The sequence below is a fragment of the Oncorhynchus gorbuscha genome, linkage group LG21 (genome assembly GCF_021184085.1).
Source record: "Oncorhynchus gorbuscha isolate QuinsamMale2020 ecotype Even-year linkage group LG21, OgorEven_v1.0, whole genome shotgun sequence".
Classification (NCBI taxonomy): domain Eukaryota; kingdom Metazoa; phylum Chordata; class Actinopteri; order Salmoniformes; family Salmonidae; genus Oncorhynchus; species Oncorhynchus gorbuscha.
Window position 1 is genome coordinate 27,251,186 of NC_060193.1, and position 60,948 is coordinate 27,312,133.

General features: G+C 43.3%; 3 protein-coding genes across 3 annotated transcripts; 2 read left to right on the forward strand and 1 right to left on the reverse strand.

The window, feature by feature from the left end:
- Positions 1–11,007: 11,007 nt before the first annotated feature.
- Positions 11,008–25,779, forward strand: LOC124008155 (cellular tumor antigen p53-like). Its single transcript, XM_046319208.1, has 11 exons — positions 11,008–11,159; positions 12,227–12,387; positions 12,584–12,650; positions 12,907–13,122; positions 17,843–18,029; positions 20,134–20,246; positions 20,384–20,493; positions 22,088–22,218; positions 22,308–22,405; positions 24,011–24,114; positions 24,266–25,779. Exons 2-11 carry the CDS (start codon positions 12,323–12,325, stop codon positions 24,351–24,353), a joined length of 1,179 nt encoding a protein of 392 aa, XP_046175164.1. The 5' UTR covers positions 11,008–11,159; positions 12,227–12,322; the 3' UTR covers positions 24,354–25,779.
- Positions 25,780–27,571: 1,792 nt separating this feature from the next.
- Positions 27,572–44,609, forward strand: LOC124008154 (receptor-type tyrosine-protein phosphatase eta-like). Its single transcript, XM_046319207.1, has 13 exons — positions 27,572–27,882; positions 27,984–28,054; positions 28,692–28,780; positions 29,165–29,789; positions 30,023–30,289; positions 35,725–35,982; positions 36,249–36,381; positions 36,793–36,935; positions 37,293–37,553; positions 38,697–38,969; positions 39,165–39,262; positions 39,631–41,581; positions 43,606–44,609. Exons 2-12 carry the CDS (start codon positions 28,024–28,026, stop codon positions 39,706–39,708), a joined length of 2,256 nt encoding a protein of 751 aa, XP_046175163.1. The 5' UTR covers positions 27,572–27,882; positions 27,984–28,023; the 3' UTR covers positions 39,709–41,581; positions 43,606–44,609.
- Positions 44,610–48,335: 3,726 nt separating this feature from the next.
- LOC124008914 (nuclear factor 7, brain-like) lies at positions 48,336–59,258 on the reverse strand. Its single transcript, XM_046320515.1, has 9 exons — positions 59,151–59,258; positions 58,739–58,786; positions 54,877–55,028; positions 53,671–53,769; positions 52,929–53,057; positions 52,154–52,294; positions 51,756–51,884; positions 50,018–50,123; positions 48,336–49,748 (listed from the first exon to the last, which is right to left on the reverse strand). The coding sequence occupies exons 2-9, from the start codon at positions 58,776–58,778 to the stop codon at positions 49,216–49,218; spliced, it is 1,329 nt and encodes a 442-aa protein (XP_046176471.1). The 5' UTR covers positions 58,779–58,786; positions 59,151–59,258; the 3' UTR covers positions 48,336–49,215.
- Positions 59,259–60,948: the final 1,690 nt, after the last annotated feature.

Below are 60,948 nucleotides of genomic sequence, written 5' to 3' on the forward strand. Positions count from 1 at the left end.
TGACTGCGGGCATTTTTGCTTACTTTTTGTTGTTCTAAATAAATCCAAATCAGTCAGGTTTCAAGACTAGTCATTCAACTGAGACTGCTCTTCTCTGTATCACGGAGGCGCTCCGCACTGCTAAAGCTAACTCTCTCTCCTCTGCTCTCATCCTTCTAGACCTATCGGCTGCCTTCAATACTGTGAACCATCAGATCCTCCTCTCCACCCTCTCCGAGTTGGGCATCTCCGGCGCGGCCCACGCTTGGATTGCGGCCTACCTGACAGGTCGCTCCTACCAGGTGGCGTGGCGAGAATCTGTCTCCTCACCACGCGCTCTCACCACTGGTGTCCCCCAGGGCTCTGTTCTAGGCCCTCTCCTATTCTCGCTATACACCAAGTCACTTGGCTCTGTCATAACCTCACATGGTCTCTCCTATCATTGCTATGCAGACGACACACAATTAATCTTCTCCTTTCCCCCTTCTGATGACCAGGTGGCGAATCGCATCTCTGCATGTCTGGCAGACATATCAGTGTGGATGACGGATCACCACCTCAAGCTGAACCTCGGCAAAGACGGAGCTGCTCTTCCTCCCGGGGAAGGACTGCCCGTTCCATGATCTCGCCATCATGGTTGACAACTCCAATGTGTCCTCCTCCCAGAGCGCTAAGAACCTTGGCGTGATCCTGGACAACACCCTGTCGTTCTCAACTAACATCAAGGCGGTGGCCCGTTCCTGTAGGTTCATGCTCTACAACATCCGCAGAGTACGACCCTGCCTCACACAGGAAGCGGCGCAGGTCCTAATCCAGGCACTTGTCATCTCCCGTCTGGATTACTGCAACTCGCTGTTGGCTGGGCTCCCTGCCTGTGCCATTAAACCCCTACAACTCATCCAGAACGCCGCAGCCCGTCTGGTGTTCAACCTTCCCAAGTTCTCTCACGTCACCCCGCTCCTCCGCTCTCTCCACTGGCTTCCAGTTGAAGCTCGCATCCGCTACAAGACCATGGTGCTTGCCTACGGAGCTGTGAGGGGAACGTCACCTCAGTACCTCCAGGCTCTGATCAGGCCCTACACCCAAACAAGGGCACTGCGTTCATCCACCTCTGGCCTGCTCGCCTCCCTACTACTGAGGAAGTACAGTTCCCGCTCAGCCCAGTCAAAACTGTTTGCTGCTCTGGCCCCCCAATGGTGGAACAAACTCCCTCACGACGCCAGGACAGCGGAGTCAATCACCACCTTCCGGAGACACCTGAAACCCCACCTCTTTAAGGAATACCTAGGATAGGATAAGTAATCCTTCTCACCCCCCCCCCTTTAAGATTTAGATGCACTATTGTAAAGTGACTGTTCTACTGGATGTCATAAGGTGAATGCACCAATTTGTAAGTCGCTCTGGATAAGAGCGTCTGCTAAATGACTTAAATGTAATGTAAATGTCTCGAAGGGCCATATTAGATTGTGTATAAATGCAGGAAATGGGGAGCGTTGCTTCACAGCTATTTTCAGGTCTTTCCATAGTTGTTTGATTGGGTTCATGTCCGGGCTCAGGCTTGTCCACTCAAGGACATTCAGAGACTTGTCCCGAAGCCACTCCTGCGTTGTCTTGGCTGTGTGCTTAGGGTTGCTGGAAGGTGACCCTTTGCCCCAGTCGGAGGTCCTGAGCGCTCTGGAGCAGGTTTATATCAAGGATCGCTTGATATAACATCGCTTGATGTACTTTGCTCCATTCATCTTTCCATTCATCCTGACTAGTCTCCCAGTCCCTGCTGTTGAAAAACATCCCCACAGTATGATGCTGCTACCACCATGGTTCACCATAGGGATGGTGCCAGGTTTCTTCCAGATGTAACGCTTGGCATTCAGGCCAAAGAGTTCAGTCTTGGTTTTATCAGACCAGTGAATCTTGTTTCTCATGGTGTGAGAGTCTCCAGGTGCCTTTTGGCAAACTTCAAGTGGGTTGTCATGTGCCTTTTACTGGCTTCTGTCTGGCCACTCTACTATAAAGGCCTAATTAGTGGAGTGCTGCAGAGCTGGTTGTTCTTCTGGAAGGTGCTCCCATCTCAACAGAGGAACTCTGGAGCTTTGTCAGAGTGACCATTGGGTTCTTGGTCACCTCCCTAACCAAGGCCCTTTTCCAGAGATTGCTCAGTTTGGCCGGGCGGCCAGCTCTAGGAAGAGTCTTGGTGATTACAAACTTCTTTCATTTATGAATGATGGAGGCCACTGTGTTCTTAGGGACCTTCAATGCTGCAGAAATGTTTTGGTACCCTTCCCCAGATCTGTGCCTCGACACAATCCTGTCTCGGAGAGCTACAGACTATTCCTTCGACCTCATGGCTTGGTTTTTGCTCTGACATGCACTGTCAACTGTGAGACCTTATATTGACAGGTGTGTGCCTTTCCAAATCATGTCCATTCAATTTAATTTACCACAGGTGGCCTCCAATCAAGTTGTAGAAACATCTCAAGGATGATCATTGGAAACAGGATGCACATGAGCTAAATTTCCAGCTTCATAGCAACGGGTCTGAATACTTATGTAAATATATTTCTGTTTTTGATTTTTAATAAATGTGCAAACATGTCAAAAAAACTGTTTTTGCTTTGTAATTATGCGGTATTGTGTGTAGATTGATGAGGAAAATGTTTTATTTCATCCATTGTAGAATAAGGCTGTAATGTAACAAAATGTGGAAGAAGTCAAGGGGTCTAAATACTTTCCGAAGTCACTGTATATGGCAAAACCTGGATGGTGTTCAGAGATGGAGGGTTTGAGTAGAGCTGAAGGATGGGACTAAAAACAAACAAAAGATGACTATTGTAACATATACTGTGTCCGTAAAATGTATATAGGTGTAACGGGATTCGTCTTCCTCTGACGAGGAGTATGAAGGATCGGACCAATATGCAGCGTGGTACGTGGCCATGTTGATATTTATTAACACTGAACACAAAAAAACAAAATAACAAGGAGAACGAACGAAAACAAAACAGTTCTTTCTGTCTGGTGAAGACACAGAGACAGAAAACAATCACCCACAACTAAAATGGGGAAAACAGGCTACCTAAGTATGATTCTCAATCAGAGACAACGAACGACACATGCCTCTGATTGAGAACCATACCAGGCCAAACACATAAATACTACATAGAAAAAAGAACATAGACTACCCACCCCAACTCACGCCCTGACCAAACTAACACAAAGACATAATAAAGAAACTAAGGTCAGAACGTGACAATAGGCTTCTACTTCCAGCTTATACTATGTGCCATCCATTAGTTTACTCCAATTAGAGGAGGGATGGTAGGATTAGGGGAAAATAATGAAGGAAAATATATTGTCAAATATTTAGATTTACAACAAAAGAATATTGGGGGAGGGGGTGGAAATGACGCAGAATCATAAAACACGGGACGAGATGTTAAAAACTGTCCATTGTGCCAATAGATGGAATGCACTCGCATGAGATTTGCCGTGATGTTGACAGAGTGGCATGGGAGGTTTATTTCTTAGACTGGGGTAAGATGTCAATTTTTGGGACACATCCTCAGTAGTGTGCCTTCGAATCAGTGGGTGTTTCGGCCTTTAATCACTAAACACCCCCAATTAGAGGAGGGATGGTAGGATTAGGGGAAAATAATGAAGGAAAATATATTGTCAAATATTTAGATTTACAACAAAAGAATATTGGGGGAGGGGGTGGAAATGACGCAGAATCATAAAACACGGGACGAGATGTTAAAAACTGTCCATTGTGCCAATAGATGGAATGCACTCGCATGAGATTTGCCGTGATGTTGACAGAGTGGCATGGGAGGTTTATTTCTTAGACTGGGGTAAGATGTCAATTTTTGGGACACATCCTCAGTAGTGTGCCTTCGAATCAGTGGGTGTTTCGGCCTTTAATCACTAAACACCCTCATCAAAGGTGGCCAGCTAAAGGGTGATCAAGCCTTAGCTTGTGTCCCATGCCCAATTAAGATGTCCCACAGGACTGTGCAAGGCAGGGGCGTCCTCTTCTCTGAGCCAGCCATACAGCTGACCGCATACCTCATATGCCCTCCTCAAGTTGGAGGGATCTGAATTGAGTTCTCAGGTGGGGGTGAGGGGTCATGAAGTTATAGCCCAGCAAGGGTCCTTCCGTTTGATCCAGATCCACTGGCTACCTCTTTCAGCTGCTTGAGAAACTGCTCTGACGGTCTGCCGCAGAGCCTGTCCATGGATTCCAAGTTCTTTCAGCAACCTGATGATGGAAGAAGCCACGAATCCTCTGCATCCCACTTCAACTGGCCAGACTTTTGCATTCCAGCCACGCTGAGTTGCGTCTGCTGCCAACTCTGTGTAACGCAGTTTCTTACGTTCGTAGGCCTCTTCAACAGAGTTTTCCCACGGGACTGTGAGCTCTATGATGTACACAGCCTTTCGTGAAGGGGACCAGAGTACCATGTCTGGCCTAAGGTTGGTAGAAGCAATCTCAGGTGGAAAAATGAGTTGCTGGCCAATATCGACAAGCATCTTCCAGTCCCGGGCCATAGCTAGGTGTCCAGTTTCTGGCTTTGTAGGAGGATACTTGGGCCTTTTCTGTCCCTCCCGGATGAATGTTGTTGTTTTGACGGGATTGCTTGTTTTTGGAGGTAATGAATTGGTTGCACTCCTCTTGGTCTCAAGTGCTGCAGCCAGGCTCTTGAGGACCTGATTGTGCCTCCAGGTGTAGCGGCCTTGTGAGAGGCTGGTCTTGCAACCTGTCATTATATGCCTGAGAGTCGCTGGAGCTGGGCAGAGGGGGCAGGTCGAGTCCTCGCCATACCATTGATGTAGATTTTTTGGTGATGGAAGCACATCATAAACAGCTCTTATGATGAAGCTGATGTTGCTTGCCTCCATTTGCCAAAGCTCACTCCAGTTGATCTTTCTCCTCTCCAGGGCTTCCCACCGCGTCCATTGCCCTTGTTTAGCAAGAGAGACAGCCTTTGCACTTCTTGCAGTCTCCTCCTGTCTTCGCACCTCCTCGACCACCAGATTCCTGCGTTCAGATGTTGTTGCCTTATGGAACGTTGGTTTGCTTGCTGCCAGGCCAAAGCCTCCTCTTCCATGCTGGATATTCCCCACAATGTCTTGGTGTCTCAGGGCTGATGTTGCTTGCTGCACAGCATTGGATGATGTCCATTTCCGTCCAGTTTGTAGGGGAGGTGCAGCCTTGCTAATGGTCTGGTCTTTGGAGTCCTTCAATGTCATCTGAAGTCTAACTTTAGAGCACTTGTACTCCTCCGTTAGACTTGTAAGAGGTAGTTCAAGGACCCCTTTGCCATAGAGGCCGATGTTACTCAGGCATCGTGGGACACCCAGCCATTTCTTCACGTATGAGGTAATGGTTCGCTCCATCTTCTCCACTGTTGTTATTGGGACCTCATAGACGGTGAGTGGCCACATTACCCGGGGAGAAGTCCAAACTGTAGGCACCAGAGCTTGAGCCTCCCAGGCAGTAGGGTCTTGTTGATGTTCTCAAGACCGTCGGCGATGTCCTGCCTTACTTGCTGCACTTGATCTTTATCCCGGAGGCTTTCGTTGTACCATCTACCCAGGCTCTTGATGGGTTGCTCAGACACCGTTGGTATCGGGTCATCTCCAATGCAGAACCTCACATCTTTAAGCTGTCCCTTGACTATGGAGATGCTTCGAGATTTGCTTGGCTTGATTTTCATCCGTGCCCACTTGATGTTATCCTGCAGTTTTGCAAGTAGCCGCCTGGTGCATGCTGCAGTGGTGGTCAGTGTAGTCATGTCATCCATGTATGCTCGGATAGGTGGGAGACGGAGCCCTTCCTTAGTTCTCTCACCACCGACCACCCATCTCGATGCCCTGATGATGACTTCCATGGCCATAGTGAAGGCCAGAGGAGAAATTGTACAGCCTGCCATTATGCCTACTTCCAAGCGCTGCCATGTTGTTGTGAAGTCAGGTGTTGTGAAACACAATTGCAGGTCTTGGAAATAGGCCTTTACCAGTGTAGTGATGGGTTCTGGTACGTGGAAAATGTTGAAGGATTCCCAGAGGAGTTCATGGGGAACTGAGCCAAAGGCATTGGCCAAGTCGAGGAAGATGACATAGAGGTCTCTCTTGTCCTTCTTAGCTGTTTGGATCTGGTGCCAAATCATACTAGTATGTTCCAGGCAACCAGAGAAACCAGGAATGCCTGCTTTCTGTACAGATGTATCAATGTACTTGTTCCTTTCCAGATAAGTGGACAGCCTCTGTGCTATTATACTGAAAAAGATCTTCCCTTCGACGTTGAGAAGGGAGATTGGTCGGAATTGACTGATGTCTGTCGCATCCTTCTCTTTCGGGATTAGCACACCACCAGCCCTTCGCCATGCCTTTGGTATTATTTCCTTCTGCCACACTATCCTCATGAGCCTCCAAAGAAAGCGTAGAACATCCGGGCGTTCTTGTAGAGCTTGTATGGTACTCCATTAGGCCCAGGAGCCGAGGCCGCTCTTGCTCTTCGGACAACGTTCTCTACTTCCCTCCATTTTGGAGGGTCAGTGTCCAGATTGAATTCTGGTGGTTGAATAGGTGGGATGTCATGTGGGATGATTATCTGCTCATGCCTTTTCATGTCCTGGTGGACCTTTTCCAGATGTTCTTCCAGTTCAGGCTTTGTAGTTTTTAGGATTCCGCACTTTCCCTTTGCGAAGAGATCTTTGACAAACTTAAAGGGGTTTTTATAGAACCGTGTTCTTGAGTGTTCCTTCTTCCTACGAAGTTTCCTTAAGTTTTCCGCTCTTCGCAAGGTTGCCAGCCGACATTTAATGTCTGCTTGGAGTAGCATGAGACCTTCTCTCTCTGCATCAGAGGCCTTCTTCCACTGCTTCCTCAGCTGCCTTCTCTCTCTGACAAGTATCTCGATCTCCTGCTGTCTCCTAGATTTGGCTGGCGCGGGAGGTGTCTTGCCACTTCTCCTTTCGTTTACGCCAAAGCGCTCTTCTCCGTAGTGGTAGATAATGTCTCCCATCCTTTCAAGCTTTTTCTCTGCTTTTCCTACCTGTTGTTCCAAGATTTTTGTCAGGTCGTTGTTGATTGTTTCCCACTCTCTCTTTTCAACGGCTTTGGGCCACTTCACACTCGGTCTGTGCCCTTTGATCTTTTCCTCTTTTAGAGGTCTCTGTGGTTGGGTGAGTTCATCCACCGGCATTTCTGTGCTTGTGTTATCCTCCTCAGTTACAGGGGTGCTGATGCTCTGCGAACTTTGGTTTGCGTCCGTCGCTGTGCTTCATTCGACTGATTTGACTGGCTGCTTCGTAAGAAGTACTGGTCAATGCGAGGTCCCTGTCTCTGCTTCTCTAACAAGCACCTTTTCCTCCCTTGATGGATCCTTAACCCCCTTGCCGATGTTACTCTCTCCCAACCACAGCTGCACACCTGAAGTGTGTGTCCTGCTGCTGTTATGGTTGTCTCATGTGCTGTGTTCCTACTCGTAGTCGTTTCCGTTCCTGGGTCCGTAACCGTGTGATCAGTCGTTGAGCCATCTTGCGCCCCAGCTCTCGCAGGCTCTAGGGGTATGTTCCTTTGTTGACTTTCAGTAGCACTTAGTGGGTGTCTCCAACATACTGAAACAGCGTCGGAGACTGCCAACATGGGTAGCTAACCCATGACAGCCCCAGTGGGGTCTATTCCCTCCGGTCAGCTGTCTCTCCAAGCTGTCACACAGACTTTCCTATGTTGTCAGCTGTCCTTTCACAGCAGTCACTGGACTGGTCCAGATAATCAGAATCATAAAACACGGGACGAGATGTTAAAAACTGTCCATTGTGCCAATAGATGGAATGCACTCGCATGAGATTTGCCGTGATGTTGACAGAGTGGCATGGGAGGTTTATTTCTTAGACTGGGGTAAGATGTCAATTTTTTGATTACAATTACACTGATGAAAGCCACAATCTATTCCCTTAAAAAAATATATATATATAGTACCAGTACTAAAAGTTTGGACACACCTACTCATTCAAGTGTTTTTCTTAATTTTTACTATTTTCTACATTGTAGAATAATAGTGAAGACATCAACACTATGAAATAACACATGTAATCATGTAGTCACAACAGAAGTGTTAAACAAATTAAAATATATTTTCTATTGGAGAATCTTTAAAGTAGTCACCCTTTGCCTTGATGACAGCTTTGCACACTCTTGGCATTCTCTCAACCAGCTTCACCTGAAATGCTTTTCCAACAGTCTTGAAGGAGTTCTCACATTTGCTGAGCACTTGTTGGCTGCTTTTCCTTCCCTCTGTGGTCCAACTCATCCCAAACCATCCCAATTGGGTTGAGGTCGGGTGATTGTGGAAGCCAGGTCATCTGATACAGCACTCAATCACTCTCCTTCTTGGTCAATTAGCCCTTACACAGCCATTGAGGTGTGTTCAGTCATTGTCCTGTTGAAAAACAAATGAAAGTCCCACTAAGCGCAAACCAGATGGGACGGTGTATCGCTGCAGAATGCTGTGATAGCCATGCTGGTTAAGTATGCCTTGAATTATAAATATATCACCAACAGTGTCACCAGCAAAGCACCCCCACACCATCGCACCACTTCCTCCATTCTTCACGGTGGGAACCACACATGCGGAGATCATCCGTTTGCCTACTCTGTGTCTCACAAAGACATGGCGGTTGGAACCAAAATCTAAAATTTGGGCTCATCAGACCAAAGGACAGATCTCCACCAGTCTAATGTCCATTGCTCGTGTTTTTTGCAAGTCTCTTCTTCTTATTGGTGTCCTTTAGAAGTTTCTTTGCGGTCTCCTCTGAACAGTTGATGTTGAGATGTGTCTGTTAGTTGATCTCTGTGAAGCATTTATTTGGGCTGCAATTTCTGAGGATGGTAAATCCAATGAATTTATCCTCTGCAGCAGAGGTAACTCTTCCTTTCCTGTGGCGGTCCTCATGAGAGCCAATTTCATCATAGCGCTTGATGGTTTTTGCGACTGCACATGAAGATACTTGAAAAGTTATTGAAATGTTCCGGATTGACTGACTGTCATGTCTTAAAGTAAGGATGGACTGTTGTTTCTCTTTGCTTATTTGAGCGGTTCTTGCCATAGTATGGACTTGGTCTTTTACCAAATAGGGCTATCTTCTGTATACCACCCCTACCTTGTCACAACACAACTGATTGGCTCAAATGCATTAAGAAGGAAATAAATTCCACAAATTAACTTTTAACAAGGCACACCTGTTAATTGAAATGCATTCCAGGTGACTATCTCATGAAGCTGGTTGAGAGAATGCCAAGAGTGTGCAAAGCTGTCATCAAGACAAAGGGTGGCTACTTTAACATTTTTTTTGTTACTTTTTGGTTACAAGAGCACAAAAAAGAGCTTTGAGGACACCTCACCCTGGGTGAACTTGATGGAAGATTTGGGTTTAGATGATGCAGAGACACAGCCACCCGAAGCACTGCAACTAGCAACTAGCACTGAAGTGCAACTCGCACTTCAGTGCGAGGATACGCCACTTTAAAAATAGAATTCAGAGCATGGGTTGACTTGGTCCTGAAGAAAGAGTATATAAGAAGCATGCTTTCAATGGAAAGGCATGATAGTGCTACTTGACTTATCACTGACAGACAGCTTGTGATACTTCAACTATCATCAACCTAAAAGGTCATATCTGACTTTCATACTCTAGAACAATTGTATCTCTTGACTTCTGATTTCTGAACGAGACATACTGAGACAACTACCCACTACACTCCTCGTGCTGAATACATCCACCCCCTAACAGGTGTGGCTAAATAGCATCAGTGGGGTTACAAAAGGTCTTGATCTCTAACAGTTTTCTTCACTAATCAGTAAATCATATTACAACTTCTAGTAGGAGAAACAGATACTGAGTGATTGGATAAGCCTCTAGAGAAATTGTGAGTGGAAGAACATACTCTTTGGGGACCAACCAGGTCAGCCTACGTTAAGGTAATTAACCGCTTGTTGTAATGCATATATAAGGCATTAATAGTAGTAAGTGTTTTGATGGTGTTTGATGTTATAGATTAAGGACCAAAAAGACACTGTAATAACTGTGTGAACTGCAAAAATGGAATAAAAAGTAGAAACTAGACCCAAAACCCTAGGGGAGAGAACACCTCTGACACTCCCAATATCGGGAAACAAGTCTAGTTTCTAAACTAAAGACAATATAATGGTTTGGACAGAATAATAATTGTATTGTAATAGTAATACTCTATATTAATACTCAAACAGTATTAGTCGACGGACATAGGCTGTAAATCGTAAACAAGTGATAGCTTGCGTGAGTCTAGATATAAGATAATTTATAGGAGTTCCGCCCATTTGAAGAACTCAACCCTGGACCTTGAAGCCAGTACCACCGGATTTTTTTCATTGTTCCCCTCTAATCACGGACTGATTTAGACGTGGGACACTAGGTAGGTGCAATTCACTTTTCCGTAGAACAGAAAACCAGCAGGCTCCAGGAACTCATGACGTAAGAGTTGAATAGCCCTTCCTTAAAGGATCCTCCATGAACCTTTTATTTATTTTTTTAGATTGAATAGAAAATGCGATGGAAACTCATTAAACTTGTCTTTTTTATTCAGAACATGGGAAAATAATAACCGCAAAATGTATTTTTATGTGCACTTTGTCATCACACACAGCGTTTTATCTGAGACAAGTCAATTTGATGGAAACATCCTGGTGAGAAAAAATGCGCATACTGGTTTTAATGCAGATTTTAGAATATTCCCATGAAAATCTGTCCAATTGGATGGAAACCTAGCTAGTGACACTGTTTTTTGCCTCCTTCCTGCATTCAGTCAGTATAGTTTCCGCACGATTCTCAAAAACAGTACATACAGTATTGTTTAGAAACTGCGCTGTCATGGTGTAAATGTATCCCAGTTATGATTTGATTTGGAACATTTCGCGCTATTTCATGCAAAAAAAATCACACCCCGATGGGCGCGCCTCTGATTGGAGGCCTGTGAACTCTGCGTGGCCCTCCCTTCCTCTAATCTGGTTTTCTGGAAATCCCCGAAGTGCACGCTTTTCACTGGAAAACATTTTGCTTTCGAGCTGCTGTTTCTTTGACACTTTTGCATTGACAGAGAACCTAGGTGCTGCAAGAAAATATTCATCACCGGGAGGCGAGGTATACAATTACATTATTTAAGACAGCGTAGGATAGTATTTTTTTAGTGAATAAAAGTTTGTGAATCGCCTCGGGGATTCCGAAGCAGCCTGCCAAGCTCACAGTTGAGCTAGCTAGAGTAACGTTACATTTAGCTAGTTGAAGTTGGTGGCTAAAGTTTGCATCTTGTATTGGTGTATAAATATGTAACTACATATTGTAGATAGTTATGACATGGGATTTAGATGTCGCTTACTTTTTCGACTGTTTTGAGTGGCTACTGTAACGCTAACGTTTAACTTACCCAACTAACGTTAGCTAATTTAGGACAACATGCTAGACCGGCACTTGACTTGTACAATATTTTATTTATTCGTGTTAGTCCCTCGTAAAATATTTAAGACGACTAGGTAGCAGGCTGTTGATAAACTTATGTCACTTTTAATTCAGAATTGAATGTAAATCGTTAAGCAACCAACTTGCTAACGTTATCTAGGTGATGCAATGTTACAATATAAGGTTAGCTAGCGAACGTTAGCTATACAACGTCAAATTTGTTTTTGAAACCCCAACTAGTCAACATTTGTAAAGCCATCACTAGTCGAGGGTAGCGTTAGTTTGTTAAATATGCAAAACTGTCCATTACCTTTTGAGTTAGATTTTAGAGGAAATATTTATTGATTAAACATAGGGTAGTTATCTAGGCACTTGATCAACAAATATTAGCCTAATACCGTGACACAATTTCTCACCTAGCTAACTACTAGCCTACACAACTCTTACTGAAATACTGTATCTTATATAATTGCCAACCATGTCAAAGTCATTACCAGAGCAGTCTGACCCAATTCTTGTCTATGTGAACCAGACCCTCCCGCTGCATTCTATGTTCTGCTTTCTTCTCCACATCTTCAGGGCTGTATTCCAGCGGCACATGTCTACTTTCCTTTCAAAGCCACTGGTCCCCCTTTCACCACACTTTCCCACTGGTCCCCCTTTTTTCGTACCATTGACTAATTGTTTTGAAGACACATGGCTACAACAATTAGTATTATTTGTTTTAATCACATGGGTGTTCTCTCTCCTAGATCGGATCGCCTTTCTTCATCTCCTGCCTAGAGTCCCTGTGTCCAGTCCTCCCCTCCCATCGGTCCAGTGAGCAGTCGAGAGTCAACGTATACAGGATGGAAGAGCAGGAGTTGAGCTTCCCCATGAGCCAGGGGTCCTTCCAGCAGCTTTGGGAGACCAAGTAAGTTTTGAACAACCTTTAGAACCCACAGACATATATGTAATTATGTTTAGGACCACCAATGTAGCTACTTAAGACTGGACAGCGATGGTTGCGTGTGAGTGGAAGCCTAGAGACTTCATATAATGTATTACAGTACCTCTTCTACTTTTAGGTAAGACTTACTTGTACTGTGATTTGTATCTCCTTTCTTTAGCATGTCTACTCAGGGGTCCAATATTCCACCGTTTGGGACTGGAAACTGGTCTGACCTGGATGTCTCGGTAAGTTTGTCTACATCCTAATGTAAAGGAAATCTTTTTATGATACCACACCTTTTTAGAATGGACTAATGGTTTCTCCCCCTTAGTAGTATAGTGATTGTTTGGCTTTGAATAAGATCTTTTTGGTTGTGCTTTTGTCTGACAATTTGATATCCATACATGGTTAGCCTGGACACTCATCTTTTTAAGTATTCAGACAGAAATCCAAAAAGCAACTGCTAACTTCATAAATGGCATGCGTATACATCCTTTACAGCTCGCTCCCGTACTTCCCGAGGCCACCTTCCACGAGGACTTTGATGAGGGGCTGTTTGAGCTGCCTGAGCCCCTGGCCGTGGAGCCCTTGATGTCGCCCCTGGACAGCGTGCCTCCCTCCGCCTCCACCGTCCCCTCCACCATCGACTACCCGGGGGAGCACGGCTTCCAGCTGCGCTTCCACAAGTCTGGCACCGCCAAGTCTGTCACCTCCACCGTGAGTGTCATGCATATGGCTTACTGCACATGCCTAAATACACAGACGTAAAAAGCACTAATATTGTATGCTGCAAGTAGGCTACTTGTAAGCAAAGTCTTGAGCTGTCAAGTGACTACTAGTAGGCCTTACTGAGGTATTGGAGCCACATTTCACTCCCCAAGTCATGCTTTTTTAGAATTACTCTTCTTTTTGTTTGTTTTCTATGTTGCTGTTGATCTCCTGTAACCCACCTAAAGCATAAGAGAATGTGTTTTCAATGTAATTTTCTTTTACATTTACATTTAAGTCATTTAGCAGACGCTCTTATCCAGAGCGACTTACAAATTGGTGCATTCACCTTATGACATCCAGTGGAATAGCCACTTTACAATAGTGCATCTAAATCTTTTAAGGGGGGGGGGGTGAGAAGGATTACTTTATCCTATTGTAGGTATTCCTTAAAGAGGTGGGGTTTCAGGTGTCTCCGGAAGGTGGTGATTGACTCCGCTGTCCTGGCGTCGTGAGGGAGTTTGTTCCACCATTGGGGAGCCAGAGCAGCGAACAGTTTTGACTGGGCTGAGCGGGAACTGTACTTCCTCAGTGGTAGGGATGCGAGCAGGCCAGAGGTGGATGAACGCAGTGCCCTTGTTTGGGTGTAGGGCCTGATCAGAGCCTGGAGGTACTGAGGTGCCGTTCCCCTCACAGCTCCGTAGGCAAGCACCATGGTCTTGTAGCGGATGCGAGCTTCAACTGGAAGCCAGTGGAGAGAGCGGAGGAGCGGGGTGACGTGAGAGAACTTGGGAAGGTTGAACACTAGACGGGCTGCGGCGTTCTGGATGAGTTGTAGGGGTTTAATGGCACAGGCAGGGAGCCCAGCCAACAGCGAGTTGCAGTAATCCAGACGGGAGATGACAAGTGCCTGGATTAGGACCTGCGCCGCTTCCTGTGTGAGGCAGGGTCGTACTCTGCGGATGTTGTAGAGCATGAACCTACAGAAATGGGCCACCGCCTTGATGTTAGTTGAGAACGACAGGGTGTTGTCCAGGATCACGCCAAGGTTCTTAGCGCTCTGGGAGGAGGACACAATGGAATTGTCAACCGTGATGGCGAGATCATGGAACGGGCAGTCCTTCCCCGGGAGGAAGAGCAGCTCCGTCTTGCCGAAGTTCAGCTTGAGGTGGTGATCCATCATCCACACTGATATGTCTGCCAGACATGCAGATATGCGATTCGCCACCTGGTCATCAGAAGGGGGAAAGGAGAAGATTAATTGTGTGTCGTCTGCATAGCAATGATAGGAGAGACCATGTGAGGTTATGACAGAGCCAAGTGACTTGGTGTATAGTGAGAATAGGAGCGGGCCTAGCACAGAGCCCTGGGGGACACCAGTGGTGAGAGCGCGTGGTGAGGAGACAGATTCTCGCCACGCCACCTGGTAGGAGCGACCTGTCTTTTGACCCTCAAGATGAAAAGGACCTGTTTCCTGTTACAGCTGAGTCTTAACCCTTTACACTAGTACCCATATATCGATGGAAAATCTGGGCACTAATAAACACCTAAAGTGGAGTGGTGTGGCTGTACAGTAACTGCACTGTATGGGTTTTGACTGACAGACGTCCTGAACTTGAGCGCCGCATGCAACAAGACGTTGCCCCCACCCCTCCCACTAATTGGTCAACTTTAGCACATTTTTTTTGTCTTGAGGGAAATTTTGTAAATTAAGAGGACTCTATGTGTTTTGAAAGCTGAGACATTGAGGATGATTATAAATGCCCCTTTGATGTCATACAAACAAGCAAAACACCTGCGAGTCCAAATGTGCACTTCACATTTACGTGTCATAAAACTCCTGTCATATACAGTGTCAACATTTATGATCACAGTTTGATATAGTTAGAAGATGACATGGCGTCATACCCTGGGTTGTTCTCAAGTTTGTCTATTTTGAATTAAATTCACAGCGGAACATGCTGAAATTACGATCTGTTTCTACGAATGTCCTTGTGAAAGGCTAACACTAAGATCATATTTGAACTTTTCTTCTGTAGGAAACGTTTCAATGTTGCCCAATCCATTTAGAGCAGTTCCCACGAGTGTAAAGGATTAAACGGCACTGCAATAGGAATGAGACACGACCTATCCTTAGAAGCCCAGGCTCAGTGTACATTCACTGATATATATTTTCTTTCAATTTGATGAACATAACTTTTGGAATTACTTTAAAATGTTTTATGCTGCCTTTTCGCGTGGATGAATTTTTTATTTTTATGAATGGCTTTATCACAACGATAATGAATACTTAGATTGTGTAAAACCTGTTTAAATTAATGGTCTCCAATCAATTACAGTAAATTGTGGTTACCATACCTCAGATGGAGACAAGTTATTCCATTCATTCTGATTCTCCGTGGTTGCATTCAAGTGGAATCCAGTTTGTGACAATTTGCTAAAACTCAAGGTTTTGGCTGAAGTTTTTGGATAAAAACAGCCAATAGCACAATGGTTTCCATGGCGACTCTCATGCCAGCATGCTATAATAGGTCTATTAGTCTTGTGGTTAGGCTGCTCTGCCTTCAAATACACGCCCCCTGCAACTCATTCTATGGAACCATCGACAGACAAACTGAATTGGTCCACCCACACAGACCGCATCGTGAAGAAGGCGCAGCAGCGCTTCTTCAACCTCAGGAGGCTGAAGAAATTCGGCTTGTCACCAAAAGCACTCAAACTTCTACAGATGCACAATCGAGAGTATCCTGTCGGGTTGTATCACCGCCTGGTACGGCAACTGCTCCGCCCAAAACCGTAAGGCCCTCCAGAGGGTAGTGAGTTCTGCACAACGCATCACCGGGGGCAAACTACCTGCCCTCCAGGACACCTACACCACCCGATGTCACAGGAAGGCCATAAAGATCATCAAGGACAACAACCACCCGAGCCACTGCCTGTTCACCCCGCTATCATCCAGAAGGCGAGGTCAGTACAGGTGTATCAAAGCAGGGACCGAGAGACTGAAAAACAGCTTCTATCTCAAGGCCATCACTGTTAAACAACCACCACTAACATTGAGTGGCTGCTGCCAACACGCTGACTCAACTCCAGCAACTTTAATAATGGGAATTGATGGAAATTGATGTTAAATATATCACTAGCCACTTTAAACAATGCTACTTAATATAATGTTTATATACCCTACATTACTCTTCTCATATGTATATGTATATACATAAGGTGAATGCACCAATTTGTAAGTCGCTCTGGATAAGAGCGTCTGCTAAATGACTTAAATGTAAATGTAAAATGTATGTATATACTGTACTCTATCATCTACTGCATCTTTATGTAATACATTTATCACTAGCCACTTTAAACTATGCCACTTTGTTTACATACCCTACATTACTCATCTCATATGTATATACTCTACTCGACACCATCTACTGCATCTTGCCTATGCTGTTCTGTACCATCAATCATTCATATATCTTGATGTACATATTTTTTATCCCTTTACACTTGTGTGTATAAGGTAGTAGTTTTGGAATTGTTAGGTTAGATTACTCGTTGGTTATTACTGCATTGTCGGAACTAGAAGCACAAGCATTTCGCTACACTCGCATTAACATCTGCTAACCATGTGTATGTGACAAATAAATTAGATTTGATTTGGGTAGGCCGTGGTTGTAAATAAGAATTTATTCTTAACTGACTTGCCTAGTTAAAATGAATAAGATTCTATTTTTATTTTTCTGTCCCATTATTGCGTCTGTGAAAGCACGGACAGTGCCATGGAGGTCATCTCCATTTTTAAAGTAGTACATTTTCTTCTACTTTTATTTGGCCAAACTAACTGAAAGAGTGCACACTGCCACCGAGAGTGTGTTGTTAGGACGGGTATAAAGCCATGGTTGGCGGTTTACTGCCACCTGCCGTTATGGAATGTTTCCTTACAAGTATAATTCAGTGGCTATCACTCCTGGTGACCTGGATGGAATTATATGATCCTTCCTTAACCTATAGGACAGGGGTCAACTAGATTCAGTTGTGGGCTGATTTTATATATTAATTTTTCCCTCTTCATCGGATGGTCGGTGGGCTGTAACATTGTTAAATTAATTTGTAGGCTGAAAATTAACTGCAAGAAGCCCAAACCAGATATTTGACTAAAACATAATTCTTTCAAACCTTGCTTCCATTTGTATATGATCACGTGTCTCTTATGCATGGGAATATAGTTTTTTGGCTCAGAACTTGGGGGACAAATTAAAAAAACATTTGACCCGTGGCCTGCCAGTTGGGGAACCCTGCCATGGGAAGTCCCACCCAGTTGTCTGTTGAAATGCTGAACCTCCTCAATGGTACTTCCCATGCTAAAACGGGCTTTTGGGCACTAGAGTCCTCTCTCTATGATTGTAACTGAGGAGTTGCAGGCTGGTTGCAATAAAGTATGGGTCTGACATGACCGGGCATGTTTCAAACAAGGGTAAAATGCATCTTTTTCGTTAAGGTATTTATGATTTATTTAGAATATAATTATAAAGCAATATTTTGTTCCTATGAATTCCTATGGGTGTTTTTCCACACTTGTATTTGTATGAACTTTGATAGTGACTACCTGTGAAGTAATTAAGCATCTATTTTTTTTCTTCATAAATTCAATTCACATCTTTATTCTTTTACAAAGGGAAATTCCTCTGGGACAAAATACTGATTGTTCAATGTTTCCCTCCCTCCCCAGTATTCTGTGCAGCTGATCAAGCTGTACTGCCAGCGGGCTAAGACCTGCCCAGTGGAGGTGCTGATGACCAAGGAGCCCCCGCCAGGAGCCATCCTCCGTGCCACCGCCATCTACAAGAAGTCAGAGCATGTGTCCGAAGTGGTCAGCCGCTGTCCCCACCACCAGAGCACGTCTGAAGGCTATGAAGGTGTGTGTTTTAGTCTTGAGGTAAAAATTCTAAAATGAGTTAGTAAGTAATTTGCCCATGTTGGGAGTTAAGCAGACTGATACAATTTCTTACTAAGTTCATTAGGTTGTAATGAATGAACATGCAGTATTCAGCTGGAATCTGGTAGAGTCACCTGATTTTGTCTAACTGTATGGGGTAGCAGGTTAGAGCGTTGGACTAAGAACCGGAAGGTTGCAAGTTCAAATCCCCGAGCTGACAAGGTACAAATCCGTCGTTCTGCCCGTGAACAGGCAGTTAACCCACTGTTCCTTGGCCGTCATTGAAAATAAGAATTTGTTCTTAACTGACTTGCCTTGTTAAATAAAGGTTAAAAAAAATAAAAAATGATGAACCTTGTTTTGCCCAAACTGATTGTGAACCCAAATGTGTGCCTGATTCTAGTTTGAGATCAATACATTGAAAGATCGTTTTGGGTTAGGTGTAGGGGCAGATTTAGACTGTCATCTCATCCGTTTAATTAATTTAGTCTTTGACAATAGCTAATGTAAGTAATGGTAGGCTTATCTCAGAACACTACTGTTATTCCCCTTTTATTATTTCACTTCTTACCAATTTTTCTGGTGGAATTAGGATATTTGAAATGTGATATGTCAACATGTCTTTGATTATTAAAAAATTGAGGGCTATGCATTTATGGACAGTGTTAATTGTAGGCTAAATCAAAAAATGAGAATAGGCTCTCTTGAAATGCCCCTTGCCTCAAATATTCTGTTTTGTCATATAAGTATTGTGCAGAAATGGTAGGCATGTATTAACAGATATTGCCTTTTTAGAGTAAGATGGCAAGGTTTTGCAAATCAGTCTCAACCACCTGAAGATGGTTCATTTAGATTTGTCTTGAATGTGGGATAATTTGTACAAATCAAATGTCATATGAACATATTCAAACTCCCAGTATTTGGAAAACGTAGATCAGGGGTGGCCAACCATCTTGGCGAGCTACCTCTAGGTACTATTTTAAAGGGATAGTTCACCCAAACGGATTAAATATTTACTTTATGGACTCGCAATATATCGGTGAACATATCGGAATTGGCCGATATAGCTAAAAAATGCCAACCTTGGTATCGGCCGGTCTAGTTTACAGTCGATATGCAAAACTGATGTCAAAGCTGACGTGCCTACCTATATAACGAAGATGCATGATGTAATGACGCCACCTAAAATTTTGCGCTGTACGTGCAACATAGCATTCCTAAACTAAACCACAATGTCTGCTGTGTGGATCGAGCAATCAAGTCAAGCAGTCATTTGAAAGGGTAACAAAATTTCAGCGAGACAACTCCAATGCGAAATCCATTAATGCAAAGATAATGGAATTCATTGTCCTTGACAGTCAACCATTCTCTGTCGTGGGTGATGTTGGCTTTCGCCGACTGGTCGAGCACCGGTTAACACTACCAAGTGAGCTATTTCTTACGTTGCCCTACCAGAGTTACACAGTAATAGTGTCACTGCTATTAGCTTCACAACATGCATACAATGGAATGCCTTTTGGGTCTTTGCGTGTCAAAAAAGATACAGTAGCACTATCAAAGCTGTACAAAACACCAGCCACGCATGATGCAAACACCGGCCACGAATCATGCGTTTACAATACCGTGTTGGTAATAAAGCATCATTTGTTAGCTACTCCAGAAGTTGCGGTCTATCTTTTAGCTTGGTACCTAGCTAGCACCAAGACAACCAGCCTGAAACAATGACGAGTAAAAACTGCAGTCATTTTCATTATACTTAGCAATGCTTTAGGAATCCTTGTAAGTATTAGCTAGGTAGCCACTTGTTGTTTGCCTATTGAAATTGAACTTTAGTTCATGAAAATAAATAGCTAGCAAGCTACTTAACCCTGTTGCCCAAAGCTAATGTTATATTGAGGATCGACCCTAAGGCACGCTGGCACTAATGGTATTCACAAAAGGAAATCTCATTGCAAGCTTTCTCCTAAAGTTGGCAGCCCTGCAAGGCATAATTTCCCCCTTGTGTAAAAGATAGTCCCAGGAAGTTCTGAGATGACTCTTTACCCCCCCCCCACACTTCCTGTCTACTTCCTGTTTCCTGTCAGGTGTGACCCACCGCAGTCACCTGATCAGGGTGGAGGGGAGCCAGCGGGCTCAGTACCTGGAGGATGGTAACACCAAGCGTCAGAGCGTGCTGCTGCCTTATGAGCCTCCTCAGGTATACACCCCCTTTCTCTGGTCTCCTGTATTAGTTTTAATATAAAAGATGAATCGTCAGTTTGCTTGACACTTTCATTGGTCTATAATTCATTTAAAATGTACATGTATGTTTAAGTGCATCTTCACTTTGTATAGCTGGGCAGTGAGGCAACTACTGTTCTCCTGAACTTCATGTGCAACTCCAGTTGTATGGGTGGTATGAATCGACGGCCCATCCTCACCATCCTGACGCTGGAGACCCAGGAGTAAGTCTCTTTCTTTATCCCTTCTCACTGTATTTGTTCATACTGAAATCTTTGTCTGTCTCGTCCTTATTTGTGTGCGTATATACAGTGGGGCAAAAAAGTATTTAGTCAGCCACCAATTGTGCAAGTTCTCCCACTTAAAAAGATGAGAGGCCTGTCACCTACAAACAAGAAAGATTTTTGGCTCTCATAGACCTTCTTTAAGAGGCTCCTCTGCCCTCCACTCGTTACCTGTATTAATGGCACCTGTTTGAACTTGTTATCAGTATAAAAGACACCTGTCCACAACCTCAAACAGTCACACTCCAAACTCCACTATGGCCAAGACCAAAGAGCTGTCAAAGGACACCAGAAACAAAATTGTAGACCTGCACCAGGCTGGGAAGACTGAATCTGCAATAGGTAAGCAGCTTGGTTTGAAGAAATCAACTGTGGGAGCAATTATTAGGAAATGGAAGACATACAAGACCACTGATAATCTCCCTCGATCTGGGGCTCCACGCAAGATCTCACCCCGTGGGGTCAAAATGATCACAAGAACGGTAAGCAAAAATCCCAGAACCACACGGGGGGACCTAGTGAATGACCTGCAGAGAGCTGGGACCAAAGTAACAAAGCCTCCCATCAGTAACACACTATGCCGCCGGGGACTCAAATCCTGCAGTGCCCTCCCTGCTTAAGCAAGTACATGTCCAGGCCCGTCTGAAGTTTGCTAGAGAGCATTTGGATGATCCAGAAGAAGATTGGGAGAATGTCATATGATCAGATAAAACCAAAATATAACTTTTTGGTAAAAACTCAACTTGTCGTGTTTGGAGGACAAAGAATGCTGAGTTGCATCCAAAGAACATCATACCTACTGTGAAGCATGGAGGTGGAAACATCATGCTTTGGGGCTGTTTTTCTACAAAGGGATCATGACAACTGATCCGTGTAAAGGAAAGAATGAATGGGGCCATGTATCGTGCGATTTTGAGTGAAAACCTTCCTTCAGCAAGGACATTGAAGATGAAACGTGGCTGGGTCTTTCAGCATGACAATGATCCCAAACACACCGCCCGGGCAACGGAGTGGCTTTGTAAGAAGCATTTCAAGGTCCTCGAGTGGCCTAGCCAGTCTCCAGATCATAGAAAATCTTTGGAGGGAGTTGAAAGTCCGTGTTGCCCGGCAAAAGCCCCAAAACATCACTGCTCTAGAGGAGATCTGCATGGAGGAATGGGCCAAAATACCAGCAACAGTGTGTGAGAACCTTGTGAAGACTTACAGAAAACGTTTGATCTCTGTCATTGCCAACAAATACTTATTTTCCATCATTTGCAAATAAATTCACTAAAAATCCTACAATGCCATTTTCTGGATTTTTTTTCCCCCCTCATTTTGTCTGTCATAGTTGAAGTGTACCTATGATGAAAATTACAGGCCTCTCTCATCTTTTTAAGTGGGAGAACTTGCACAATTGGTGGCTGACTAAATACTTTTTTTGCCCCACTATATGTAAAGGGCTCCCTTTTCTGTGGGAGGGAAAATCTTTACATCTGTGATAATGTGTTTGTCCCCCCTAACTCTCAGTTCTCTACCCCTCTCCTCTCTCTAGTGGTCAGGTTTTGGGTCGCCGTTGTTTTGAGGTCCGAGTCTGTGCCTGCCCCGGTCGGGACCGCAAGACCGAGGAAGAGAACGCTAACAAAGCTCTGAACGGGACCAAGAACACCAACGGCACCAAGAGAAGTAAGACTGGGGCCATGTTCCAACAATATTAACTGGCCTCCTTTCCTTGTCTCCTATGTCACTGTTGACCTTGCCTCCTTTCCCCTCAGAGTCCCAACAGTCCCTGCCGCCTCCGGGAACCAGTAAGAAGATCAAGAGCGGCTCCAGCACTGAGGATGACGACAAGGACAATGTATTCTTGTTGCAGGTAAGGAGGACCTCACACACACGCAGGCCAACACACTTTTGGGTGGGAGAATTTGTATATCTCTATTTCATGGTTGTGATAAGGTGTGACGTGACTACCATTAATGTGATTACTGCTATTCAATGAATAATTACCTTCTACGTTAAATTATTACTCAATTTAAATTAATCATGTAACAAATTATTAATTAGTCATTTGGGGACCCCCAGAGGAGAAGTTTATTTGAGTTAACGTTTCCCGAATTAACTCAAGAATATATTGATATCACTTCCTCATATCAGTCTCATTCTGAACTATAGCCTAAGTGATAAATCAGTGATACACAAATTGGCTTAATTATTTATTAACTAACTAAATAATCACACAAAATTACAGTTTATATTGATTACTAACATAATGCAATGAAAAGTCCCTAGTGGACTAACCCGACATGACTGCTTGTTACACAACGGTGGGGAAAGAGGGCGGGAGAGACAGAGAGTGAACTTAATTATACATACATGTGGAAGCTATGCTCATGGGAATATGAGTACTTTGCACATGAACGTCCACTCATTAAAAAATAATTGCAATGTATATATTTTCACGTGTTGTCTCTTTGTTGAACTCGATCCGTCTATGGGACGTGGTTCGATGTAAGTCTCTGGTTGTGTAAGTCTCTGGTTGTCCACCAGAGGTCACAATGTCCTTAGTTGTAGGCATCTTTGTCTGGGAGTGTTCATGAGGATAGATACCTCAGAGGTATCTATGATGGTGAGGAATTTGTCCTTCCCTCTCATCTTGGTCAGTTGTCCTAGACTACCTTACATGCAGAGCTGCATGCGGTGCATGTCTTAGTCTTTACCTTCGTCACTCGTCGAGAGTTTGAGGGTCTTACCATTTTCTGGTCTTGTAGTTTGAACCGTTTCCAGCCGTGTAGCCACTTGCTCCATGCTGTCTGGACTAATATGTTAATTATTCAGCAAGTCCTTTTTAAGTACTCTGGTCTGAAAGGTGGTTCCATCTTGTTAACACAATGTCTGTGCTCACGTGGGAGTGGTTATTGACTTGGCCAAGGTTTATATGAAAAGCCATTATCTCATTTAGAAGGCTAAAATCATATTTCTGATTTCAAAAATATTCTTATACTTAAAATAAATTATACAACATTTCGATGCAAACCTGATCACTAGGATGTGTACATTTTCAGAATTATAGTTCTTGTCCAATTTGTAAGTCGCTCTGGATAAGAGCGTCCGCTAAATGACTTAAATGTAAATGTAATGTTATAGTCTTTCTAATTATTTTAATGACATCACAAAATATACATTAATTATCCATATTTCATCTGTCATAATTCCCAACATTTGGATATTGAAATATATTCTCCCAATGTTCATTGCCAAAACATCAAACAAAGTCTCTCTGTTGTAGCAAAGGGATTTTTGACTTCTCCATACTGCAGTGGAAGAGAAAGTTTACGACTGGAGTTTATGTCATAAAACTCTGCCAACTCCCCCTCTGGGAGAGGAGGGGTTTGGGCTATCTGTCATCCTGTAATCCTCACCAAGGAGAGAGTCATGACAGGTGCCCATTTTAAACAGTCCCTCACACTCTTTCTTTCAGGTTCGTGGAAGACAGCGCTATGAGTGGCTCAAGAAGATCAATGACAGTCTGGAGCTGATGGATCGCATTCCTCCTGCTGAGCAGGAGAAATACAAGAAGAAAGGGTAAGCTACCCAACGGCAGACAATTTGATGACGGGAACTTCTCCCTAAAATGCCTCTGTCCCACTTGTCTTAATCTGTCATTTCCTCGCTCTATCCTCTCAATTCTAAAACTGTCTCACCTTCAGTGTTTGTCCTGTATTTTCTTTCTCAGTTTCTCAAAGAGCCGCAAGCAAGAAGCGTTGGCCCCAAAGAGCGGAAAACGGATGCTTACAAAGGAGGGGAGGAGCGACTCCGACTAAGGCCAGGACACCTCAGCCCTTCCCTACTGTCTATTCCAGACCAACATTAAATTGTGACTCCAAAGTAAATGCCCAATACCAAACCCTAGGCAATACATGTATTCACTTCTTACAAGTCTGAAAGGATAGGTATTAGCAAGATGGTAATAGCTCCAGCTAGGCAGCTATACTCGACAGGCTGACCGCGGTCCGAAACCCGGACCAGAACGTTGTCACTACGGACTTCGGGTCCCGCCCCAAAAATTATAATATCCCTTGGTATCATATGAACACACAAGGCATGGCAAAATGTGTAGAATTGTGGGAAATGAGCTTTAACACTACAAAAAATGTCTGCCAACAAGAGTGGTGTGAATAGTTTGGGGTTGCAAGTTGGGGGTTCTTTACTACACTGATAAATGGTAAAGGTACGGATGGATATTGTCATCTAGGAAATTTGTGTTACCAGACCTTCTCATAGTACTTGGGTACAATGGTAGAATTGTAACCATATTTCAGATGCCAGTCACTTTCGGTACAATACAAAGTGTGTAAGTGTAGGACCTAGGGTTTGGATTGGGTAAATAGGCTGACCACCACCATGCCAGTCACTTTCGGTACAATACAAAGTGTGTAAGTGTAGAACCTAGGGTTTGGATTGGGTAAATAGGCTGACCACCACCATGCCAGTCACTTTCGGTACAATACAAAGTGTGTAAGTGTAGGACCTAGGGTTTGGATTGGGTAAATAGGCTGACCACCACCATGCCAGTCACTTTCGGTACATCACAAAGTGCCTAAGTGTAGCGCCCCCCCCCCCCCCCCCTGCCTTAACCATCTGGTGTGACTTCCTCCTCACCTGCCCCCCAAAGAGCACTTTAGCTTGTGCTTTTATGATTTGGACCAATTAAAACTAGTCATATCTTGACCTGCCTAGAAACTATGCTTTGTTACCAGTTAATTGGCCAATTGCCTGTTAGTATTTTTGATACCTGCTAAACATAACCACTGCCTTCATTCCTCCCCCTGAACCCTTGACCTGGTTCCCTGTTAATCATGGTCCTATTGAGGCATTGGTCTTTATTTTTTCCCCATTTTTGTACTGCTGATCTAGGAACTATTTTTGTAAGTTCTTTTAGGAACTGTTAAATGATTTTTGTCTTCTCAGAATGTTTTTTTCTTTGTTTTCAATAAATGTTTTTTTATTATTTTGTACTAATTCCAGCATTTGTCCAATGTCTTTTCTCTCTCCTATGCAGAGTTCTGATACTGTGCTTATGATATACTTGATTAAGCACATTTTATATTGGTTTACTTTATGGTTTTCTGATGGAAACTCTTTGCTGATGTTATTTGGTGCTGAGACATGATGCTCTTTTGTTTAGGGAAAAGGGAAACATTTCGGGGAACTTTAAAAAATCAAATAAAAGCAATTTCCTAAATAGTACTGTAATCCTCAGTCTTTTGTGTTGATAAAAAAATGTAAACAAGCTAACATGGGTGAGTGACGACAGACCCATTTACATCTCTGAACCAGAACCAAATCTTGCTTGTCCTGGCTAGCTAGTTAAGGCTCTGTAATGAGACTGTTTTTTTTTATACCATCATATGGACCTGAACTGTGCTGGGCCCAAATATATTATTTTTCACATTGCTTCCATCATGGTTCCAGCAACTATGGTGGATGTGTAACCAGACCAGCACAGTACTGCTCGGCTTGGCTTGGATCACAAAGTCAAATTTCAAGCGTCATTAGCACTGTCGTAAACTAGCTTTGCATTTCAGATGTACCTGACCCTTGTCCATTCCTTTTATCTACTGCTGTGTGTACACATCAGCCAAGAATACATTGTCCAATGCTTTGCATGTCTGGAGGAATAATGCAAAACCCAAGTATCTGTCTTGCATCCATGAAACTAATGTCTTTGTACTTCCATTTTATTTGCTTAAGGGAGCCAGTCTTAAATGGGATGGATATACACTCTTGCCAGAACCCCCCCCCCCCCCTTTGGCTCCAGAACAGCCTGAATTCTTCAGGTCATGACATTTTTGCTCAATTGGTATCAAGGGACCTAACATGTCCCAGGAACACATTCCCCACACCAGTACACCACTGCCACCAGCCTGTACCATTGATACCAGGCAGGATGGGGCCATGGACTCAAGCTTAATCCAAATCATGACTACCATCAGCATGATGCAACAGGAACTGAGATTTGTTTGGACCAGGCAACGTTTTTTCCACTCAATTGTCCAGTGTTGGTGATCGCGTGCCCACTGGAGCCGTTTCTTGGTTTTGGCTCCAAGGAGTGGAACCCGGTGTGGTCAACTGCAATAGCCCATTCGAGACGAGGGCTGACGACTTGTGCGTTCTGAGATGCTGTTCTGCACACCCGTGTTGAACTGTGCAGTTATTTGCCTGTTTGTGGCAATGTTTGCACAATGCTTGCCATTCTCCTTCGACCTCTCATCAACGAGCTGTCGCATCATTCTCGGTAAACCCTAGACGCTGTCGTTTGTGAAAAGCCCAGGAGGCCGGCTGTTTCTGAGATACTAGAACCGGCACACCAGGCACCGACGATCGCACCGACGTTCATACCACGCTCAAAGTCACTTAGGTCACTCGTTTTGCCCATTCTAACGTTCAATCGAACAATAACTGAATGCCTGTCTTTTTGCTTCATATAGCAAGTCACGACTATGTGACTCACTGCCTGTAGGAGCGAACCATTTTTGTGAATGGGGTGGTGTACCAAATAAACTGGCAACCGAGTGTAGTTTTCACCGGTATTCTATCTAGATCAGTTTTTCTTCATCCTGGTCTTTGGTACCCAAAGGTGTGCAAATAATTGTTTTGCCTGTTGCTCTACACACCTGATTCCACTAATTGGACCTTCTGATTAGTGTAATCGGGTGTGAAATGCTAGTGTGAAAAAAATGTGCAGGACCAGCATTAAGAAACACTGATCTAGATGATTGACATCTGTTTTTGAGTGGTTGTTGATTCGAGAGAAGCTGTGGTGATGGCACCATAGCTTGTTGTGACACGATTCATTTAGCTGATTCTGTTGTAAAAACGTTTTATTTTTTTACGGAACATGGAGGGACCTAACTGAATTGATTCAATAGAAACTCTTGTTTTATTTGCAAATGTTCTGTTTGGGCAACTTGTTTGGACTAATGATTACATCCCATGTTGGGACAGTAGTTTAACCTGACCAGTTATAGCCATAGACAGTAACCAGGGCACAATGTTTTTCCAGGTTAGGTCTCTGGAAAAAACTCCTGGCCCTAATCCCATGTAATTTGTTTCTCTTGAGCTCTTCATATGTTTTTCGATATTACTCCCTCTGAGTCTTCTCCCTCCACCCTCCCATTCTGAATGTAGTCTGTGTACCCATATTCAAATTCCCATTTCCCTTAAATGACCTAACCATCACAATAGGGGAATTTATGTTCAGAAATAGGGAGTGAGGAAGAAGGTGCCTGCACATTTCAGTAGATCAAACGCTGTGCCCGCGGTTGGTTTGATTTTGTTCCGCTTGAGAGGGTTTGTGATACTGATTTAAATCTGTTTATGATGAATACATTTTGTGGATTTCAACAGCTACTTGTCTGATTAAATGTATTCAAGTGTGAATATCCAAATAGGTACCCAGAACGAAGAAGTCTGTATCCCATCTGTTGAAGAATGGACAGGATTCAACATCTGTTATTATGGGGTGAGCTCCTGCTTTTGACAAATGCATCCATTCTCATTTGTAAATGAATGTTTTAAAAGTGAACCTTGTAGGGTGTAAAGAAACAAGCAGTAAGTCAATTGTAGATCAGAGTACTATCTATGAAACAAATATCGTATTTGGCAGCTTAAACCACAAAGAATGATGCAAGAATGAGAGAGTTGCTGAATTATTCAAAATGCCAAGTGACATTTATAAGAGATATTCTGTTTGGGAATAATGTATCCAAAACATCCTTGAGTGGCTATCCGTCATATGAGAATGTCATGTAAAGACATTCCATAAATAAAAGGCATCCAATGGCGCCCAGTTGTGTTGATATGAAATACCGGTGGCATCAATTTCAATTTTACTAATCGAATCAATAACCCGTATTCATAAAGCGTCTATGATCTAAACGGCAAAAATGATCCTCGATCGGCACTCCTATTTGGAGATGTTTTATGCATACAAGCCTGAATGTTAGGAGCTAAAATAAATAACATTTTAACATGTGTTTCAAACCATGGGTCCTTCAATTGGCTGAATAAGGCCATTGATCAGCATACTGAAGAGGAAAATGCCTGTTAGCTGAATATGATCTTGAGTTTTCTCTCTCTCTCTCTCTCCCTCCTCCCAGCTGTGTTGGTGGTGTGCTGTTTAGCTGAGCGGCAGTACTTCATCCAGTCGAACCCATCCACCTGGGAACAGGCCAGACTCCACTGCCAGGTAGAACACAAAGATATAGAAAGTAGAGGTCGACCGGTTATGATTCTTCAACGCCGATACGATTATTGGAGGACCAAAAAAAGCAGATACCGATTTTATATATATATTTGCAATGATTTGCAATTATGATATAATGACAATTACAACAATACTGAATGAACAATTCAAACTTTTATTTAAATGTTTTATTCTGGGGGCTCCCTAAGTGTGTGCAGGTTTATCTCCAACCAAGCTTTAAAATGCCTGGTTAAACCAGTGACTAGGTTGAGAATGATGATGATATCAAATATTAGTGCTGGACTGGAACAAAAGCCTGCACCCTTCTGGCCCTCCAGCACCCAGTAAAAGCCACCCCTGATATAACTCGTAACTTTGTCATGTTAGGTGTGCTATAAAGACCTGGTGAGCCTCACCCCTGACAACAACCTGCAACTCGTCCAGAACCTAAACTCTAGTTACTGGATCGGCCTCCGCAAGACTATTCGCAATGACTCCTACCCCTGGTCCAGCTGGTCCAACGGAGACCCCCTCACCTTCCAGAACTGGTACCCTGGCCACCCAGTACTCTCCAAGCCCAAGGACCATGTGATGAAAGTTAACTACGGCTCCAGCCTCCCCAATGAATGTGGGTGTTCCTGCACCAATGAGAGCAAGCCTACCAATGTTACCCCGGCACCTACTGCTGCCGGTAGCTACAATGATACTGGTTACGGTAATGATACAGATGACACTTTCCCAGAGGATGAAAACATGACAACGTTATCAACGATGGAAGCCATGGCAAAGATGAAAGTAATAGAGAAAGCTGAGAGGACTACAATGGCAACAGAGGTGACAACGATGACATCTGAAATGACTACGGGACCAACGTTCTTTACAGGAGTTACTGGTGGCATCAGTGGGACGAATGAGACGGACACAGATGAGAACCAGTGCATAGCCCTATACAGTTTTGGACTTTGGTTTGATCAAATCTGCTCAAAGCCTACCCCCTATATCTGCTATGAAGGTAGGAGGGGTTTAATTTATGTATTTTTCTTCTTTAAAAAATTGAATTTAGTGTGATGTTGGCTTTCTGGGAAGTAGATTGAGATGCTGATGTTGGGGGGTGTAATACTTACTGGTAATCATATTGATATGTTTTCTATTTGACTCGCACCCTTTTCCCCGTCTTTGTCACCTTCTCTTACCCCCTCACCCAACCCACCCCGATCAACAACCGCATCTCACCTGTGTATGTAGACCGTTTCTACGGGAACGCCACCATGACCAACAAGACCCTACACAACGGGACTCTGCACTGGACCCGCGGGCCTGGTGACATCAGCGACTACAGGGTGGAGGTCAACTCCTCTGACTACAACCTGACCCTAAACCACAGCAACTTGAACCGGACTTACTTGACCTACGACCTTTCCAACCTCACCGCCGGCACCCAGTACAAAGTCCAGGTGTTCCCCATTAAGTGTGGAAGGGACCTCAACCCACAGAACGTCTCCTTCTACACCAGTGAGTATGGAGAATAGCACTAGTATCAAATGTCACTGTTGAATAGGGCCACTACAACTGCTGTTACTGCTACAACCACTATTACTGCTACTACTGCTACTGTACAACTACTACTAAAACTTGTAGTAGTGTAGATGCTAGATAGATATAAATTACATGTACAGTGCCTTCAGAAAGTATTCGTACCCCTTGACTAATTTCACATTTGGATGTGTTGCATACAGCCTGAATTCTAAATGGTTGATAAAAAAATATATATTTAAACCATCTACACACAATAACCCCATAATGATGAAGTGAAAACATGTTTTTAGAAATGTTTGCACATTTATTGAAAATGAAATACAGAAATATCTTATTTACATAAGCATTCACACCCCTGAGTTAATACTTTGTAGAAGCACCTTTGGCAGCGATTACAGCATTGACCAGTCTTGGGTAGGTCTGTATCAGCTTTGCACATCTGGATTTGGGGATTTTCTCCCATTCTTCCTTGTAGATTTTCTCAAGATCTTAGATGGGGAGTGGCGGTGAACAGCAATCTTCAAGTCTTTCCACAGATTTTCAATGGGATTCAAGTCTGGGCATTGGCTGGGCCGCTCAAGGACTTTCACATTCTTGTTCTGGAGCCATTCCCACATTGCTTTGGCTGTATGCTTGGGGTCATTGCAATGTTGGAATGTACAGTGCCTTGCGAAAGTTTTCGGCCCCCTTGAACTTTGCGACCTTTTGCCACATTTCAGGCTTCAAACATAAAGATATAAAACTGTATTTCTTTGTGAAGAATCAACAACAAGTGGGACACAATCATGAAGTGGAACGACATTTATTGGATATTTCAAACTTTTTTAACAAATCAAGAACTGAAAAATTGGGCGTGCAAAATTATTCAGCCCCCTTAAGTTAATACTTTGTAGCGCCACCTTTTGCTGCGATTACAGCTGTAAGTCGCTTGGGGTATGTCTCTTATCAGTTTTGCACATCGAGAGACTGAAATTTTTCCCATTCTTCCTTGCAAAACAGCTCGAGCTCAGTGAGGTTGGATGGAGAGCATTTGTGAACAGCAGTTTTCAGTTCTTTCCACAGGTTCTCGATTGGATTCAGGTCTGGACTTTGACTTGGCCATTCTAACACCTGGATATGTTTATTTTTGAACCATTCCATTGTAGATTTTGCTTTATGTTTTGGATCATTGTCTTGTTGGAAGATAAATCTCTGTCCCAGTCTCAGGTCTTTTGCAGACTCCATCAGGTTTTCTTCCAGAATGGTCCTGTATTTGGCTCCATCCATCTTCCCATCAATTTGAACCATCTTCCCTGTCCCTGCTGAAGAAAAGCAGGCCCAAACCATGATGCTGCCACCACCATGTTTGACAGTGGGGATGGTGTGTTCAGGGTGATGAGGTGTGTTGCTTTTACGCCAAACATAACGTTTTGCATTGTTGCCAAAAAGTTCAATTTTGGTTTCATCTGACCAGAGCACCTTCTTCCACATTTTGGTGTCTCCCAGGTGGCTTGTGGCAAACTTTAAACAACACTTTTTATGGATATCTTTAAGAAATGGCTTTCTTCTTGCCACTCTTCCATAAAGGCCAGATTTGTGCAATATACGACTGATTGTTGTCCTATGGACAGAGTCTCCCACCTCAGCTGTAGATCTCTGCAGTTCATCCAGTGTATTCATGGGCCTCTTGGCTGCATCTCTGATCAGTCTTCTCCTTGTATGAGCTGAAAGTTTAGAGGGACGGCCAGGTCTTGGTAGATTTGCAGTGGTCTGATACTCCTTCCATTTCAATATTATCGCTTGCACAGTGCCCCTTGGGATGTTTAAAGCTTGGGAAAAAAAATTTGTATCCAAATCCGGCTTTAAACTTCTTCACAACAGTATCTCGGACCTGCCTGGTGTGTTCCTTGTTCTTCATGATGCTCTCTGCACTTTTAACGGACCTCTGAGATCATCACAGTGCAGGTGCATTTATATGGAGACTTGATTACACACAGGTGGATTGTATTTATCGTCATTAGTCATTTAGATCAACATTGGATCATTCAGAGATCCTCACTGAACCTCTGGAGAGAGTTTGCTGCACTGAAAGTAAAGGGGCTGAATAATTTTGCACGCCCAATTCTTCAGTTTTTGATTTCGTTAAAAAAGTTTGAAATATCCAATAAATGTTGTTCCACTTCATGATTGTGTCCCACTTGTTATTGATTCTTCACAAAAAATACAGTTTTATATCTTTATGTTTAAAGCCTGAAATGTGGCAAAAGGTCGCAAAGTTCAAGGGGGCCGAATACTTTCGCAAGGCACTGTAAATCATTGCCCCTAGCCTAGGGTTGTTCGCACTCTGAAGCAGGTTCTCATCAAGGATTGGCCTGTATTTGGCACCATTCATTGTTCCCTCTATCCTTACCAGTCTCCCAGGCCCTGCTGCTGAAAATCACCTTCACAGCATGATGCTGTCACCGCCATGCTTCACTGTAGGGATGGTGTTAGACTGGTATTCTCCAGACCACAGAATATTTTGCCTTAGGCTCTGAGTCTTTCAAATGTATTTTTGCAAACTCCATGAATGCTGTCATATGCCATTATCTAAGGCAGAGGTGGGCAACTCCAGTCCTTGAAGGCCTGATTGGTGTCACATTTTTTCTCCATCCCTAGCAAACACAGCTGATTAATCAAATTGCATTCTAAACTGAAGATCATGATTTGGTGATTATTGGAGTCAGGGGTGTTAGCTGGGGTTGGGGCAAAACTGTGACACCAATCAGGCCCTCGAGGACTGGAACTGCCCACCTCTGATCTAAGGAGTAGCTTCTGTTCTTGCCACCCAACCATAAAGCCCAGACTGGTGAAGTACTGTAGAGACTGTTGTCCTTCTGGCAGGTTCTCCCATCTCAGCCAAGGAACTCTGTAGTTCTGTCAGAGTGGTCATTGGGTTCTTGGTCACCTCCATGACCAAGGTCCTTCTTGCTCGGTTGCTCAGTTTGGTCAGATGGCCAGCTCTCGGCAGAGCCACTATATTCATTCGTACACCTAGACTTTTTCCAAATTTTGTTATGTTACATCCTTAAATTGTTTTTCCCCTCATCAATCTACATACAATACCCCATAATGACAAAGCAAAATATCTTTTTGTTTTTGTATTTAAAAAAAAACTCATCACATTTACATAAGTATTTAGATCCTTTACTCAGTACTTTGTTGAATCTCCTTTGGCAGCGATTATAGCCTTGAGTCTTCTTGGGTGTGACGTTACAGGCTTGGCACACCTGTATTTTGGGAGTTTCTCCCATTCTTCTCTGCAGATCCTCTCAAGCTCTGTCAGGTTGGACGGGGAGCGTTGCTGCACTATTTTCAGGTCTCTCCAGAGATGTTCGATTGGGTTCAAGTCCAGACTCAGGCTAGGCCACTCAATGACATTCAGAGACTCGTCCCTAAGCCACTCACTCCTGTGTTGTCTTGACTGTGTGCTTAGGGTCGTTGTCCTGTTGGAAGGTGAACCTTCGATCCAGTCTGAGGTCCTGAGCGCTCTGGAGGAGGTTTTCATCAAGGATCTCTGTACGCTCCGTTAATCTTTCATTCGATCCTGACTAGTCTCCCAGTCCCTATTGCTGAGGAGTGGCTTCCATCTGGCCACTCTGCCATAAAGGCCTGATGGGTGGAGTGCTGTAGAGATGTTTGTCCTTCTGGAAGGTCCTCCCATCTCCACCAGAAGAACATTAGAGCTCTGTCAGACTGACCATCGGGTTCTTGGTCATCTCCCTGACCAAGGCCCTTTGTCATTATGGGGTGTTGTGTGTAGATTGATGATGATTTTTTTTCCATTTTAGAATAAGGCTGTAACGTAACAAAATGTGTAAAAGGGATGGGGTCTGAATACTTTCTGAATGCACTGTATATGCCTCATCACAATTCTTTCTCGGAGATCAGTTCCTCGGACTTCATGGTATAGTTACTGCTCTGACATGCTCTGTCAACTGTGGGACCTTATATACACTCACCGGCAAGTTTGAGGCACACCCATCTAGAACCGGGTCTTTCCCCCCCTTTCCCCCCAGAACAGCCTGAATTCTTTAGGGCATGGATTCTACAAGGTGTCAGAAATGTTCCACGTGGATTTTGGTCCATGCTGACGCAATGGCATCCCGCAGTTGCTGCAGGTTGGACAGCGGTACATTCATGCTGCGAACAGTCCATCTCATCTCAAAGATCCTCTATGGGGTTTGGTCAGCAACAATGTTCAGATACACTGTGGCGTTCAATCGTTTCTCAATTTGTTTCAAGGGACCTAACCTGTCCCAGAAAAACATTCCTCACACCAGTACACCACTGCCACCAGCCTGTACACATCCTGTACCACCAGGCAGGATGGGTCCATGGACTCATGCTGCTTACGCCAAATCCTGAGTCTGCCATCAGCATGACGTAACAGGAACTGGGATTCGTCGCGCCAGGCAATATTCTTCACTCTTCAATAGTCCAGTGTTGGTGATCGTGTGCCCACTGGAGCCACTTCTTCTTGTTTTTAGCTGATCGGAGTGGAACCCGGTGTGGTCGTCTGCTGCAATAGGCCACCCGTGACAAGGATAGGTGAATTGTGAACTGTTATTTGTCTGTTTGTGGCCCAACCTGTTAGCTTGCATGATTCTCGCCATTCTCCTTCGACATCTCATCATCAAGCTGTTTGCCCCCCATAGGACTGCCGCTGACTGGATGTTTTTTCTGTGTCGCACCATTCTCGGTAAAACCTTAGACAATGTCTCGCGTAAAAAGCCCAGGAGGGCGGCTGTTTCTGAGATACTAGATCTGGGGTGCTTGGCACCGAAGATCAGACCACGCTCAAAGTCGCTCGGGGCACTTGTTTTGCCCATTCTAACGTTCAATCGAACAGTAACTGAATGCCTCTGCCTGCTTTATATAGCAAGCCACGGCCACACGACTCACTGTCTGTAGGAGCGATTCATTTTTTTGTGAACGGGGTGGTGTACCTAATAAACTGGCCCGATGAGTGTAGACAGGTGTTACTTTCTAAATCATGTCCAATCATTTGAACTGGCCACAGGTGGACTCCAATAAAGTTCTCGTGATATCTCGACGATAAGCAAAGGAAATTGGATGCAGCTAAACTCATTTTGGAGAGTCATAGCAAAGTATTGTGTATACTAATGTAAATTAGATGTCTGTATTTAATTTAAAAACATGTTTTCACTTTGTCATTATGGGGCATTCTGTGTAGATGGGTGAGAGAAATCCATTTAGTACATTTTGAGTTCCGGCTGTAACAACAAAATGTGGATTAAGTCTAGGGGTATGAATACTTTCTAATGGCACCATATGCGTAGATGGTTATTATAATGGTATAACAATGTTAAGGCATCGATATCAGTGGAGATGATGATTATGCTGACTACTGATCATTCATTCTCTCTCAGAGCCTGATGTGATCAAATACCTCAACGTCACCAAGGTCTCAGAAACCAAGATCGCCCTGTCCTGGTCCGCTCCTGAGGGCAACCGTGACTTCTACTACATCCAGGTGAGGGGTCAACCTCATCTGAAAATGACCACACACACAGAGAGCGCTGTGGTGAAAGGCCTGATACCGGGGGGGTACTACACATTTGATGTCAACGCCAAAGTGGAGGACGAGTCCATGGAGGGAGACCCACTGAACATCTCCTCCTACACCAGTAAGTTACTGCAAACTGTTGTTAGTTGTTGATTTTCCTTTGCAAATGTTTGACTGGTTTTCCTAGAGGAACGTTTCTATAGGGGAAACAGTAAATAAGGCGCGCCACGTCAATTTCATTCCATTGACAAAATGAATCTGACATGTAATTGTTATTGAAAGGTTAGGATGCAACCGCACCCCAAATCATTTTCATAGATTCAAATTTGTACATGACCCAGTGCAAATTACACACACACACACACTGATCTCTTCTTTCCCCTTCAGAGCCAGGAAAGGTGTCAAACTTAAAGGTGTCTGATCCTACTGCTGACTCTGTCCACCTCCAATGGGAGCAGCCCGCAGGGAATATCTCTGGGTTTAGAGTGGACGTCTTGCATGAAGAAAACGTCAATAACAAGTTTGTCGGCTACTATAGAACAGTAACAAGTACTGTATGTAGGCTGCTATCAAGTATGTAGGCTATCATTGTTCACGTAGCCCAAACCAAACACATGCCATTTGACTATTTACTGCTAATGTTTTTATAAATCAAAAGACCCATACGTTTTTTTTCCCCATGGGATCATGGGAACCTTGAGAACAATCAGGAAATTGCCACTTTCAAAACAACTGGAATTATTTATTGTTCCAATTACCCAGTTGTCTTGAAAGCACCAAGTGCATTAAATGACCTGGGAATTCACATAGAAATGTAATGAATAGAACACACTCCATTCTCCAGCTATATGGAACAGAGAACAGTCTCTGATCTACAAGACGAGTGCGTGTGAACAGTATTGACGCAAGGCCATTGCTTGTTTATTTCTAGGACGCTGAAATACATAGACCTGAACAATACAAGTCTACGGGTCACGGAACTGCCGGCAGGCGCCAAGCTCTGGCTGAGCGTGGTAGCACTGGTGCCCGATGCATTTGTGAAAGGAGAGCCCAGCACCGTGATTGCCTTCACCAGTGAGTTTGGACAGATGATAATGGTGTTGGGAGAAGTTGCCCCTAGACAACTAATGGTTGAGGTTAGGATTTGGGGAGGGGCAGCTGATCCTAGATCTGTATCAAGGGGAAATTGTACCCAGGATAATGAGGCATTAGTTGATTGATTGGATGTTTGAGTGGTTGGTTGTTTGGGTGGTTCATTTGTTGAAGGGTTGCTTGATTGGTATGCTGGATAGTATCTTTGTGAATGATGTATAATAACTGTATATTATCATAGGAATAGCCGATGCGCTCAATTTGTTACTGTAATATATTTCCCCTTGTCTCACATGAATCTTTACCCCCCCCATCCGCTTTTCCCTCTCACCCCCATAGGTCCAAGTGGCATTACAGACTTAGAGTTGGTCCCTGCTACGTACACCATCAAGGTGACCTGGACAGCTCCCACGGGCAACTACGAGACTTTCAGCGTTCAGCTCAATCTAACCGCCTTGGAACAGGAAGTTGAAAAAAAGGAGCAAAACGCCAGTTCTCTCTCCTTCACGGGACTGAAGGCAGGAGCCGAATATACAGTGACAGTCACCACTCTGAATGGGTATCTCAAGAGCCAACCAAGTAGCAGAACAGTTTTCACTTGTGAGTTATTAGTTTAACTCCCTTTCTCTCTCTCTCTTTGAATAGATGAACACAGACAAGTCCAAAATGATTGGCACCGTTGATAAAGATGAGCAAAAAAGACTGTACAAATACTGAGCTATAATGTATGCTCAACATTTTGGCGAAATTATATTATTTTATACTATTTTTTTGTTTTGTTTTACAAATATATATTTTTTCTTTAAAAGATGGGGGCCAAAGTTATTGCCACCTGTTTTCAATACCTAATCTTGTGAGGATAATGGCACTGAGCCTTTTTCTAAAATGTTTTATGAGATTGGAGAAGACATTAGGAGGGATCTTAGACCATTCCTCCATACAGAAACCTTCCAGATCCTTGATATCCTTCATATGTGCCTATGGACTACCCTCTTCAATTAAAACCACCATTTTTCAATGGGGTTCAAGTCCGGAGACTGAGATGGTCATTGCAAAACGTTGATTTTGTGGTCCATTATCAATTTCTTTGTGGATTTTAATGTGTGCATGGGGTTATTGTCTTGCTGAAAGAACCACCCGAGGCCAGGTTTCAGCCTCCTGGCAGAGGCGACCAAATTTTTGTCTAAAATGTCCTAGAACTGGGTAAAGCTAATGCCATTGACCTTAACAAGGGCCCTAGGACCAGTGGAAGCAAAATATCCCCATAACAACAAAGATCCACCACCATATTAAAGTAGGAGTGTTTTTTTCTTTCTTTTCTGCATATGCATCTTTCTTTCATCGCGAAACCGACCACTGGTCTGCGTGGCCGAAGAGCTCTATTTTCACGTCATCCAACAAATGTAAACGCTTGGAGTTTCTTAAATGCCATTGGTACTTGGATTGGAACTGGTGCTATGGTCAGATGACGTGAAAATAGAGGTCCCTCGACCATGCACACAGTGGTGGGTTTTGGGTCGAAAGAAAGATGCATGTGCAGAAAAGAACCCCATTCCTATTTTAAAATGTGGTAGTGGATCTCTGATGTTATGGAGATATTTAGCTTATTTTGCTTGTTGAGAGACACTCCTATCCAGGACCTAAGTGTATATACTGGTTGAATAAAAAAACACTAGGGGATAGAAATGTTGACTTTTTAATGTTGACGTCTAGTCAATATTTTTCTCACCCATGTGCACACAGTTCCTGTCCAACCGGAACCGGCCAAAATCGACTCCTTCAGTGAGAGTCATGTCACCCTGTCATGGGGAGCCCCCAAGGCATCCCAAGGCGTAGAACTGACGTACCTGGTCAAATACACCACTGAATTCTGGAATTTGGCAAAGAATGTCATTGTGAAAAATGCCACCACCTATATATTTCATGGGTTGCATGCTGGGACCAACTACGACTTCGAAGTACGAGTGAAGGCGGGAACCCAGGAAAGCAGTCCGGTCACAGTATCACAGATGACAAGTAAATGAAACAATATCTTGTTTACAAATGTAATAATAATAGTGACTATGTTTGTCTTTGTTTTTTGCTAATCATCACTCCCTTAAATCTCAACTCCCTACACCTCTATATTGCCCTTTCTCTCTCCTCTCTCTACTCTCTCTCTCTCTGTCCCTCTCTGTATCTCTGCCTGCCTGCCTGTCTTGTCACTGCCAGTTGCTAAGAAGAGGGTTCTGACTATTACCACGAAGTGTTCCTCCAGCGTACCCCTCCACTGCGAGGACATCCGCACACAGACAGAGGTCCTGTCAAAGGTGAGGTCATCATCATCAAATCCTCCAATCACATGGCATTCATCACCAAACCTTTAAATCACATTACGTATGTACATTGTAGTCATTTTTATCAGACTCTCCTATCCAGAGCCACTTACAATGAATTGGTGGGACAACCGCATACTGTATCAGGGTCATTGCAAGAACAATCTTTGCTTTAAAAAAAATAATAAAATCAGCGACAGGGATGCTAGTAAGAGTAAATAGAATAGAACTTGCCGAAGTTCAGTGTCATATGCGTTCCCCATCACATACACAATAAAAAGACTGTACAGAGTAAATCAAATGGAACGTTTTCCTATAACACATCGAATACAAAATTGAGTCTGTCCTTATTTCTGTTACAGTTGCAGGAGCATTTCCGCAAGGAGTTCTACAAGAAGATAGATATTGTGTTCTGGGAACTGGACTGGAGAGAGGCATAATATCTCACACAAGCTCGACCAAATACTACTACTTTAATACACATTTATGGGAATTTGCCGCAACACTTTTGGTCCCCTAAAATGGGGGTACTATATACAAAAAGCGCTGTAATTTCTGCACGGTTCACCCGATATAAATGAAAATATACTCAAATTAAAGAGTACAGAGTACATATCTACTTTAACCTCGTAGTCACTGTATCATTTCAAATCCAAAGTGCTGGATTACAGAGCCAAAACAAAAACAACTACTTTCCCAATACTTTGGGAGCTCACTGTATGTGTGTTGAATTCCTTGTCCTTGTTTTCAAGATGTCATGTTTTCTTTGCAAATGCATTTTAGTAACATATTGTCTCTTACCAATTGTCAAATGAATCAATGAAAATGTACTTCATCTGACTGCGGTGTGGATAAAACGACATTATGTAATCAACTTAGCTTTTCTAGTGTAAAACAAGTATTTTCTAGTAAGTCTCTGTGCATCTCAATCAAGAAGGCACCTGATGTTGAAGATGATTGGTTTTTCGATTCAAACAATTTTGCTTGTTTGACGCTATACTGTTTTTTTGTATTTTTTACAACATGGTCGGCAACGTTACGTGGGGTAGTGGATAACTATTGGACTATTTGTAGCAAATAGCAATCGATAACTACTGTATTGAACGACGATGCAATGCCCCAAACGTGTAATTAATTGGTGCACTAACCGAAAATGTAGCAATGTAGCATTTTGCTCCATTCCAGTAGTTAAAAAACACAAGTGAAAACTAAGTGCTTAGTGAGCGGAGACGATGCCTGTCCAACATTTCCATTCTCTGAAACCAACCACGAAGCACAGCAGTTGTTCAAAGTAACTAGATAGCTCGGGAGCTAAATGGCTTCTCATATCTGTGAAAACCAAGGCTATCTAATGAGTTATCTTCTTGACCTCAGAATGTAAGCACGGGTACTACTAGCTAGCTAGTTAAAGGGACATTCCACTCCAAAATCTAATGTTGTTAGATTATGTTTTAGACCTATATCAAGATCCACATCCCATTACCATCAATTCCAAATGAATGGAATTGGACATTTCCAAACGATCTCTCTTTGAAGATGTGTTGCAACTCCGCTGTTGCGAGAAGTTCTCCACTATAGCCTGCAAAAGCATATCCTTTCACCGGTAATTATGACACTCTTTTGTTTGGAGGATGAGCAATGATGAAAGACGTGTTTTATATCATCACAATTTCCTAAAACTAGAAACATTATGGGCCAGTTTCCTGGATACAGCGTAAGCCTTTTCCTAGTCTAAAAAACATTCTCAATGGAGAATCTCCATGTAAATATCTTTTTTAGTCCTGATTGGGACTAATCTGTGTCTGGGAAACTGTCCCTTAGTGTATAATCAGCATGCGCAGTTATTCTCTCATTTCTTCATTGCATAGCATACTTGTGCCCTATACCAAAACCAACCCCTACCCCATGGCACTTATACCTTGTCCCCTGTGTCTTCTCCATAGGTTTCCTAGGAACACAGAGCGAAGGCTCCAGTGGTGTTCTGCCCCCATCTGACAAAGTCCTGACCAGCAGTGGATCCCCAGCACCTAACGTTTGTTCCGCAGCAAACACTTCACCCACAACATGTTTGACCTCACGGGCCAGATGGTCAGACTGAGGGGCCAGATGGTCAGACTGAGGGGCCAGATGGTCAGACTGAGGGGCCAGATGGTCAGACTGAGGGGCCAGATGGTCAGACTGAGGGGCCAGATGGTCAGACTGAGGGGCCAGATGGTCAGACTGAGGGGCCAGATGGTCAGACTGAGGGGCCAGATGGTCAGACTGAGGGACCACACCGTACCCTCAGTCTTCAACTTCCGCCAGAGGGGGAAGGTAGGTATACAATCCAAAAACATCCCCATGACACTAAACACGAGACGGTACAGAAACAATATAGCCTAGAGACACTTTCCTACCACAATGTAGTCCCTAGTCCATAGGGTAGCGTGGGATAAGTTGAAACCACGTCTGTCTTTATTTCCCAAACACTATTTGGGACAGGCATTTTGTTATTTAAACTTCTTTTAAAACGGACTTAACACCTAACAAACACTTTAATGTTTTTTAAACACATATCCCATTGATAATGCCTTGCATTACGCCTGGTAAGAAAACACTTTCATTTGCTCATCTTGCCATTGGCTCTATTAGCTCACACAGCCTCAAGGATGTACTTTCATTCTATGTTTAGGACCGCATATTGAAGCTTATATAGACCCCAACGTACCTATAGAACAATCTACAATATGTAACTTTTTGGGCAACCTGACCAAATTTACATAGAAATGTGAGTTATAGATCTGTTCTCATTAAAAGTACGTGGATCTGTTATATGGTGTTCTTTTTTTAATTTTCTCCCCAATTTCGTGGTATCCAATTGTTGTCTCATCGCTACAACTCCCGGGCTCGGGAGAGACGACGGTTGAAAGTCATGCGTCCTCCGATACACAACCCAACCAGCTTCTTAACACAGCGCGCATCCAACCCGGAAGCCAGCCGCACCAATGGATACACTGTGTACCTGGCAACCTTGGTTAGCGCGCACTGCGCCCGGCCCGCGATGAGACAAGGATATCCCTACCGGCCAAGCCCTCCCTAACCCGGACGACGCTAGGCCAATTGTGCGTCACCTCACGGACCTCCCGGTCGCAGCCGGTTACGACAGAGCCTGGGCGCGAACCCAGGGACTCTGATGGCACAGCTGGCGCTGCAGTCCCACTGCGCCACCCGGGAGGCCCCTCTATGGTGTTATTTCTATGCTTTCGGTTTGGTACACCAGCTTCAGACAGCTGAAAATACAATATTTCTGGTTATGGAAAAGATATTTCACAGCGGTTTAGATGGAACAATGATTCTCTACACTATACTTGCTTATTAGGGGAACTATTATAATTTGAGTAACTAGGAATTGGTGGAGCGATTTCAGCATAGTGCATCTTTGAAATGATCTACATTGGTTTTTTTACCATTGTATTGTCATTGTATTTTTACCTAACTTGCTTACTTTTCCATGTGGTGTCTTCCTTCACGGACTTCATGAAATTATGACCTCTTCCTAAATATTTAGTAAAATTATACATTTTGTGTATGGTTTCCCAGAAACAAGGGTGGATCAACTTACCCCACTCTCCCCTAATCAACCCCGAGTCCCTACCTCTAGAGCAGGGTTTCTCGAACTAGGTCCTGGGCTCCCCCTTGGGTGTACGTCTTGGTGTTTGCCTAAGCACCACACAGTTGATTCAAATAAACAACTCATAATCAAGCTTTGGTTATTTGAATCAGCTCTGAAGTGCTAGGGCAAAAAATAAAAATATGGAGTCCCAAGACCCAGTTTGGGAAACCCTGCTCTAGACAGTAGACACTTTTGGCTAATACATATGAAAAAGACGGCAGTGCTTCAAAAATACTTTCTCATAACCGAAGTTGTTCAATAGGGTTTGTCAAATGGTAATAAACAAAACTCTGGTGCATATATTTGTGTCTGCCCCGCCTCATAGAAGAAGAGAATGGGAGAGCAGGAGGCATTGAGTTGTAATGAATCACATTGCTGATAGTCAACCTGCTGTGTGCCTGCTGTAGCACAAAACTGCCACTAGGGGTCACCCTATTTATTTACCTAGATTCACTTATAAAGGATGGCAAAAAAACATTTGTCGTGGTTGAAGTCAATGCAGATTTCCATTCAGGAATCATGAAGTCCATATAGAAAGCAATGGGGAATTTTCAATGCATGAAGTGAATTTCAGTTCACCACCTGAATTGCCTGAATTGAAAACTGATTTGACCCCATTCTGATTGTTACATCAATTGTGCACTTATTTTTGATACCCCGTTTCTCTCTCTTGTTTTCGATCCAGAACCCGCCCTTCATCATCCAGGGCTTCCACTTCAGGGTGTCAGAGTCCACCGTGTCCCACGTCTGGAGCACCTGGATGGAGCTTCTGCCGAGACGGATGAGACGGGGAGAGGGTTGAAAAGAGAGTATGCAGAGGGGAGAGTAGGGAGGGTAGCCTCTTGGTGGAAGGAGGGGGCATAGGGAGGTAGAGGTGTGGGGAGAGTGGGAAACAGAGTGAGACCAAAAATAAATACAAAATACAAAGAAAGTTTGAATGAAACCTAGGTAACATCAGATTACGTACTGTACTTGCCCCATAGCATGAACTTGACTCTTATCAGTAAATAATTATTAGAATGTCGGTAGAATCATGAGATAATGCTGGTTTTAGGTTGTACTTTGTAGTCCGCCAAAACAAAGCCATTGTTTTGACTACTCCGGATCTGACTTAACGAACCACGTGATTGTTAGAGATAACCGTTATCGGTAGGAGTTTTATTTTTCCTGTGCTATTCACCTATACTGTAATTGTAACCTATAAGCCTTGAGCACTCTCGTTCCCTCTCCCCACCAGATCCCCAGCCAGCGTTACATCACTTCTTTCCAGCCTCGCCTAGCCAACGGCCGCCAGTTCTAGTTCCTCGAGTGTGCCGACATCCACTCCAGCCGCCGCAAGCGAGGGGACACACCCAACCCCTCCTACCAGGCCCTACCACTACCTCTGCAGCGAACGCGTTTGTTGTCTGATGGACAAGGGGATGGCGTTCCGTTACCTGAGGGCGGTGCACCCTACCCGGATCGGGGGTGTAGCTAGACAGGGCCTGGGAGGTGTGCTGCTGCCTGGCCTGCCTTCTTCACCGCCCTCAGGGAGTCAAATAGGTCCAAGACCAAGGGCCTCTGTTACAAATATCTCTGCGAGCAGGCCCAGACCAACTACCTCCATGAGGAGGCCCAAGCTACCACCTACATGTGAGGAGGCCCAGACTTCAACTAAAAGCTGCGTGGGCCTCCTGAAAGATGTTTTTTTTTTTTTTTTTTCTGAATTGTGTACAATTAATTGTTTATTATTACTGTTAAGACAAAATATAATTGACTTAATAACAAGACATCTTGTTCCAAAGTTCATAATAAAACTTTTTGGGGCCAAAGACAATGTTGTTTTCATTCCTTTTCAATTTCCTAATGCCGACTTCAATGAATACAATATTATTGATGAACAATTTAATTGTCAACAGTCTTCTAACAGGTAGATTTTAACAAACCTGATTTTATACCACTAATTGTATAATTAATTATTAAATTGATTCCCTTAGAATCAGAGGAAGGGGAGGAGTGTACACTGAAAGCACTTGAGAGCTCAGAAGTTTTTGAGACTATGTATGAGTAAAAACAATGAAAAGACAGCCAGCGTTCCAATGAGTGGAATGGAAACTTCACTAAGAAGCCCAGAGAATGTCAGCATGACACACAAAATCAATCTGTAGAATACAAATATATGTTATAGCAAATATACACCCCCATAGTCTACATGTTAAACAACAGATGTATGGAGTGGGTCACAAGGTTAGAATTTGTATGAAAGAAATTAATTATTCACAGCAGACAGCATCATCTCTCCCTGGTACCTCATAATACACAAACACCAACTCATGCTATGGAATGCTGTTTTTAGGTTTTTATTACCAAGCCATTCATAAATCAATTGTCAGCGTTGACCCTCAAAGACTCCTCGGGTCACACAGACACAGATAAGCGTGTACGAATAGAACCCTATTCTATTGCATAAAACAATCATCTGATGCAATAACAAGTATTATAACAAAATCTTGTAGTTTCTCCACCATACATGACAATGATAATGGTTTGGCTAAGCAGAAACTGCATCTAATTCAAATCCTCAACCAAACAATTTTTTTTTGTTTTTGTAGTGTGGATATTAATGATGAATACTGTACTGAGATAAATTGGATGCCATAATGTTGGTCACGGTTCTTCTTGTCAAAGCATTTCTATTGGCTCTAGCCTATCTCAGTGTTCAGACAACTTACCCATGTATCTTTTACATAGCCTACTACACTACAGCCTAGACTACAACCTGTATATACACTTTAATACTCTTTTAATGACTTCCCTATCTGTCAATAACTTCACTTGCTTTCATGCATCAATAATTACAACCCCAACAAAAATATTTAGTACAGTTGCTACCACGGTGCCTAAATCAAAAAGCATTGTTGAGATGTTAAACTCCGATAATAACACAATTTCATCTTGTAATTTGTTTGTATTTCTAATATTCCCTCGTTCTAAAAGCTACGGCACTCGGGACAGAGCCAGCGGAGCGACGGCATCAGCGCCCAGCGGACCTCCACAGAGTCCCCACCATGCTTCCCATTGTCACTCACGGTGCCTATCACTATCGCTGACCCATTTTATGACTCTTCGTGAGTAGGTCTCTTCATGTATGAGAACACTCATTCTGTACTTTACAGGCCCACTCCACCCTAAACAAACAGATTCACATGCACTCAATCTATTTCAGATGAGTCAGTTGACAATGTTATGATCTACTGACTCTTAAAGTCAAAGTACATCCTGAATATAGGAGTAGCCGACAGGTTTTTATGACTGCGACCTGTTGGTTCTTCTTCTAGCGATTCCTATGAACCTTTCAATCCTAAACAAACATGGCATCCTATGCGTTCAGCTATCTTGTCCGTGCCCTGTCTGCCTCACATACCATCCTCTCCCCCTATCGTGTAGACTCCACAGGCTGTGTCCAGAGCGGTGGCTGCGGTGCTGGGGGCGTTGCTACTTCTTCTCTGTGCGCCTGGAGGAAAACAGGAAGTGGAGGGAGAGCTCCGAGTTATGTCAGCAGCGCAACGCCAGCCTGGCTGCCATAGAGGAGCACACTGAGATGGTGTAAGGAGGAGAGGGAGGGATGCAAAAAGAGAGCGTTTGTGTGAGAGAGCAAACGATGTAACGTGGATTGAGGTATGTCTTTTTGTGATAACTCAATCTGACGAGAGGAGAGTGGGAAAGAATAAGATGAGCCAACAGGGTTATTGGACTCGGAGCGTAGGGTCTGTGCAGACCCGAGGGGGGGCGGGAGTCTATTTGCTGTGGACTGTGAGGCCTATGGACCCTGGGTGTGTGTGAGAGAGGCGTTGGCCTGGATGCCAGGTAACAAATAACCCCAGTATCTGTCCACCTGTGTGAAACCCATTCAAGATCATAAACCACTACTAAGGACTTCACAGTGAATAATAATAAACATACTCTACTCATATCTCGTGTAGATATTGTAGGGTTGTATTACTGTATGCATAACAGCATTAGGTTTTTGACCTCTCCTGTATATGTTATCATCTCTTTCAATCATTCGTCACATCTGATGCTCAGCGTTCTTCCTGTTCAGCATTTGTTTATTGGTATCCACGGTGTTGTTTTCAATGTTTGTCATTTCACTTGAGCCTGGAGGGGTGGGTGATCACACCATCATTGCTATGGGTGGGGTTGTACAGGGATACTGTAGGTGTCGGAGCACATCTACAACATCATAGAGCTGTTTGTGTGCAGTATTCTAACAACCACACTTGCGCTATGCAGAACTCTTAGAGTTCACATATGCAGAGTGATACTCGTAGAAAATGTCATGTGACCTTCATAAGCTCCCCAGACAATTATAAACTGAGTGTTATTTTTTGTCAAATGCAGAACTGTCAAGAAATGTGTGCTTCTTTCACAGTCAGAGTTTTAGCACGTTAAAGAGGCTGCCTCTTATTTAGGAAGAATGATTCTTAATCATGAGGTTATGATGTCAATGTAATTCAATTAAATAATTGTCCCTCTTACAAGCAGTTAACTGCTAATTTGATTATTTTCAAATAGATTGAAGTCAAAACTGTAACTTGACGACCCAGGAACATTCACTGTCTTCTTGCTAAGCAACTCCAGTGAAAATTTGACCTTGTGTTTTAGGTTACTGTCCTGCTAAAAGGTGAATTAATCTCCTAGTGTCTGGTGGAAAGCAGATTGAACCAGGTTTTCCTCTAGGATTTTGCCTGTGCTTAGCTCCCTTCTGTTGATTTTTTAAATCCTTTTTGTCCTTAACGATTACTAGCATACCCATACTATGATGCAGCCACCACTATGCCTCAAAATATGGAGTGTGGTACTCAGTAATGTGTTGTATTGGATTTGCCCCAAACATAACACTTTGTATTCAGTGCAAAAGTTAATTGCTTTGCCACATTCTTTACAGTATTGCTTTAGTGCCTTGTTGCAAAGAGAATGCATGTTTTGGAATATTGTTATTCTGTACAGGCTTCCTTCTTTTTACTCTGTCAATTAAGTTACTATTATGAAGAAACTACAACGTTGTTGATCCATCTTCAGTTTTCACCTATTACAGCAATTCAACTCTGTAACTGTTTTAAAGTCATCATTGGCCTCATGGTTAATTCCCTGAGCGGTTTCCTTCCTCTCTGGCAACTGAGTTAGGAAGGATGCCTGTATCTTTGTAGTGACTGGCTGTATTGATACACCATCTAAAGTGTAATTAATAACTTCACCATGATCAAAGGGATATTCAGTGTCTGCTTGTTTTTTACCCATCGACCAATAGGTGCCCTTCATTGCTAGGCATTGCAAAACCTCTCTGGTCTTTGTGGTTAAATCTGTTTGAAACTCACTGCTCGGCTGAGGGACCTGACAGATAGTTGTGTGTGTGTGGGGTAGAGAGATGAGGTAGTCATTCAAAAAAACATTATTATTGCACACAGAGTCCATGCAACTTATTATGTGAGTTGTTAAGCAAATTCTTACTCCTGAACTTATTTAAACTTGCCACAACAAAGGGGTTGAATACATGTTGACTCAAGCGTTTCATTATTCAATTTATTCCATTTTGACATTGTGTTGTCTTGTGAGTTGGCCAGTGACAAATCGAAATGTAATCATTTTAAATTCAGGCTATAACACAACAAAATGTGGAAAAAGTCAAGGGGTGTGAATACTTTCTGAAGGGACTGTATACATATTATGAAAGTGCATAAATCTATGAAGACATAAAGGTATAGATACTGTATATAGGTAAATAGATACACTGCAATATATAGATATAGTGTAGTTAGATTTCCTCAGTATATATTTCCCATCTTCCATTTAGCTAGCTGTTTCAGTATAATAATGCAATTTATATACAGTATTTAGAATTTGTTTTTACATATTAAAACAGGGGGAGGGGGGGGGGGTCAGACATGTACTGTTTAAATCTAGCTTGTCAAAGTTGTTTTATTTTAGGGTATGAAGTTGCCTATTTGCTTCTTCCCACATAGCTCTTAAGGTCCATACAGAAGTGTCTAGGCCAACTGTTGTCAAAACAGGGCGAATCCCATCCTCAACCCAAGGCTTTGCGGGTCAAAGTGTCAACTGCTCATACTCTTCTCCAATGGTTTTCTCTTATTCTTGTTACTTCATTGATCAATGAATCTTATTTATCAACCAGAGTCCACTCCACACACCTGGTTTTCCAAGTCCAAATAAGCCAGTGATTGAAAGGTGAAGGAAATCCAGATCTGTAGTCAGCTTATGTTGGGGAGAATCTCTTAACCAAAGACCCGTGATGTCTTCAAAGTGTAGAGACCTTGTGTGGCGAGATGATGGTGATGAGTGAGCGCCCGTCCAGCGGGGCAAACACCGGGTACAGCTTCTCCTTGAACTTGCCTGTAAATGTATAGATGTGGGTCTTGGTCTCTGCGTTGTAGAAGGAGATCTGTCCTTCCTCGTAGTCTAGATAGATCCCCATCCGGCGGGCCACCAGACCCAGGGGTAGGGGCGTCTCAGGCTTGGTACAGGCGTAGAACTGGTGCATACTGCGCCACAGGGTCCAGTAGCCAGTCTGGGGGCTCATGGGGAAGCGGCCCTGGCGTTTGGCACTCGCCGTGGTCAGGCCGACCCGCCAGTAGCCGTTGTTGGCTATGTCGACTTCCCAGTAGTGCCGTCCGGAGGCGTATCCCTCCCAGCCCAGCACGCCAGGCCAGGCGTCGAAGCGCTGGGGACTGTAGGGCAGATTGGACTCAGATATGCCCTCCTGGACCTTGCGGTGGTCATCTGAGAGCTGGAGCCACAGGTGGTTGGTCATGGGGTCAAAGGTCACATCGGCTACAGGCAGGAGAGAGTTGACAACTTTTTGAAATATGCTACACATGTTTTACTTTCACCATTTTAAATAACATTCTGTCATCCATTTTCCACTCTTCGTCTTTTCTATCCTAGTAGTACCAATATTTTGTTGTAAGTTTAAAGTTTGGGCAAAATGTATTAAAAATGCTTTAAATTTATATTTTTATTCATTCTTTTTTTCTGTGATTATTTTTTAAATGAATTAATAGTTCATATTAAAGCATGTGTCCAAATAGACGGATAGTTACCTGATGCACTGATCATCCAGCTCCACACTGAGTTAGGGATGTACCTTGGAGTGCCTGCCTTCCAGGTGCACTGCTTCGCTGACAGCCACAGCGGAGAAATGCCACCCTGAAAATAGGAACACAGACAAAGTGTATGAATGTAGGTAAAGAATTGTCTTTAATAGTTTAATTTCCACCATATTACTGTGAGCTGAAATGGTATACAGCGTATTCAAAAAGTATTCAGACCCCTTCCCTTTTCCCACATTTTGTTACGTTACAGCCTTATTCTTAAATGGATTAAATACATTTTTTCTCACGTTAATCTACACACACTAACTCATAATGACAAAGCGAAAACTGTTTATTTGCTAATTTAAAAAGTATTCAGACCCTTTTGCTATGAGACTTCAAATTGAGCTCCAGTGCATCCTGTTTCCATTGAACACCATTCAGATGTTTCTATAACTTTACCTGTGGTAAACTTTATTAATTGGACATGATTTGGAAAGGCACATGCGTGTCTATATAATACCCACAGTTGACAGTGCATGTCAGAGCAAAAACCAAGCCATGAGGTCGAAGGAATTGTCCGTAGAGCTCTGAGACAGGATTGTGTCGAGGCACAGATCTGGGGAAGGGTACCAACACATTTCTGCAGCATTAACGGTCCCAAAGAACACAGTGGCCTCCATCATTCTTAAATGGAAGAAATTTGAAACCACAAATACTCTTCCTAGACATGGCTGCCCGGCCAAACTGAGCAATCAGGCAAGAAGGGCCTTGGTCAGGGATGTGACCAAGAACCCGGTGGTCACTCTGACAGAGCTCCAGAGTTCCTCTGTAGAGATGGGAGAACCTTCCAGAAGGACAACCATCTCACTCCACCAATCAGGCCTTTTATGGTAGAGTGGCCAGACAGAAGCCACTCTTCAGTAAAATGAACATGACAGCCCGATTGTCGTTTGCCAAAAGGCACCAAAAGGACTCAGACCATGAGAAACAAGATTCTTTGGTCTGATGAAACCAAGATTGCACTCTTTGGCCTGAATGCCAAGTGCCACTTCTGGAGGAAACCGGGCACCATCTCTATGGTGAAGCATGGTGGTGGCAGCATCATGTTGTGGGAATGTTTTCAGTTTGCAGGGACTTGAAGACTAATCAGGATCGAGGGAAAGATGAACGGAGTAAAGTACAGAGAGATCCTTGATGAAAACCTGCTCCAGAGCGCTCAGGACATCAGACTGGGGCGAAGGTTCACCTTCCAACAGGACAACAACCCTAAGCACACAGCTAAGACAATGCAGGAGTGGCTTCGGGACAAGTTTCTGAATTTCTTTGAGTGGCACAGCCAGAGCCCGGACTTGAGCCCGATCGAGCAACTCTGGAGAGACCTGAAAATTGCTGTGTAGCGAGCTGACAAAGCCTGAGAGGATCTGCAGAGAAGAATGGGAGAAACTCCCCAAATCAGGTGTGCCTCGAGTCTAAAGGCACTGCATGTATATTTGATTATGTAGACAATATAAGGAAATATGGCTAATTTCAATGGATTCTGGCAAGTGTACGACTTCAGAAAAGAAGAAGTTGTACATAACATTCGGAGTTATGTTTTATGAGAAGAGCTCTAATAAACTACTTCTCTAACTTAGTGTTGACCACTTTTACAGCTTTTTTCCTTCACTTTTTGGGAGGTGTGTATGTTTTTGTGTTTGCTTGTGTGTTTTTGTGTGTGTGTGTGTGTGTGTGTGTGTCGTCTCACCTTGCAGTCCTCCTTGAGCAGTGACCAAGTAATGAACTCCAGTAAGGGCAGGAGGTTGATCAGTCTCTTCTTCCTCAGACCCAGCAGACGCAGAACATTGCCTAGCTCATTGCTCTGCACCCCACAACGCTGTGTAGACAGACACATAGCCAGACAGACGTTAATACCAAGTCATCTCTATCAGTCCTTTCACACTTGTTAGCCCTTATGCTAAATGGTATCTATTTGGTAGCAAATCTGCAGATAGCAGTTAACCAATGCTGTTTGAATGCTAGGTTATACAAATTGCTATCTGTTTGGAACACAGTTTTTCCCCCATTTCCATCCTCGGTGGTGTCCCTTTGTTTCTCATATACATTTGTATCCTTGACCTTGACCCGTTACCCCTGACCTCTCACCTCTGAGGCGCTCTGTAGCTCCTTGGCCCACTCCATGATCCTCTGCTGCACTTCCTCATCGGGGTCCTTCTCGCCATCCTTGTTTTCTTCTTCCTCTTCCTCCTCACATCTCTCCTGCACCCAGGGCCTAGCCTTCGCCAGCTGAGGAGACACAGAGGAATACAGTTGAAGGTTCAGTCACATTCAACGTCATTTATTTATGAATAAATGCTGTCTGAATTTAAGCATGCTCCCTCTTATTCTCTCTCTCTCCCTCGCGCTCCATCCCCTTCCGGAGGATCTGAGCCCTAGGACCATGCCTAAGGACTACCTGGCCTGATGACTCCTGGCTGCCTCCAGTCCACCTGGTTGTGCTGCTACTCCAATTTCAACTGTTCTGCCTGCGACTATGAAACCCTGACCTGTTCACTGGACATGCTACCTTGTCCCGGGCCTGGTGTTTATGACTTTCTCTTTCTCTGCTGTCTCGACCTCTGAATGACCCTTGCTCGTGAGCTATGAACGTTTGGCCATGCACTATCTCCACCCGGCACAGCCAGAAGATGACTGGCCAGCCCTCAGAGCCTGGTTCATCTTTAGGTTTCTTCCTAGGTTCCTGCCTTTCTAGGGAGTTTGTCATAGCCACCGTGCTTCTACATCTGCATTGCTTGCTGTTTGGGGTTTTAGGCTGGGTTGCCTTACAGCACTTTGTGACATCCGCTGATGTCACAAGGGCTTTATAAATACATTTGATAGAGTACACACAAAAAAAAGTCAGTATTAGTTTTTTTCTCGCCTTGTCGACGCTGTTGAGCTCATTGGCCCACAGCACAATGAGTTTCCTGCTCTCTTCCAGACTGCGTTCTGTTTTCAGTTCCACCGGGGTCTCTCCTTTACTGGTGCCCTTCCCCGCATCACTGCCACTCTGCAACAAGACAACACAGCAACCAGGTCAATACCATACTGTACATTCTCAATAGTGTGTATAGCTATCTCATCTCAATCCTCTTAATGTCAAAGCAATGTTGTAGAAATTCCTGCAAAAAGGCGAAAACAACTAGTCATCAAGTAAATTACTAGATCAAATCCATTCAAAATGGGATCAAATCAATTCAAAATGGGATGGTTGAGAGTGTTTTTGTTTACGTAACCCTGTTACTGCGTGGGAGGCCAGAAGCCAGGTCAGCACTCCCTGCCATATCTCCAACCCCATCTGGCCCCCCTTGCATTTCAACACGTTTTCAAATCATATGCTATCTGGGAGGCCCTCGCCGACCCCCCATCCTCCTCAAAGTTTCCTAGTGACTGACAGAAGCCCCTCTAAGCCGGGCCTACTATTTGTCCTTCACCTCACATTTTGCATTAATACAAATAAAGGACAAAATAACACTCACTAATACTATCATACTAACATTGTACATGTGTATATATCTGAACTTTCTCAGTTACTGCTTTTGTTCCCTCCTCCCTTGTTCTTTCTATAGATATATATCTCCCCCCTCCCCTCCCTCTCTCTCCCTTTCAGGGTCCTACTGTACCTTGCAGACTTGGGCCACCTGCTCCTTCCAATGGTTGATGAAGCGTACACATTCCTGCAGACTGCGCAGGTTCTTCATGCCATTCTGATGAGGGTGTTGCTACAAAGGACACACGCACACACATACAGTATGAACAGTGTGGTGGATGAATCAGAATTAGTTGGGTAACATAAATAAGATGTTTTATTTACATAATATGCTTATCTAAATACTTTTCATTACAATGTTTCCCTTTGGACTATAAGGGTTGGCAGTTGCACTTATCCCTTCTCAGCTAGGGCTCAGTCACTTGGGGCCCGGAGAGGTCAGGCTTGTCTTCATATGTGAATGTATCTGTCAAACCATCTGGTGATATGCAGAATATCAGAAGGGGAGGAGGACAGAATGGAACATTGTCTTCTTATGTGAATGTGTCTTTACCTATTCTTAAACCATGTGAAGGGATGGTGTGATTAATGGGGAACCAATTAATTGTCTCCACAATGTCTGTACGCCAGTCACTCCCTCCTTTTCCCATTGGGGGGAGGAGTATGGCGGTGTCTGGAACCATTGTATGACCCCTCTGATGTTGCACTTGTCTTTCATAGTATATGACCTGGAGGCTCACTCCCCTCAGTGAGCTTGTCCAGGAGTGGGGTGTACTTGAGATGGGAGTACCTAGAGTTGACAATTGATATATGCCATTGGATGAGTTGGTGTTCTTGTACTATGAAGTACCAGGAACGAGATTAGAACCTCGTCTTAGAGACCAAACTGAATGATAATTTATAGCTAATGCTATCTGGCTATGGGATACTCCTCTCTCAAGTAAAAGGCCCTTTGTGAACAGTTCCTAAGATCTGTGGTTCGTCATGTAAGTTGAGAGGGGTGTATCTTAGCTATAAAATATCTTTGTATTCTTATGCAGGGACTCTCAGAATTAATAATAGACACTGAATTGATCTGAGTCAAAGGGCTATTGTGAAGCTCATATTATTAAAGATGAAGTTTAAGTATAACTCTGACTGGTGTGTGGCTTGTAACTCTCCTCATTTGGTAATACAGGAAATTGCAACAGGTAGGCAGGTAAAGGTAGAAAAACAGTACAAAGGAACATATACAGGTAGAAGAGTAGACAATTTAACAGGAAGAGTTTGGGATGGACTGGATGCTGAACTGATGCTGTGAGTGGATGGAGGTGTGTGTGTGTGCATGTGTGTAGCCTACCGATGAGCGATGTGTGGAGGGGGCACTGCTGTTGCGGGGGCTGGTAGGGGCTGAGCTGTGGGCCTGGAGGTCCTCTTCAGGAAGGTTCCAGCGCACCGCCCCAATGGATTGACTCTGTGTAGAGCTCTCCAACTTCAGCTGGGAGTTAAGCTCTGGAGGTGAAATAGTGATAAAATTAGATTACAGTGGATGAGGGGTGGGGGACGCACATACATTTTAGAGTCAGATTTAACTAAGCGTATACATTTAACTTTACGTCAGATTTAATTAAATCAAATGAGTTATTGCGTAAAGGCCCAGTGCAGTCAAATTCGATTTCCTGTGATTTATATATATTTCCACACTATGAAGATGGAATAATACTGTGAAATTGGGAAGATTGTGATAATTCCCTTTTAGTGTAAGAACTGTTTGAAAAGACCGCCTGAAATTTCAGCCTGTTGTGGTGGGATGGAGTTTTGGCCTGCTGGCGACATCACCAGGCCATAAATGAGTTAATAGACCAATAAGAAAGAGAGCTAGTTTTAACAGCTAGTTTTCAGTTTTCCCCTTCCCACAGACCCCTTCCAAACAGTCCTGTCAAAATTCTTGCTTGAGAAATTGCTCTTTGTTAACCCACTGAACATGGAAGTCCATTCAATGTCTATTTCATGTTGGATCAATGTAATTTTGTGAAATGACATGGAAAAAACGTTGATTCAACTTGTGTGTACCCGTTGGAAAGAAGCAATTGATACATTTTTTTGGACCATTTTAATGGAAAACAATCACAGTAATTGTTACCAGAAATATTTTGATATTGAGAATTAAAAAAAACGTCTGCATTGGACATTCAAAAGATAAACAATTATAAAATAGTAACTATTTGCTCTATTGTTCATTGTTAATTATTACGAAGCGGCCAAGTCCTATGAACGGATACAGTAGATAGATTCATTGTTCGATGCTTGTATTTGATGATTGCCTAACTATTGGACGATTGTGATTAGATAAAGATTTAATACCATTTCGGAATCAATTAATTATTCATATTAGAACAATAGATAATTATCCATGTAGTCACATTTAATATAATGGCATGCGATTCTAAATACTCTAGTTCTAAACAAAGGTTGCATACACCACCGTTCAAAAGTTTGGGGTCACTTAGAAATGTCCTTGTTTTTGAAAAAAAGCACATTTTTTTGTCCATTAAAATAACACCAAATTGATCAGAAATGCAGTGTAGACATTGTTAATGTTGGAAATGACTATTGTAGCTGGAAACGGCAGATTTGTTATGGAATATCTACATAGGCGTACAGAGGCCCATTATCAGCAACCAACACTCCTGTGTTCCAATGGCACGTTGTGTTAGCTAATCCAAGTTCATCATTTTAAAAGGCTAATTGACCATTAGAAAACCCTTTTGCAATCATGTTAGCACAGCTGAAAACTGTTGTCCTGATTAAAGAAGCAATAAAACTGGCCTTCTTTAGACTAGTTTAGTATCTGGAGTATCAGCATTTGTGTGTTCGATTACAGGCCAAAATGGCCAGAAACAAATAACTTTCTTCTGAAACTCGTCAGTCTATTCTTGTTCTGAGAAATGAAGGCTATTCCATGCGAGAGATTGCCAAGAAACTGAAGATCTCATACAACGCTGTGTACTACTCCCTTCACAGAACAGCGCAAGCTGGCCCTAACCAGAATAGAAAGAGGAATGGGAGGCCACGGTGCACAACTGAGCAAGAGGACAAGTACATTAGAGTGTCTAGTTTGAGAAACAGACGCCTCACAAATCCTCAACTGGCAGCTTCCTTAAATAATATCCGCAAAACACCAGTCTCAGCGTCAACAATGAAGAGGCGACTCCGGGATGCTGGCCTTCTAGGCAGAGTTCCTCTGTCCAGTGTCTGTGTTCTTTTGCCCATCTTAATCTTTTCTTTTTATTGGCAGTCTGAGATACATCTTTTTCTTTGCAACTCTGCCTAGAAGGCCAGTATCCCAAAGTCGCCTCTTATGTGAAGATGTCGTGATGCATGAGGCAAATGGTGGTCACAACAGATACTGACTGGTTATCTGATCCATGCCCCCTACCTTTTTTTTAAGGTGTCTGGGACCAACAGATGCATATCTGTAATTCCAGTCATGTGAAATCCATAGATTTTGGCTCAATGAATTTATTTTAATTGACCGATTTCCTTATACTGTAGCTCAGTAAAATCTTTGAAACTGTTGCATATGTTACGTTTCTATTTTTGTTCAGTATAGAATCAGCTGGGGGATGATTTTTTAAAAACGAAAACACAATAATTTCAAACCTTGCTTACATTTGTATATGATCACATATATACAGTGCTTTCGGGAAAGTATTCAGACCCCTTGACTTTTTCCACATTTTATTACATTACACCCTTAATCTAAAATTGAATAAATTTAAAAAGTCAACAACAATTTCTTTTGCTAATTTATAAAAAAAAAGGAAATACCTTATTTACATAAGTATTCAGATCCTTTGCTATAAGACCCGAAATTGAGTTCAAGTGCATCCTGTTTCCATTGACCATCCTTGAGATGTATCCACTTGTGGTAAATTCAATTGATTGGACATGATTTGGAAAGGCACACAGCTGTCTATATAAGTTCCCACAGTTGACAGTTGACAGTTGTCAGATCAAAAACCAAGCCATGAGGTTGAAGGACTCAGGATTGTGTCTAGGTACAGATCTGGGGAAGGGTACCAAAATATAATATTCTGCAGCATTGACAGTCCCCAAGAACACAGGGACCTCCATCACTCTTATATGGAAGAAGTTTGTAACCACCAAGACTCTTCCTAGAGCTGGCCCCCCCAGCCAAACTGAGCAATTGGGGGAGAAGGTCCTTGGTCAGGGAGGTGACCAATTACCCGCTGGTCCTCTGTGGAGATGGGAGAACCTTCCAGAAGGCCAGCCATCTCTGAAACACACCACCAATAAGGTCTTTAAGGTAGAGTTGCCAGACGGAAGCCACTCAGTAAAAGGCACATGACAGCGTGTTTGGAGTTTGCCAAAAGGCACCCAAAGACTCTCAAACCATGACAAACAAGATTCTCTGATCTGATGAAACCAATATTAAACTCTTTGGCCTGAATGCTGAGATTCACATCTTTACGAAACCTGGCACCATCCCTACAGTGAAGCATGGTGGTGGGAGCATCATGCTGTGGGGATGTTTTTCAGGGGCAGGGACTGGAAGACTAGTCAGGATCGAGACAAAGATGAACAAAGCAAAGTACAGAGAGATCCTTGAAGAAAACCTCCAGAGCGCTCACCTCCTCAGACTGGGGCGAACGTTCACCTTCCAACAGGACAACGACCCTAAGCACACAGCCAAGACAATGCAGGAGTGGCCCAGCCAGAGCCTGGACTTAAACCTGATCGAACATCTCTGGAGAGACCTGAAAATAGCTGTCCAGCAAATCTCCAACCTGACGGAGCTTGAGAGGATCTGCAGAGAAGAATGGGAGAAACTCCCCAAATACAGGTGTGCCAAGCTTGTAGCGTTATACCCAAAAAAGACTTAAGGCTGTAATCACTGCCAAAGGTGCTTCAACAAAGTACTGAGTAAAGGGTCTGAATACGTGTGTAAATGTGATATATAATTAGCAGAAAAAGTCTAAAAACCTGTTTTTGCTTTGTCATTACAGGATATTGTGTGTAGATTGATGAGGGGAAAAACGATTTAATCAATTTTAGAATAAGGCTGTAACCTAACAAAATGTGGAAAAAGTCTGAGTACGTTCGAAAGGCTTTGTATATATGTACAAGACAATAATGTATAACATATATAATATATCCAATATTATAATATAATACTGTTAATAGGGAACAATACTTACTAGACACCTTCAGAATGCTCTTCATCTTGAAAGTTTCCATCCTCAGTCCTGTATGGACAAGGTAGACTCCTTACAAAATATTCCATTTAACAATAGAGGCAAAGAGGCCACTGAGGATATTACTATGTATCCTCATGTTGAATTTTACAAAATGGCACAACCTAATTAAAAACTGAAAGTCCACTAGCAAGCTATGAATGTACAACACAATGGTATGAAATATCTACACAAAATCGAAACGCAGATCTAAGACCAATGCCAGAGGCCGTTGTTGAAGCTATGAAAATGACTTCAGTAGAGAAATGTAATCTACATCATAATGAAAACGACAGCAATGGCTATGTCCTTACATCAGACGAAATGATAAAGAATGAAACATTTGAGATAAAAATCCCCAAATTCAAAATTCTACCCTATGCATGTAGGTCGGGCTGGTGCGCGGTCGTGGTGGTGGTGGTGGTAAGACTGGACAGCAAACCCTGCTCATCTACTGTTTTTGTTACATGCTGAGGTGGTTTAATCTTTGGACCTTTTATGGTGCTTGGGAAAGTGAGAAGGAGGGGGGGGGGGGATCTTTCTGCAGGTATAATCAGCCTACCTTCCCAGAAATGCATATTGGCTATACTATGAGGAGAGCGCGTGAGATTTTAGTCTAGCGATACGGGGTCACACGTTGATTAGATAAAGTGACACAGAATTACCATCTTTGGCTCCGTTTACACAGGCAGACCAATTCTGATCTTTTTTCCACTAATTGGTCTTTTGACCAATCAGATCAGCTCTGAAAACAGGAGTGAAAGTAGATTTCTTACCTTACGGGACACCCAAGTTCGAGCACACATTTTTTTGTATAGCCAAGATGTCCAGTGGAGGCTGCTGAGGGGATGTTTTTCAGGGGCAGGGACTGGAAGACTAGTCAGGATCGAGACAAAGACGAACAAAGCAAAGTACAGAGATCCTTGATGAAAACCTCCAGAGCGCTCACAACCTCAGACTGGGGTGAACGTTCACCTTCCAACAGGACAACGATCCTAAGCACACAGCCAAGACAATGCAGGAGTGACCCAGCCAGAGCCTCATAATAATGGTTGGAACGGAGCAAAAGGAATGGCATTAAACACATGTAAATCATGTTTTTTTCTTTTTTTTAACCACCCTTTTTCTACCCAATTTCCAATTTTCGTCCACTGATTCCGCGCCATCCTTTATCACAAGCCCACCCTCCCAAATTAAGGTTCCACCAACCTCCTGTGGTTTAATCATAGAATTAACATAGGCCTACACAATCCCTATTCAGTTCATATATGATCTCTGTGTGCCTTGTAGCCAAGGCCTAGTAAAGGTTTGTCATTTCACTTTAATTAATCATGCATTCATTACCTTTTAATGTGGCATAAACACAGCCTGTCATGATGTTAACATCTGATTGTCAAACATTCACTTCAAAAACATTAAAATCGTTTTGTTGTTTTGTATTAGTTTTGTTCAGTGTTCGATCTTCCATTAAAATAAATATGTACGCTTACCACGCTGCGCCTTGGTCTCCTCCATATGGCAACCGTGACACCGTGCTTACTGAGGTATGGCCTATACTGTCGCCGTGAAATGTAATTTTAGGAATGCCCATCTAAAACATCAAAACGTTTACATACACCTTAGCCAAATACATTTAAACTCAGTTTTTCACAAATCCTGACATTTAATCATAGTAAATTTCAGCTTTTCTTTCTTTCATCACATTCCCAGTGGGTCACTCAATTAGGATTTGGTAGCATTGCCTTTAAATTGTTTAACTTGGGTCAAACGTTTTAGGTAGCCTTCCACAATCTTCCCACAATAAGTTGGGGGAATTTTGGCCCATTACTCCTGACAGAGCTGGTGTAACTGAGTTGTTGTTGTCCTTAAGCCATTTTGCCACAACTTTGGAAATATGCTTGGGGTCATTGTCCATTTGGAAGACCCATTTGCGACCAAGCTTTAACTTCTGATGTCTGATGTCTTGAGATGTTGCTTCAATATACCCACATAATTTTCCTACCTCACGATGCCATCTATTTTGTGAAGTGCACCAGTCCCTCCTGCAGCAAAGCACCCCCGCAACATGATGCTGCCACCCACGTGCTTCACGGTTGGGATGGTGTTCTTTGGCTTGCAAACATCCCCCTTTTTCCTCCAAATATAACGATGGTCATTATGGCCAAATAGTTACA

Bases quoted from the DNA above. Each gene is read 5' to 3' on its own strand.
- LOC124008155 (XM_046319208.1), top strand. From the start codon at position 12,323: ATGGAAGAGCAGGAGTTGAGCTTCCCCATGAGCCAGGGGTCCTTCCAG. The intron at 20,247-20,383 runs GTATACACCCCC...CACTTTGTATAG, and splicing joins TGCCTTATGAGCCTCCTCAG to CTGGGCAGTGAGGCAACTAC. The intron at 22,219-22,307 runs GTAAGACTGGGG...CTTTCCCCTCAG, and splicing joins CACCAACGGCACCAAGAGAA to AGTCCCAACAGTCCCTGCCG.
- LOC124008154 (XM_046319207.1), top strand. From the start codon at position 28,024: ATGGACAGGATTCAACATCTGTTATTATGGG. The intron at 30,290-35,724 runs GTGAGTATGGAG...ATTCTCTCTCAG, and splicing joins GAACGTCTCCTTCTACACCA to AGCCTGATGTGATCAAATAC. The intron at 39,263-39,630 runs GTGAGGTCATCA...TTTCTGTTACAG, and splicing joins AGACAGAGGTCCTGTCAAAG to TTGCAGGAGCATTTCCGCAA.
- LOC124008914 (XM_046320515.1), bottom strand. From the start codon at position 58,778: ATGGAAACTTTCAAGATGAAGAGCATTCTGAAGGTGTCTA. The intron at 50,124-51,755 runs GTGAGACGACAC...TCCTATTTTCAG, and splicing joins TGCTCAAGGAGGACTGCAAG to GGTGGCATTTCTCCGCTGTG. The intron at 49,749-50,017 runs GTAACTATCCGT...TCCTGCCTGTAG, and splicing joins CTGGATGATCAGTGCATCAG to CCGATGTGACCTTTGACCCC.